The following is a 72,089-nucleotide window of genomic DNA, read 5'->3' on the forward strand; positions in this document are numbered from 1 at the left end:
GTTCACACACACACACACACACACACACACACACACACACACACACACACACACACACACACACACACACACACACACACACACACAATGTTATGTATACACATATAGATTGGTAAATTAATCTCTGCTGCTGTAACATTATGAACACCCCCTATACTTACTTATGTTGTATTTCACAATGTATTAGAGGGTCACTTTCATCAATAAAACACATTTGCTTGATGAGTTAGTATAACACAACAGATATATCCATTTAGAAGTTATCATTGTGTATGCTTAAATCAACTCTTTTTCTTTGCAATTATTTTACAGGGGTATGGTATTCACAGTCCTATATCATGCCACAGAATGGCTTTTCCACGCTGAAAAATGAAAAAAGCCAAGTGATCAAAACGACAGATAAGGTAATATGAAAGTGCATTTCTTAACCTATGACATTATAATTGTTTCATTCACTAACCAGGATGCAAGTGACTCTTATAAGAAGTGAGGCTGGAACACCATCTTGTTAAAAGATTTAATCAGGGTGGCACAGTTCAGAAGTGGAAAATGATGCTATCAAATTCACAATTACCATAGAAAATATATTAGCAGATCAGAGTGGCAACTGTCACTCCTTTACCATTTCTGACTAATGTAGTTCACTTTTCTTATGATTACTTTATGAAAAGATGACAGTGCTTATTCTAGTAGTTTGTATAGTCTCAGGTTAGCTTAAGCAGCATTTGCATGTTTTCAGATTGAGTGCTACCTTTGAAGCATGTTTCATTTCCAACAGTGTTAGCAAGCATAGTACCATGTTGTTGGAAACATGAAAACTGCAATGTCCAAAACAAGTTATGTTTTGCTTAATTAAAGTGAATAAAAATACAGGGATATAAAAAAAACAGTATTATCTGATGGACTTTGCTAATGTAGCATGTATTCTAGCTTGTTTTTTTCTAGCTATTTTTTATCACCCCTTTTATACTTGAGGTTCTTATCATGGAAAACAGTTTTGCTGATTGCTCTGACTTCTGCAAGAAGAGTTTCTGAGTTGCAAGCCCTTATGGTGGGTCAACTTATCTCATTTTCTACAAAATAGGGTTTCCTTAAGAGCTAATCCTTTACTAATGCCTAAACTGGTAGCCGAGTTAGCTTTGAGGTAAGCTATCAAGCTCCCTGTCTTCTTTCCAGAGCCTATAAATGAGGGAAAGAAGATGATCCATACATTGTATGCCCCCCGGACAACTTAGATATTATCTTTACAGAACTAAAACTTTCAGGAACTCTAATCAGTTGTTTGTTTCTTGTGAAGGTAAGAAGAAAGGACAACCTGAGTCAAAGCCCACTATTTCCAAATGGTTGTCTTGTGCATTTAAATTTTCTTATACCCACCACAACAAGGCAATTCCAGGCAAGGTCAAGGCTTATTCTACCAGGACCTTGGCTTTAACAGTGACTTCTTGGTAAGGGTTGGATTCTACAAGTATTGTAAAAGCAGCAATTTGGTCCTCTGTGTATATCTTTACAAAGCACTGCAGACTAGATTGCTTCTCCAGATCTAGAGCAGGCTTTCCTAAGACCATTTTCCAGGGGCCTCTGGACAATCATCCTTTCTCCTCCCATTGAATTTAAGCTACAGTAATCTTCCCATAGCAGTGATCAATATGATGAACAAATTACAGTTAAGTCAGCAAACTTACCATAACAGGACATGCTCAAGCGATCACTGCTGCAATAGCCATTCCATCCCTCCACTCTGTTTTGTATGTTTTTGTTGCCAGGGTGAAGACCTTTATATTTATTTTACTAATATTGTCCTTTTCAGGGCTCTAGCCTCCCTGTCTAAGTTGGTATAAAAGCTCTGAAGGGCTTGGCACCCAATCTACTCTTTTTCTTCATCTCTGCTAAAACTGACAAGTGGTTTGAGCACATGGAATTTGTCCTTAACCTTTGGAAGCTGCTTGACTTGTCAATATATAACCCATATAGCTAAGACTATTATAACAGTGGTCATTCAAACATTTACTGTTATGGTAAGTTTATTTACAGAATTTTACTTTATTTATTGATTCGTGCATTTATTTTTTCTTACCCTTTACGTACATCATGCACCACTGTGACTGTGTTCATTATTTCATTGTCATTAGGGTGAAATCTTTTCTCAGCTTGGCCAGCTTCCAGACAGGTGTGAAGGCCTTTCTTTTTCCTAACTCTGTCTCCTCCTAAGCTGCTCATGACCACACACACAAATGTAAGCACATGTTTTGTCTTCCCTGGGAGCATTCACATTCTAGAACATAAACTGTGAATACAAACACAGAGATGCAGCTCACCGGGCTCATGTCCCTGGCCCTTGTGTGGCATGCAACTTTCAATAATAGGGTAAATCCAGCAGAATAAAGGTTCTTTTCATGGGTAAGACAGGGAGAAGATGTTTCAGTAGCAGTAATACAGCAATTTGAAAAAAAAATGGTATAATACTAAGAAAAATTAAGAAATAAGTAGATTAACCAACAGAGGACTAAGCAGAAAAAATATACCATTAATAATCATGTTACTAATAATGAATACTTTGCCTAAACTGTACAGCTATGAAGCTGGGTAGTATAATGCAAAGTCAGAAAATAGTAATCAGTGCTTAAAAAACTGTAGGGATTATACCATACACAGTCTTATATCCTAAGGTGTGGTAGCATAGCTACAGTCATCTTTAGACCCTGAGAACAGAAAACCAATGAGGACGTTCCTTTTTTTCTGACTCTATCTCCTCCTAAGCTGCTCATGACCACACACACAAATGCAAGCACCTGTTATGTCTTCCCCTGGGAGCATTCACATTCTAAAACATAAACTGTGAATACAAACACAGAGATGCAGCTTACTAGGCTCATGTCCCTGGCCCTTACACTGAGTGGCATGCAACTTAATATGTACTAAGATCTGACACTTCAGTGGACTAGACTGTCCCCCCAAGGGTATGTGAGGTAACATCGATAGCCCTTTCCACTCTTACTCATCAGCTCCTGTGACACCTGGGTTGTTGTTATTAGTGTGTCTTCTGAGTCTCATTCAATGCTTTATTCCCCTGTACCATGAGACCAACAGTGACACACTAGATGTTTAAGAACAAATTATATCTAAGTTATATCATTGTTCATTAATAGGTAACTATCAATGGGATCCATAGAGTCTGACATTCTATCATTATATATTCCCTGTCTTTGAGGTGCCCATGGGTATAAAGCAGGTAGAGAAGAAACACATGATAGCTTGGCTGAAAAGCTAAGCAAGGATTCTAATATTTAATAAACACCAAAAAATGACAGCTGGACCAGACTGGAAGAACGGCACCCTTTTAATAACTCCATGGCACAACGCACACCTAAAGTCCTTAGGCCTAAAGCTTTAGTTACATCAGTCATTAGGATTTGTTGGAGTTCACTGTACTGAATTGCAGGCACAGCTGGGATTTTTTTTTGTTGGTATTACCACCTAAGCTTGCCATTTTTTTATATATTTTGCATTTGTTTATGGGAAAGTCTGACTAGACAAAATGTTCTTTTTCACTAGAGGCCTGGGGAGAAAAGCTCCACAACTATAAATAACCGTAAGATACATATACAACATACAGATACAAATATTGATTCAATCTCAGCTACAAGTACAAAATGCAAATATATGTTATACATTTTACTGATACATTCATATAATCTACATTGGATACAAAGAGTAGCAGTACTGTAATTGTAGATATAAAACAAAGAAGTTAAGTATCCATATGCTTAGTAGGGGTAGACTATTCAAATACAAAAATAATAGGTTACATTACTTTAGCTGCCTTAAGATATCTATTTCCTAAACAGGGTTTGTGCAAGAGCAGGTCCATGATTCTAATAGGTGTGATTTGAGAAGTTTTTTTAAAGTTGGAAGTGTTAGTAGTTGCTTTGATATTTAATGGCAGGGAATTCCAAGTTTTGGTTATGCAGTTGGAGTAAAGGGAAACTACAGTTGCATTGTAAGGTTTGGTTATATTTAGACAGGATTTGTTACTGGAATGCAGTACCCTGTTACTGGAGTAGTGTATTAGTAGATTTTGAAGTACTAGTATTTTTTTCTGGCTGATTTATTCTTAGATGGGCAAACTCGAGTTGATTATAAGCAAGCAGATTTGGTAGTTTGAGCCAGGATAGTTGTTTTAAAGACAAACAATGATGGGATTTGAAATTTTTTACCATGGCAAATGTGATATTATTATAGCAAGTTTTGAGTTTTGCTTGGTCAGATTTCTTAATGTTTGTAAGAATTTGTGAGAAGTATAGTTGCGTAGAGATAAGATGGGCTCTTGCTATAGTGACCTTTGAAGATTTATTTAGAAAGTGCTGATTTCTGTACAGGGTTCCTAGTTTTTTGTGAACTCTTTTATGGTCTTTGATATGTGTATGTTGAATTTTATATTATGGTCAATGAACATGCCATGTAATTTTGTTTGGGATAATGGAGAAACAATTGTATGGTTTAATGATGAGATGTCGAATGGTGGGCAGGTGTCTGCAGCTCTAGTAGGATAGAAGAGCATGAGTTTTGTTTTGGTAGGCTTAAGTATATGTTGTGCATTGTTTATCCAAAATTAAACAGCATTAAATGACTGTTAGGTGATTTTTTGGAGTTTTTGTAGTGTTGGGGCGACAGAAATCAGGGTGGAATCATCTGTATACTGAACTACAGAGGCAAGTGGGGTGGCAGTATGAAGATTGTTAGTAAAGATAATAAAGAGAAGAGAGCCCAGGATAGATCTCTGTAGAACTCCCAAGGTTACAAGCAGTAATGAAGAGAGATTTTGTTGCTGTTTTACAGCTCGCTAGCATCCAGTTAGATATTGCTGGAACCAAGTAAGTGCAGAATGGCTAAGTTTAAGTTCTGAGAGTGTAGTTAAGAGTTTAGAATAGGAAACGATATCAAAAGCTTTGGACAGATCAAGAAAGATGGAGGAAACTAAACTGCCATCACTGTGATGGTGGTTAATAATGTTAGTAAAGTTAACAAGGGTGGTGTCAGTGCTATGATTGGGACAGAAACCATGCTGAGTGTTAGATAGAAGATTGTTGGTCATTAGATAGTTCAAGATTTGTGAATGGATGCACCTCTCAAGTATTGTTGATAATGGTGATAGTATAGCTATTGGCCGGTAATTTGATAATTCTGTCAAGTTTCCACGTTTATGTAGTGGGATGGTCTCTGATACTTTCCAGATTTTAGGGACTTGTTTTGAGATAGATTGATTTATTAATATGGACACTGGATATGGCTTCTGCAGCAATTTTTAGATATTTGGCAAATAGATGATTGGCAGCAAGTGTAGCAGATTTAAGCCTTTTGAAATTATTGGGATAGGTTGGAAATAGAAGTTATTGGGGTCTAGTGCTGGTACTGTGCGAGTCTGAGTAGGGGAAGAACAATTATTGCTTGTGAGGCCTAATATGGATTCAGTGAAGTATCTGTTAAATTGTGAGGCTATGTTGTCTTTAGTATCTATGAGTGTTGGGGAGGGAGTATCATTTTGTCCTTGCTGTAGAATCTTTATGATGGCAGCCCATAATTTTTGTGGGTTTCTTTGATTTTTGATTGGACGCTGCTATAGTAATTTATTTTGCCCTGTTTGTTTTTTAGCTTTATTTCATAGCTCTAGACATGTTTGTTTGTTAGTTGTAGTTTTATCATTGAGCCATTACTCCTAGGCATTATCTCTATTTTTTAACAGAGATCTTGTTTCTTTTTTAGCCACGGGGTATAATTGGATTTTATCCTTATTGTTTGGGAGGCAAAATGTTTAGGATATTGAGGAAGGCTGAGTTAAAGCATTCAACTGTAGTATCTAAGGGCAGATTATTGAGTGGTGCCAAGTTGCATTTTTTTAAACTAGTTATGAAGTTTTGGAGGATAGCTTTTTTCTTATCTCAGATTTGGTGGTAAGTGATAAGTTTCTGTGGATTTATTTGGTGTTGGAGAATGTAAGTTGAAATATGGTCACTGAGGCTGTCTGGGAGACAGCCAGAGTGTAGGGATAAATTTAGCCTGTTTGTAAGAATCCAGTCTAGGAATGAATGTTTATTTGATGTTTTTTCTACTCTAGTACAAGTTTGGATTGTTTGTGAGAAACGGTGTAGGTTAATGTGGTTAGACAGATGTTGAGAGTTGCAGGAAAGCCAGTCCACATTAAAATCACCCATTATAATCGCTTTCTGAGGGAGGGATGTAGCTGTCCAACTTAGGATGTGTTCTAGAATAGTCAGGTTTTTCACAGGTGGGATGTAGGCTCCCTCTATGTTCAGATGTTATTTTGAATTAATTGTTAGTTTAGTAAACAGTATTTTGGTGTTGTTAAAGTTTGGGATAGTTGGGCCTGGAGTTTCTAAACTGAGATTGTTTTTGTATAGGAAAGCAATACCCCCACCTCTTTTTTGTTGTCTAGTTAGCTTATGCATATTGTATCCTTGGGAAAGTATTTCTTTGTAGAGATGTCTGGTTTTAGCCAGGTTTATGTTATAAGGGCTATATCTGGAGTATATAGAGCAAGGGTTGCATGCAGTTCTTGAATTTTGTTCATGATGCTCCTGAGATTTATATTAAATAGTAGTAAATTCGTACTTTTTCAGGGGAGAGTTAATAGTTGTTGGGGATGGGTTGAGGTGTGAAGATCTAGATGGGTTGGATTTGTTTGGGGACCAGGGTTGGGGTGAATGTCCCCACTAAGTATGAGCTGCGATGCAATGTGAACTATAAATTTTATGTATTTTGATACAGACTTTTCGTATTTGTGTGTAACATTAGGGTAAGATTGTTGTGTGAGTAAGGTAAATGGTGCACGGTTTATGTTTGTGGGATTATAGACAGTTGGTGCTATTATTAAATTTGTATGTCTTAATTGTAATGGGTCTGGGAAGAGAGCAATTTACATAGATTGTATGTTATTAAGTTCTGTATGTTAAGAGGTTATGTGAGATGTAATAGATAGAAATAACAGGATTGGTGGGTATAAAGTTATCATATTGCTTACTACTAATGTTTCAGATATGTCTATGTTAAAGTAATAATGTTATGGATGGGCAGGAATATGGATGGGCAGGAATAATTGTTAGTTGTAAATGAGTTTTGACATGTGGGGGATTTAAAAACTATTCTTTTGTCTGGTTATGACTTATTACACTAAAAGATGTAAAGTAACAGGTAGTTAAGCAAGTGGAGTGTGATATATTGGAGTTAGTACGGTTCAGTTTAATTGGATAATTAGAATAATGTACATTTGGATTTATCTTAACTGTGATAGGATTGCTTTACTTCAGGGAAGTGGCTATTCAGGAATATGTTCATGGATAGCAGGGATGGGTGGGAAATGGAGGTAAGGTAGGGGAACGGAGAGAGCCTGAGTGAAGTGAGGGCGAACGTCGCAAGTAGAACCAGTCAGTGTGCTTGATACCAGAAAAAGCAATCAACAAAATGGTCTGGGTTGAAGGTAGGTAGAAAGTTAAAGGAACAGTGGCCTCTTGGTCATTTTTATTTTTAAAGCAAGCAGTTTTTATTTATTTGTAGACAACATTCTGGGGAAATCATAATGGACTGCAGTAATCACAAAAGAGGTATAGGGTAATTTTGCTTTTCTAAGTATTATACACTAGCAACAGCTGTAAGGAGAAAAACTACAGCTATAGGTAATTAAGCTTACAATTTATCCAACAACAACTAAGGGGAGACAAATACATTTAGAGCTTATTTATCAGATTTTGTGGGGGGTGGGTGTAAGTAAAACAGAAACTGATATCGTCCCTGGTGTTCTGCTCTCCAAATATCTCAATAACAAGCCAGTTAATTAATCTGAGTCTTGACCATGACCTACATTGACTTTTTAATGTTGTAAGTTTCTTTCGGGCAGTACTGTACAGTTCAAGTCGCTTCAGTGGGTTCACCGAGTACAGTTAAAAGAAATTACAGCTGAAATACTGGATATTTTCAGGGATAGTTGCTAGAGTTAGTGTAATGTAAAGAAAAGGTATAGAATGAATATGTTTGCTGATACTTGCACTAGTAAAGTTCTATCTAAACAAAAACCTCTCTTCACTTACTCTTAACACATTTTGTGGCAGCCATGGCATAATACATTATACTTATGTAAACTCCTAACAGTGTTTAAGTAAAAGGAACAACCAAGTCTTCCAGTAAAAAAGGAGCTATACATACAGATACACAGGAAGCTTAAATACTCTGTGCAATTCTAATGGGAGCTATGCTACAATATAATACACTTATGAAAATGCTGTTAGTATTGCATAAAAGGAACAATCAAAGAGGAAAAAGCTTGCAGAAAAATAAAGAGAATTTAAACATATAGGATCAATTAAAACCTATAACTCAGTCCTGTACGATGCTAACAACATTCCAGTTTACTTAGAATAATCGTGTGACCACCACTACAATCATTAAACAAGTAAAACTTTGTAAAGTTTCATAAAGGGGCCTGTACATTATAAATGTAAGCCCTAGCCTCAGTGATAATTACTAAAACTGTTGCATAATCATTTTAGTAGTATAGAGAGTTATAACATCAGTGTTTCAGAGAAGGCCTGTTACTAAGCATAATAACAGTTGGTATAGAGTCAATATACACAGGTATGTATCATTACCCCTTATGTCAACAAAAATTCAAATGTTAAATGCTATTAATATTCTAAGTCCTGCATTTCAGTAGCATATGATTTAAGGAGCAGTGAGAAAAAAGCAAGGATACTTACATGAGAAGCACACAGGACCAGTGACGAAAGAGCAGTATCTGGTTTGTTTTTTAAAAATGGTGCCCAATCTTCGGCAGGTTTAAATAAAGTAACAAGGTACTTCAGGGGGAGAGAGAATGGACTGCCTCATTGGTCAGGTGGGAACTGGTTCTTACATGGAAATAATAGAGCTAATCAGTGTGCTTCTGACCAGAAAAAAAAAAATCAACAAAATGGTCTGGGTTGAAGGTAAGTAGGAAGTTAAAGGAACTGTAGTCCCTTGGTCATTTTTATTTTAAAGCAAGTAGATTTTACTTATTTGTAAATAACACTATGTGGAATTGTAACAGCCTGAGGTAATAAAAAACAGCTATAAGGTAATTTTGTTTTTCTTAGTATTATACACTACCAACAGCTATAAGGAGAAAAACTTGAGCAGTGCAATGGTGCAGCAGTTAATGTTGTGCTCTACAGTTAAGAGGTTCTCCGGTTCGATTCTCAGCTGCGGTGCCTTCTGTGTGGAGTCTGCATGTCCTCCTTGCACTCACATGGGTTTCCTCTGGGTGCTCCAGTTTCCTTCCACATTCTAAAGAGATGTGTCTGGAGCATTTCTCCCTGGGTCTCCACTGAAAATAGGCTCTGCCCTAGTCGGACTTTCCCATTCAACAAATGTTAAATAAAATAAATAAATAACTACAGCTCTAGGTAATTAAGCTTACTATTTTACCCAACAACAACTAAGGGAAGACAAATACACTTATTGCTTATTTATTAGATTTTTTTGGGGGGAGGGGTTAAAACAAAAATTGCTTAATATCATCCCTGGTGTTGTACTCTCCAAATACCCTAATAATGAGCCAGTTACTTAATCAGAGTCTTAACCGTGACCAACAATAATTTTTTGATGCTGTCATTTTCTTTCTACCAGCTACTGGTCACTTGAGTTGGTTCACTGAGAAATTACAGCTGAAATACTTGATATTTCCAGGGATAGCTGCTAGAGTTAGTGTAACTGATTTTTTGATGCTGTAAGTTTCTTTCTTCCAGCACTTTACAGTCCCTGGTTGCTTGACTGTGTTCACTGAGCACAGTTAAAAGATATTACAGCTGAAATACTGCATATTTCCGGGGATAGCTGCTAGAGTTAGTGTAAATGATTTTTTGACGTTGTAAGTTTTTTTTAAAAGAAGTAATTTGATGTGCACTGTGCCATAGAGTTATTGAGAAGGTGTCATTCTCCCAACTAGGTTCAACGGTCATTTTCTTTGGTGTTTAGTTTGGCTTCTGGTTAAAACTTTGGTATCAGATTCTAATATTTCCAGTATTTTTCTAACATGCATCAATTTATTTTATTATTTTATGCCACATTTTAATAATAGGGTAAATATGGCATAACAAAAGTTCTTTTTCATGGTTAGGACAGAGAGAAGATGTTTCAGTAGCAGTAATATAGCAATTTGAAAAACAAAATGGTATAATACAAAGGAAAATTAAGCAATAAATAGGCTAACCAACAGTAGACTAAGCAAAAAAACGTGCTATTAATGATCATGTTAGTAACCATGAATATTTTTATTAAACTGTACAACTCTAAAACTAGTATAACGCAAAGTCAAACAACAGTAATGAGTGGTTAAAAATGTAAGGATTACACCAGACACAGTCTTATATACTAAGGTGTGTTAGCATAGCTACAGTCATCTTTACACCCTGAGAACTAAAGACCAATGAATCTGAGCAGCCAAAAACCTTAGGCAGGTACAGCAGTCATTTTATTACAGAAGAGTAAGTAGTCAGTTTGCAAGGGGAACAAGCTAAATAAAATATTTATTATTATATTGCAGTTGGTAAAGTAATGATAAAAGCCATTTCTTCTGTCATAGTATTATAACTCATTCATGTCACATCATTCATGAGGGAAGAGACTGAATGCATTGTGTCAAGTGGATGGTTCTAGCTGGCTAGGGCATTCCCTAACATCTGCACGTCCTTTTTTTAATGGGCAGGTTTTTGAGTTAAGTGGTATGAGAGAGGTGCAGCATTTTACCTCATAAGTTAGTATGTTCCACTACCTAGAAACAGCAGCAATCAATACCTTTTCCAAAGAGTTATAAAAGATTGTATAACACTGAAAAATATAGATCCCTTGCTGGTAAAGAAATAGTTCTAATGCTGTCTGGATATCTGCATGTATTCTGATTTAAGATTGTGTCCTCTGTTTTAAGTTGATGACGCTGTACCCTGTTGTTAGATTAGGTGAGTACAAAGGCTGCTGCAGCTAAAAGTAACCCTTCCATTCCTTCTGCTAACTTAACCACATTATATAACTCAGGGTTGTCCTGCCCATATCACCATCTTTGTAAAGTAAAAATCACACTGACAAAAAGTGACCCTTGTGGTAGGGCAACACAAGCAACCAGTAGCTGTGTTAGTGTCCTAAACCTTTTGCTTTTATGAATGTTTGTATTTGGTTTGTTATAAGTTCATAGATTAAGTACTAGGGAGTTATCTAGATAGATCATTTATACTCTTGTAAGTTCAATACCCATTTCAGGTTACTCCTTTCCATATCGCATTGTTGGGACAGCCCAGGAGTGTATTTTAAAGAATACCATCCATTCATCCAGATTTTGTTTAAATAGAGTTAGGGAGCTGCTTTGCTTTATATGGGGGGGGGTGCCCATTCCAGAGAAGGAGAATTCTGTAGGGTGGGGCAGGGTTACATTTCCCATACAGAGGATTTTACTTGTCCTGTTACAAGGAGTGCCAGTTTCCCTTTCTTTACTTCTATACCTGTTCTTTCTATGATCAGTGTAATGTCTTAGGACTACTTCTCCCTCTGTGAATTGTAAATTCAAGTTAGGATTCTTTTATTTGCCTCAGTTTTTTTCTCCCTAGAGCTGACTGTCAGCTGCACTCAGTTCATTTCCTCATCCACCAGGTCTACTGGACCCAACTTGGCCTCCCTAGGGCTGTACCTAACCCATGTCTCTGTCTAGTGAGTAGATTAAAAACAGTGAGTGAAAGTCACACTGCTGTCTGTGACTGTTGTCTCTTATTTTATCTGCTTCTGTATGTGCCTAGTACCACCCCATGGATGGTTTGCCTTTTGGTGTCAGGACCCAGAGTTAGGTAGCACTACAATGTTGTTTTCCTGCTCTCCCAGGGAAATTGAACCATGGCATGTGTCTTGAGTGTGCACACCTCCCTCCTCCCCTCCAAGATGGATACATCCCTCTTGCTCTGCCAGTGCCTTAGACAGCTAAGCCACTAATCAAAGTCAGAAACCCAGACTGGCTGAGCTGTAGTCAGTGCTTTATCCCTCTACACCACAACCCTGTCTCACATTCTGTGTGTTCTGTGCTCACCCACATCTGGAAGTTAGTACCTTAAATACAGTCATTTCTGGTGCTGATAAGACTGCTCGACTTCCTTTAGCAACGCCCCATCACTGGTCATTGGAGGATGCCAAAATGACCAAAGGAAGGTGCTGTCAGTGCCTTAGCATTTGGATGTGTGTTCCTATGAGAAAACTGAAATGTTATAATATCAAAGAGCTTAGCATTGAGCTAATGTAACTGTCTTCCAGTATTAGGATTCATCATCTGAAATATAGAAGATGAAAGCATTTAATCTCTGGTAAATTTTGTGCTTGGTGAAGATAGCCCTCAGTTTTTTTTTTTTTTTAATTTATGGTTTGTTAGGTTTTGCACCCTTGGCTTCACTTTCTGTTTGACTAACACTTCCATGCAATCTTTTCTTGCTTTTTCCTGTTTCTTTTTCAGATTAATGAGCACTGGCTTCTTCATAAGGTGAAGAATCTAGAAAATGTTTTACAATCATTGACATTTGAACTCAGAAATAAACAAGACAACATATGGCATCAGGAAGTTTCATCTCTTCTACAGGTGAGTTTTTTTTTTTGAATATTTAATGCATTAATTATTGTTGTAACAGCACCCTAGTTTCCAGACTCTGTTACCACTTTGTCAACTTCAAATTAATATCGCTGTAAAAAAATAAGATATATGAGGTAACCCACCTGTCTACTTGAGGTTTAGACCACTGACATTCAAGAAGTTGAACCAGAAATTGTGTAATATATTTTATAGTACAAGCCCAACAATTGATTTTTATTTCATAGTTCTATAATTAAGTGCACATATGTGCATATAGAGCTTAATTCACAGTTCTACTTTCCAGTATGAAACACTGTAGCTTCTCTAGTACTACACAAAGTAACAGAAAGTTATATCTGTGCTCATTGATAGCGTTCTTTCAGTACAGACAGATTTCCGTAATTAAAGAAAAAAGTTTTCAATAACGGTAAGATGGTAACTTAAAGGGAAAACAAACATAATATGGGAGATCAGTGTTACACTCACTTTCTTTACACTTTTCCTGCAGAAAGGTGCAATGGTATGGTAATATGTAAGACAGACAAAACTTTCCTTTTCCCAGCCAAGGATTCCAGATCATCCTTATTGAGCCTCAAGTATTTTTGGCCCACCTAAGAGATATAATCCTTCAATTTTTATCTATGTCTGCTCCTGAGCATACTCTGTAGGTCATTCCACAGGAAGTTCTTAGTAAATAACCCTATAATGCCTTCTAGCTAAAGGTGGACTAGTTGTGGAAATTTTTTCTTTAGACCTCCAGTGGAAAAAAGCCTCAAATCAACTAGACAGCTCAGTAAACAAAACAAAACTAAGCAAATTATAAATACCCCACAAATGGCATCCATATAAATCACTGAAAACCCCTGAGAGTGACTTTGTTTTCCACTGTAGTAGTGTCAGGTCTAATACAAGACTTACCAGTATCAGAGAGTAACTCACCCTGCCATGCATATTAAGTCCAGTAACTTGGCAGAGAAACCTGATATATACAGTTTGCACATTTGATCTAGTTCTTGCCACATTTAGCTAGCGGCAGAGATGATTGTGATGTAAACTGCTAAGTGAATTGTGAGTTTTGTGCAAGACTCACTTCCTGATTTATCACCCTAGATCAGTGCCAGCAACACTTCAGTGGCTGCTCAGATCTACTTGTCAGTGTCATGTTCCCTTTGTCATTACTTGTGAATAAGACCCAAGATACTTAAACTCCCCGTTGAAGGGCAGCTGTTACCTACCCATGTGAAGGGAACAGTTCACTCTTTTTTTATGGGAGGGTATTATCCCCTGATATTGGAGATGCTGATTCTGGGCAGCCACGGAGGTGCAGCAGTTAGCATTGCCACCTCATAGCAAGAGGTTTTCCGGTTTGATCCTCATCTGGGATACCTTCTGTGTTGAGTCTGCATGTCCTCCCTGTGGTTGTGTGAGTTTCCTCCTGGTGCTCTGGTTTCCTCCCAAAGACATGCTGTACGTGGATTGGATACGCTAAATTGGCCCTAGGCATGAGTGCATGCATGTGTGTGCCTTCCATGGACGGTTGGGCACCGGGCTGGGAACTCGTCACCGTAAAACTCCTCTACCAATCATAACCAGACAGGTGATCCACTGTGGCGACCCCTAACTGGGAAAAGCTGACAGAAGAAGAGATGCTGATTCTCATTCTATATGTTTCACACTCAGAAGCAGATCATCTGAGTGCATAACAGAGGTCATACTCAGAGTAAGACAGGATAATGACATCATATGCTAACAAAATTAAAAATAACAAATAGCTACTTAAACTTACATCAAAAACCAAAACTGATAAAAGCCAAAAACCTTTTTAATAATGTTAAAACCAGTGGGAGCTTTTATCTCATACAAAAGAGACTCTTTCATATGCATCCTGCAGAGATACCATCTGCAAACTTAGCTAGCCACAAATCCATAACATTAGCTTTGATGTGTGACAGGTAAATTAAAAAGAGGACTGACCCAAGGACTGAATCCTGGGGCACTCTGCTAGTGTCAGATCTTTTGGATGAGGTAGAACTTTCCACACTTACTTTCTGTGTTCTATTTGTGAGCCAGTTTGTTAACCAATTAGTTGAGAGAGTTTGCCTAGAATGCCTGAGTGTGAGATTGTTTTGAACGCCTTTGTGAGGTTCTGATATGCAGTGTGCACTCATTTGCCCTCATCCATTGCCTCAGTGACTTTTTCAAAGAAATCAACCCTGTTAAGTAGGCAGGGTTTACTCTTGATGAATACAAACTGAGTTGGGTCAAGAGTCTATAAGTTATCTATAACCCTATTTAATAATTCCATAATGATCCTTTCCGTAGCCTTACAGATGAGACTAGTCCGGCTTGTGGGTCTGTAATTACCTGGGTCCATTGAAGCCGCTTCTTTGTGCAAGGAAATGAGGCTGTTGTTGTCTTCCATTCATCTGGTATGAAGACTCTTTTTATGCTAATATTGAATAGTTTCTTTATGCAGTCTGGCAAGTCATGTTTTAGATGACCAGAAGATGACCTCATATGTTTTCTGGTCCTTAGATATAGTGTTCTTGGCCTTACGTAATGCCTTGAGAACTTGTTCTTCTGAGATTTTGAGGGGTGTAGCTGTGGTTATTTAATCTGAGAATACTGGAGGGGAGGAGGGGTAAAGCTAGAACTAAACTTGTCGGAGAGTTGATTGACTATGTCCTCTGGGTATGAGTGTGTGATATGTGCTGTTATCTGTGCACAGTGCTGGGCATTGCTTTTTAAGGTTTATAACACAGTTAAAGAAAGCTTTGTGGTTGTTTTTCACTTAGTTAACTGTTTTTTCCTCATATGTGGCTTTGGTTAATTTGATCAGGATATGGAGTGCCTTGTTTGTTCAGCAAGAGTGTTGTTGGCTTCTCTTCTATTATAGAGTCTTTTTATATTAGGGCTATTTCCACCCTATTGGTTTATTTTTTAATTGAGCTTTGCATTTATTTATTTCTAAGGGGGGGCATATGTGTCTATGCAGCTATTCACCTGTATAGATTTTGGCAGTGAAGGATTCTGCATAAGCAATGGGGTTGTTGAGATGGAGGGAGCTTTTAAATTTAACAATGCCACCACTCAGTTTTAGGAAATTAGCCATTGTATAGTCTCTGAATACTGAGGTATTAGAGAATACTTCTGGCTTCAGTCTTGAGGTAAATGTGACTGCCTTGTGGTCTGATTTGACTAAGGAAGAGGTTAAAAACTGGTGTGGATCAGAACTGTCCCATACTGGTAAGGACCAAGTCCAGGGTATATTATCACCCATGGTTGGGGTGTGGACTAACTGGTCCAGAGAGTTTGTATTGATGAAGTCCAGAAATTTTTTTTATGGAAGGATACTTGAAGTCTCCTAGGAGAATGGTGTTTAGCTCAATACAGAGGTACTCCAATTTGGTTAGATAGGAGGTATGGGATGAGCGGGGCATTGCAGGGATTGTGTAGTTAGCTATGATGTGATACGGTGTGATATGGAGTTGTGTCCATAGTAAGATGGATGTGGAGGAGTTCCAAGTCATTATCTTGTCTAACAAGCCTGGAGGTGAGATTTTCATTTTTTTAAGAATATAGTTAACTTGACTTCTCCTGATACTGTTGCCTGGTTTTCCAGCTATCTCAAGGTTGAATGCAATCAGTGAGATGGCACACTGCACTCTCCCCTTCTCTCCCAGTAAAAATGGGATGTGTCCCACAAGGATCAGTTCTTGGGCCATTACTTTTTAACATCTTTACCAATCTACTCTATACTTCCTGCCCCCAATCATCCCTTATGCAATACATAGATGACTCTGCAGTCATCACCATTGCTGACTCCCCCTCTGAACTCATCTCTGCAACTCAGGCATCTTTTCACTCAGTAGAAACCCTTCTCTCTAACAGCCTACTTATTCTGAACCCTAAAAAAACAAAACTTTTACTCTTTCATCCCAAAAATGTTAACCATCTAAAATCCTCCTTCTCCATACTGCCTCTCAATAACACTCCTATCGTAGCAGACTCTAGCACAAAACTATTAGGTGTCACTATAGATGATCACCTTAAGTCTGACTTGCATGCCAACAATTGTATCAGGAAAACTCATCAAAAACTGGGTCTCCTATACAGAAATAAAAAGTTCTTCACTAAGGAAACTAAAGTAACTCTCTCAATTGCTTACCTCCTACGAAACCTATTAGACAGCTCTCAAATCCTCACAAATTTTAACTCCTCACTCCTAGCTAAATTAGAATCAATGTACAACAAGGTAGCTAGAGACTCAGCTCACCAAACCTATAAATCCCATCACTGACTCTCACTTAAATACTTAACCTGACTAGAATTACCACACCTGCTTCTAATCTCTCAATTCCAGATTATTCACTCTGCCCTATACCAGCCGTCTAACTGTCCTAATTTACCGTCTCTCATCATTCATTATACTCCCTCTAGGTCTCTCCGTAGCTCCAAACAAGACCTACTATTGATCTATAAACCCAAGGCCAAATTTGGATGTAACCTTTATAGCTATCATCCTTCTATCTCGTGGAACAAACTGCCACTAGAAATTAGGTCCCTCAAGCAACCTAAACAATTCAAAGAAGGAACTAAAGAATACTTAACAACTCACTGGTTCTGCCACTCTATTCACCCTCCATAATTATCCCCACTATTTCTAAAATTCTTACTACGAACTAACCATTATTTCTAATCTCTATTTCTATTATTCTTTATGAGCTCTCTCTAGACTCTTCTAATAGGTTTTTATCTGTCAGTGTAAACCAAAAACATTAACCTCCCTAGACCACCTTTCAAATCTTTTACTTCTCTTTACTCTACCAAGACTTATTACTAACATCTACATACTATAATTTTGCTCTATTGTCACATTTGCTCTATAACCTTTACTCATACCTTTTTTATATAATGTGGCTTGAAACCTTTCTGTATACTGTACACTGCATCTGTAAACTTTTTGGTAAAATATGTGGAGCTTTTATCCCCGGGCCTCCGGTGAAAAAAAGGCTATTAGCTCAGATAGACAAACATGGTCAACAAATGTAAAATAAATAAATAAATAAAATAAAATATAGAGACATTGTCACCCTTAATACATCTGTCTAATGCAATAGGCCTGTGTGACTAACAGGCTTTTAAGCCCTGCAGTGATGGAGGGCTTTCACTGTTCCTGAAGCAAGTCTATGTGATGGTGTATATTTTGACATTTTCCAGGGTAAGTAGTGCTTGCAGAGAGTGGAGTTTTATGTTTAAGCTCCAGACATTGAGCAGCATTATGTTTAGTTATGTTGAAAGCTTTAGAAGACTGACATTGCCTAAAGTGGGCACTGTAGGGGTGGACAATATTTTGGCCAGTATATGGAAGCTTTGTAAAGAGAGGTGCAGGCCCATATCTGCAAAGCAGATCTGCCATCTCTTCCCAGGCTGACATGTATTTTACCCCCTTTGAATGACACCAGAAGCCAAGCCAGTTGTTGAAGCCAATTATCTTTTGTTCTTTTTGTGGCTTCATTCTTGGTGAGGGTCGAATACAGTTCAAGGCTAGGTTCATACCTGCCACAGACACATATTCTAATAGCTCCATCATGTCTCTCTTCACATATTCCAGGGAGGTACATTTTAAGAAATTTATACCCACATGTGCAATGAATGTATCATATGTGTACTTGTGGTACAAGGACATGTGTGCCTTTATGATGTGGTGAATCCTGGCACCTGATAGTGGCACCTGATAGGCAACTGAACATGACTGTCTCCTTGCTCAGCTTGTAAGTGGTGCATCAGTGTGCCTCACTATGGCATCACCTAAGGCTAATACAGTGGACAGTGTTGAAGTTTGCCTTATGGGGTTTTAAACTGAATCAATGAGACTCATAGATGTGTGCTTCATGGTGGGTACTCTCTGTGCTTGTGTTTGTTACGTTACATTTGGGAGGCCTTTGTGGTTTATTTACATTGCTTTTAAGAGCTTCAGCATATGTAGGTCTGTGTGATTGGACAGAGGTATATATTATTGGTGTAGTGTAGCATTGTTTGACACTGACAGAATGTTTTTTGTAGAGGCTTTCTGTGACAGCTTTTTCTACAATAACATTATATAACTACATTTATTACACACAGTATGTCAGTTTGTTTAAGTTGTAAGTGGCTGTCAATAAACATGAGACAATTGCTACATTGTCTCAGAATGCCCATTTCAACCAAACTGGCTGCAGAGACAGAAGGGAACAGCAAATCCGTAGTTCCACATGCTTAACTAATACAGGCTAAAAAAGGTAGGGTAGTCATATTTCACAATTGTCTTGATTTTTGCTGACTTTCCAGATTTTGGGCTCATATTTTTGGTCTGCTCCTCATAAAATTTGTTGCTTTCTGACAAATCACTGGGATGATCTGAGGACTGAAGTCACTAAATAATGACACACATTTAAGTTTCAGACTTCAAATCCTTCTGAAAATGTATAAGTTAACAAACCCCGTTACTCTAACAACTTCCTATATTTATGAGCAATATTTAAAATATGTCCCTATTTTTGCACCCTTGTCCCCCCATTTTGTTGGCCTTTGTCCAGATTTCTTGCACTAAGAGGCTCAGAGGTATGGGTGTAGTACCTTTAAGATTTGGGGTTGATTTACTGGAGGTGTTATTTGTCTGAAGGAGCATTCTAAGTCTCCACAGGAGGAGCAGCATGCCTCTTATCAGAAGGCCAGAGTCTTCTCATGCAGCTGCTGAGAGAGAATTTTTTGACTCATAGATAAGGTATTGGTTTGGGGTATACTAATAAATGTGGATAGGAGAAACTTGGTTTTAGCACCACACCAAATAAGTAGTGAAATAATTTGTCTGAATTGCCTATGAGATCACTTATGACAAACAATAATGTACTGCTGTTTACCTCTAATATTTATACAGCTTTAACTGGGAGAAGGATATAAATAAGGATGCTGAGAGAGAATTTGAAAGTGAAAGTATATATGTCAAATGCAGCATTACATAGTGTTGTGCAGAGCTCTGCCACCCATTGTTTAAACTGAGTGGAAGAAGTGAAAGAACCAATAAGAAGGTAGACAGGGAAACTAATGCCTTTTGGCTTTTCCCAATTAGGGGTCACCACAGCGGAACTCTGGTCCGCTAATGATTGGCAGTGGATTTTTACAGTGCTGAGGTGCCAGCCCAACACCCAAACTTCAAAGAAGGCACACACATCCATGCACGCACATACCCGCATGTCTTTAAATGTCACTCAACCACAGGGAGGACATGCAGACTCTACACAGAAGGTGCTCCAGCTGAGAATCGAATCGGAGAACCTTTTGCTGTGAGGCGACAATGCTAACTGCTGCACCACCGCAGCCCTAGAACCAGTCGATAATATATGTGACTCAGCAGTGATTCATTCCCTGCCACTGAATAACTACTAGTGCCCTCAGCAAGTTTACAATTAGAGAAGAAAATCAACTGAAAAATGTTCTTTAATGTAAGAAAACTTGTAAAATTTGGAGAAGCAGTGGAAAGTAACAGGAAAAAAACACTTTTATTATCTAGATAGAGCTGTTATCTGAAAAATTTACAAAGAAGAACACTCAGTGTAAAAAAACGGAAGAAGATCTATTAGCTAAACAAACAACCAGGAGACAAAGAAATGCACAATATCGACTATTTTAACTACGCTGTAGCTTAATACAAAAAGAAGTGGTCAAAGTGCAAAATTCCTAAAAAAAAAGCACAGATTAACTAGACTGGGTACACTCAGATTTTATACAGACACAATGCCAGTATGTTTAAAAAAACTGTAATAAAGTTATACAATTCTATGAAGTAAACAATAAAGTACTGAAAATACCAGAAAGGTACTAGGTGCTGTAATTTAGGTTACTTCCCTGGTTGTTTTATGGAGAGTAAACTTGAAAGATAACACCCAAACCTCACTCAGATTAGTTTTTACATCTTCAGAAGGCAGCAACCCATCTCCAAGCGAGATTGTCTGACACTTTTATACAAAAGTTTATCCCTTTATTCGTTGCACCTTTTCTTTGTTTTCACCTGTTTCCACATCTTTTCAAACATAACATCCTCTTAGGCCTCTTACAGGCATATATAACTGCTGCCAAACTGTCTAGATTCAGACTGCGGTGCTTTTTGTTTTATATTAGGGATTTTACATGATGGTCCTTTTTTACTGTGACAACCTACTTACAGTTTAGGGTATGGTGATAACTTTTTGTTTTGGGCTCTGTAGGTACATATGGTCATGACATTTTAAGTTCTGTAACAAAAAGAAGTGCTGGTATTGTTTATGTTCTTTAGAGTGGGATATTAAGGGGCAGTTCTGTTAGATCCACAGTAACTGTATTATGTTAAAGAAACATCATTAGAAAAGCAGGAACCATAAGAGGTTGTACTGTACTAGATGATTCTAGCTATAGTGAATGATAAACTCCATTTAATAAAACATTATTGTGTAATATTGTACAGACCAATGAAAATGCAACAAAATAAGTATTGTTTTATTTTACAGAAGCTACAAAGTGACCCCCAGATTACAGAATATGAGACTGAAAGGTAAGCAAAACAAACAATTTATTAGCATGTTTCTGCATTTCAGTGCACTTTCATTAATCTTTGTATGATATAATAAGGTCATTAAGTATTAAATATAATTTAAAAGTATATATATTCACCTATGTGCTAAACAGATGAAACATTCTAAATACTAGGGGTAGAATTAACAGTTCAATAGGGTGAGTAGTGCTTCACAGATTTAATGTGATTCATAGCCATGCACAAATTACATGAGCTTGAATCAAATTAAAATCCAATCTAAATTACTATGAATCATTCAATTAAGTGGATGAACAACTGCTTAAGCTCAGCTTCATGCCCTATCACCCTCCACAAGTAAATAATGTAGGTACTTGCAATATAACAAAGAGGAGCACATGCCGGCCCCAGTTTTAGATGGGCAGAAATACAATATATGCACTTGTATATGTATCTCGAATTTCAGTATCTCAAAACCATAAAGGTGAACTTTCAAAATGTATCTATGTGTATATATATATATATATATATATATATATATATATATATGTATGTATGTATATACACATACATACATACATACATAATGTTGTGTGTAGGTAGAGCAGGACTGCAGGACTTACCCACAGTTGGTGTAGTTTGGTTATGAGGGTGGTGCAAAACCCATGTGGTCAAACAAAGTCAACCATGTGTAAAACCTGCATTGTCCACACTTAAACATGATGCATTCATGTTATAAGATGTCATTATTAACAAAAAATGAATTCCTTTATTATTTTGCCTTTATAAGAAAGTTGCTTCAGATTCCAATAAGAAGAAAATTATTTTAGCAAGGGGATGACTATCCTTATGCCCATAACACTTCCTTTTATATTTTATATATTTTATATGTTTATATTTTATATAAATAAATATATATATATATATATATATATATATATATATATATATATATATATATATGTATAGATATGTTGCAGAATTTTCTGCAAAAACATGCAAAGGAAGACCATCTAGTGTTATGGGCATAAGGATAGTCATCCCCTTGCTAAATTAATTTTCTCCTTATTGCAACCTGAAAGGCAACACTGTTTTCACTGCGCATATCTCTATCTTGGAGGCAATGTAATCCCTATACAATTTCTCTTGAATTTCCTTTGAATCCACAACATCAAAACGCTTGGAAGGTAATTATTATAAAAACAGTGACATTTCCAAATTTGCAAAACACAAAAGACATTTTTGTAGGGCTGCAAGCCACTACACCTATAGATGTGGGGGCAAGCCCCCACATCTGCAACCTCCGAGAATGTACAAACTTAAAGAAGATGATGAAAGTGAGAAAAATGTAGCACTTTCTGTCTCTCTTTTCTGGGTCTGGACACTATGTCAGGACACTGGCAATCTTTTAGGTTTGACTTTCTGAATGACAAGCAACTATTCTGTGATAGTAATGCTGCCTACTCCTTCATGTACTATAGATAAGACGTGTTATTTTACAGTCACAAGACAGAATGCTTTTCAAATTCTCACAGGTGTTGTCCCTTATCTGCTGTTGAAACATTTTGTAGTAGACAATGCTAATTTTCTTTTTAACTGTATCGAGAGTAAACAAAAGCTCGAACTACTAGCCTCATATTCTGTATCTTTTTTTAAGCATGACACAGAAACATGAGAAAATACCTCTGAAACGGCAAATGCTGATGAAAGAAGAACTTGCTGAAATAAAAGAAATGATAAAGGAGATGCAAAAAATCAAGGAAGAAACTGAATACCTGTTTGAGGTGCTTCCTAGCTGGAGCCAAAATGACCCAGAATATGTAAGTGTTCACATACAAAGGTGTAGTTTTTACTTTTTTGTTTTCTGTTAATATAGGTATGTTTTCAAGGATTACTATCACAGCCTCGAATGACACAGTCTTGAAAATCAAAATCCCAAGACTATAATATTGAAAGACCAAAACGCTCATGACCACAATGTCTAAAAATCTTGAATACCAAATCCCCTTAGCAGTGTAAACCCATAAATGAGTGCTGACATGGATTCTGCTGGGGTGCAGACCATAAATGAGTGCTGACATGGGTCCTGCAGAAGTGGAGACCTAGAAATGAGTGCTAACATGAGTCCTGCAAGGGGCAAGAATGGGAATTCTATATTATGGTCTTCAGTATTTTGATATTTTGATATTATGGTATTGGGACTCTTATTTTTAAGATTATGTGGTTCAAGAGTATGATAGTAAACCTGTTTTCAAGTATGTTTCGTGCATCTAGAACTCAGTAAATTAAAGTACCTGTAATAAAAGATATGTTGCACTTGCTAGCAAATGACCATTTCTATAATTTATAACATATAGCAAATATCCCAAAGATAGCAGTCTTTAATGTGCACATAAATTGTTTTATTTTACTTTTTTTTTTTTTTTTTATTTTACTGGCATTTGTTTATCGGGCCAAAAGAACCCATTTTCAGTGGAGGCTCAGGGAGAAAAGCTCCATAATGTAAATTAGTATAACATTACATAAAACATACAACAGTTAGTAGATACAAACAGTATGGCAAAACAGACACTATTATACAATATTAGAAAAGAGTGTGCAAACACATATATACAGATTTGTATAGGTAAAAGTTACAAATGAATCAAGTAATCATATTATTATACAGTAAAGATATTATAATGGAAAAAATCGTAACTTGGTAGTATTTTCTAGGTGTTCAGAGAATTTAAGCAGCATAGTAGTACAGGGTGGGATGGATATAGTAAGGCAGAGGTAGATAGTAAAGTAAAAAATAATTTATTTGTTTTGAGTTGTGATAAAGGAAGGTTTGAAGAGACAAATATGGAAATTAAGATGTGGAACAACTTAGGGTGTATAGAGTCAGGTTATGGATGGATGAGAATTGAGACATCTGCATTGCCGTAGGGTGGAGAGGTGTTGCTGCAAAGATTTTTTGAAGGAAGAGACATTACTGGAGGTTCTGATAGCCAGTGGGAGATTTCCAAAACTTGGCAATAGAGAAGTAATAAAGCATGTCATCAGATGGGAGTTTATGTTTGTCTACTTGCAGGAGAAGTTAATTTTCAGATCTAAGTGGTCTCTTTGGGTGATAGTGGGTTAAGATGGAAGAAAGGGCAGGGCAATCTGAGGGTTTGTAAATAATTTTGTGTGCTGTGAGTAGCTGTAAGTAAGTTATAGTGTGGAAGCTCAAGCCAGTTAAGTGATTTTAGGGCAATGCAGTGATGGGAAGAGTATTTTGCATTGGTTGCAAGCTTGGCTACCTTGTTATAATATGTCTCAAGCTTCTTTTTTAGGGTGAAGTGAATATTGGTAAGAAGAGGAGCACCATAAAGGAGAGAATGTAGGAGAAAGGTTAAGGTAAAGGTGCGCTTAGTAGAACACTTAAGATAGTATTTATGTCGGTAGAGGGTTCTAGTTTATAGTTTTTTTTTTATGTTATTGTGGATGTGAAGGTCAAATGTCAAGTTTTCATCGAAAATAACTCCTAGTAATTTAGTGTGGGATACAACCTCTATAGTAGTGTTGTTTTGAGAATGAATGTTGAAGTTTGCCTTGTTAACAGAGAGATTTTTCTTGGGAGTAAACAGTAACAATTTAGTTTTGCTTGGGTTTATTGTGGATGTGAAGGTCAAATGTCAAGTTTTCATTGAAAATAACTCCTAGTAATTTAGTGTGGGATACAACCTCTATAGTAGTGTTGTTTTGAGAATGAATGGTGAAGTTTGTCTTGTTAACAGAGAGATTTTTCTTGGGAGTAAACAGCAACAATTTAGTTTTGCTTGGTTTAGAACTAGATGACTATTAGCCATACAGATTTATGCAGTGGTAAAGGCATTCTGGCTACACAAGTTCTGCTGTTGATTTAGCAGTGCATATAATCATCTGCGTATTGTACAACAGTTCCATTTACAAGGTTGGTATGGATGTCATTTATAAAAATACTGAAGAGAAGGGGTCCTAAGATACAGCCTTGGGGAACATCTGTAGAAGACTCAGGAAATGGAGAGAAAGTGCTGATCCATTGTTGGCTACCTTTTAGATAGTTAGCGAACCATTTTACAGTTGGGGAGGATATAGCTAGGATGGAGAGTTTACTGAGGAGTAACGGATGGGAGACCGTATCATAGGCTTTTGAAAGATCAAGAAAGAGTTAGGATACAAATTTACCAGTGTTTCTAACTTGATTGACTAGGTCCATAAAGGAAATAAGGGCAGCAGTAGTACAATGGCCAGGCCTAAACCCATGTTGAGTTGGGGAGAGAAGTTGATTTAATAGTACGTAATTTAGAAGCTGATTATGAATACATTTTTCCAGGATTTTAGAGAGAGGGGAGAGAATGCAATGGGTCTGAAATTTGAGATATCTGTATTATTAGCACCTTTATGGAGTGGAAGAATGTATGCTTTTTTCCATATAATAGGAATGTAGGACTCTTGGAAGGCTATATTGAGAAGGATGCTAATGGGATTAGCAATGAATCTTGCAGACATTTGGAGGTATTCTGGAAGTAAGTTGTCAGGGGTGCAGGACACAGGTTTCAGTTTAAGGAGAAGTTTAGCTGAAAGTTGTATCATGATAGGGAGGTGATAGTGCATGACAGTTAGTACTAGTCTTAGTCTGGGGAAAGGTAGTGGTGAGTTTAGCTGTCATGTCAATAAAATGTGAATTAAAGAGGGTGGCTATTTCACAGGGAAGGGGCAACTGTTGTTTTTGGTGCCAGGGGTAATTACAGATAAAATGGAGTTCCAGAGTTTCTTTGGATTTTGTTTGTATTTTTTTAAAGCGTTAGATAGTATTCCTTTCTGTCATTGATGAGGTACTCTGCTTGGTTGTGAAGCTGTCTAAATTGTTGGAGATCAATGGGATTTTTATGCTTTAGCCATTTTTTCCATATTCTGTCCCTGGCAGTCATGACTTGCTTGGTAGGTTTGGTAAGCCATAAGGCATGCTTAATTTTAACTCTTTTTTGTCCAACTGGGGCTAGTTTGTTTAGAGTAATTAGGAATGTAGAGTTGAAGAACTCAACAGCCTCATCAAGTGGTAGAACCATTAAAATATTCCAGTTTATGCTTCTAAGGGTTTCATTGAGAGTTGTAGGGTTAAAGTTACTTAGATTTTTAGTTTGTTTATACTGGTGTTGGGCTGGTATTATATAGGCTGTAGGCTAGTCACTAATCCTGCAAATAAGTGTTCCTGCTGTTGATATTTTGTTAGGGTCAGAGACTAGTATCCAATCTAGAACAGAGCCACTGCCTTTATTTTTGTTAGGTCTAGTTGTATCTATTATTAGCTGCGTAAAGTTGAAGAAGTTGATGGGTGATGGAGAGTGGTTTAGGAAATCTAGCCAGTTTATGTTTACATTGCCTAGTATAATTGTCTCGCTATTTAATTTATTTGAAATCCAGGCAAGAATATTTTCTAGAAAGGGAATATTGTTGCCTGGGGGGACATATATGGCTATAACACAGAGAAACTTAGAATTATTCAGTTTGATAAATTATATAATTATTTTGGCAGTAGAGAATTGAGGAATAGGCTTGGAGTATGGGACAATGGTGAAAGTATTGGGAAATATTATACCAATGCCTCCTCCTTTCTTGAGGGGTCTGTCAGCTTGTAGACATGCATACCCTGGGAGGAGGAATTCTGAGTCTTTTATGGAGGGTTTCAACCAAGTTTCAGTTGCAGCTAATGTGTCTGGTTTACTCAGGGAAATCCAGGTATGGAATTCTGGCATTTTATTTCTGATAATTTGAAGATTAATTGTTGTGAGATTTAGTGATTTACGTGAGTTGTGGAGGTTGGGATTCAAGGGGATAGGTCCTGGGTTAGGGACTTAGGGTGGATATCACCACATAGGAATATGTTAGCATGCTTGAGCAGATAGCTGACAGGTTGGAGTGGTTTCTTTAAGTGATAAGAGATGTACATATGGTTGCGCATACATTTATGCAGCGGAAGTAATTTTAGTTTGGTATGTAAAGCTATATTGAGTGTGTATAGGCTAGATAATATATCAGAGTAACTGGAGAGGGGTGAAGATTGTATATCAGTTGTAGATGTGAGTTTTTGGGGTGTAGAAGTTGTGTTTAAGTTTGTTAGTTGAGATAGGAGACATAGTGAGAGGGTAAGGGAAAGAGTAGAAACATAGATGTATGAATAGGCAACATAGTAGGAAAGTAAAGAAGTGTAGGAAGTTGTTATTTGTTAGTGATAGCACAGATGAATTAGTAGGTAGTATGGATAGGATAAGTAGTGTGTAAAGTAATATGTGGATGATAATTAGTTTTGAAGGTGTATAAATTGGGTGATTGTTTTATTATTAGATGATGCTGTGGTAAAGATATTAATTGTCATTGGATGGTAGCCAGGGAGGAGGGTTAGTTGCTATATTATGGTGGAACAGGAGGAGGAGCTAAGGAAAGAATAAATGTAATTGATGCAGGGGTGTGTGGGAATATGGGTAAGGTAGGAGAGTGGAGTGAGCCCGAGCGAAGCGAGGGCGAACTAAGTAGGCAGAACCTGGCCAAGACCAACAACAAGAACCAATCAGGAAAAAACAAATTACACCTGGTCAGTGTAGCACAAAAATATAAGATTAGATACTTTTTTTGTTGTTTCTTTTAATTTGAAAAAAGATAACTGCTGATTAGAAGGGAAAAACTGTACCTTAAAACAGGAGACTATGATCTTGGAACTGTTAGGTAGATTGTAGAAGACTAAGTTGCTGGAGGGAGGAAAGGATAAGTAAACTATCTTTCAGTCTTATTTGACACCTGCCTTGGGTGTCAACTTATAAGGGATAAATAATTTCAGATGAATGCTACAAGCTGTAATGGAACCAACTTATATGTTAGCAAATATAAAATTGCATAATTTGTAGCAGGAGAATTGGACTCCATGAGAAACATCCATTTGCTGACCCTGACAAATCGTAAAAAATAAAAAAGTATAATAGTCACGATTCAGCTCCCTTGTTAAACAGCTCACAAATTATATGTCATACTTCTCTGTTGATTGTTTAAAAATAAGACTGAAATATAGTTTACAAGCCATCTAAATGATCACTTTTTAGCATGTAAAATATATATATTAAACTTTTTTAAGGTAAGAATGTTGAAAGCTAGAAATTTGACAGACAGATAACAAAATAAGTGATTACATTAATATAATAATAAAAACTAGGCTGCCAAAAGTTATATTAAGATTCAGTATACTCTATAAGTTGGCACCCAAGGCAGGTGTCTCTCACCACCACCATTCCTGTGATGCTATTTATAGTGACTGAAAAGGAAAGACTACTAAATATTCAGTGTGAAACCCTACTCCACTGTAACAATTCAGTGCCCACCTGTAGCATCCATTATAACAGTTAAATGATACAGCTCAACCACTTTTCACTTTAAGTATATAGTCATCATCACATAGGCTATTGAAAACAAAGCCCTGGTACTAATTTACACAAATCAGGGACTGCATCAACATTTGGGAAATGCAATGAGACTATAGATTATTACAAGTCAAAGACCTGTAGATTATCAGTATGTACATTATAAGCTGAAATACATACAACATATATGTAGGATTCATGAACAAGGTCTGAAATGTGTCTGGCCAGGGAGCTATATCTCAGGTAGCAAATGAGGTATCAGTGCATGCTCATCATGTAATAGGAGCTCAATCCCCTAATTTATGGCATTGCAGAAAGAAAAAAAAGAAGCTTAATAGACAGGTTCAAGGTCAACTCCCAGAGCCAACTTAGGGTGAAAGATAGGCCAAACTGATAAAATGTGTCTTCATGAGACAGTCTGCATTGAATTTAGTACTAAGATGGAAACAACATTACAGCTATTTTATGTACCTTGAAAAATGGTGGGTGGATTACAAAATTTGCAGTTTAAACTGCATGTGAAGGTTACAAGGTGCTCTATATTGTAACAACTAATTAAATGATTTAGGAATGTTGTTCCAAATATATTAAAAGTGCTCTATATTATAGCAACTAATTAAATGATCTAGGAATGTACTCCAGAGATATTAAAGGTGCTCTATATTGTAACAACTAATTAAATGACCTAGGAATGTACTTCAGATATATTAAGACAATCTTATTGTCAAATTAGTTGATAATAAGGAGAAAGAGTACAAGGGCAATAAATATTCAACTGGGAACAAATGGAGAAATTGAATTGCTGCTTTAAGAATGTGTATGTTCTGCATTATATGTGAAACTATAAATAGAAAGCCCTGGGACATCAACTTTGCTGTGCACATGGTTTGAGGAATAAATGGTAAAAGGGTCTCCTATAGCTGCTTGCATGCCATTAGCCCAAGGCTGACATGCACTGTGTCACATGCTCTAAATAGCAAGTCACGGACATCGCACTAGCTTGATCCTATTAACCCTGTGCATATCCTGCTCAGGACCGTAACCCTAAAATCCCCACATGGTATTTAACCCTAACCTCCAATCTTACTCCCAATCCCTAACCCTTAACTGCTTCTTCCTCCCTAAACAAACCCATGTGTCTTAAAAAGAGTCTGCTGCTTCGGCTTTTATTTAGTCTGTAACCCAGTGCTATTGGCTCTCTAATAATTTCCAGCTAAAGTCCCATGAGACTAAATATCCAGCTCTTGTTATGTAGTGTGGGCAATGGAAAATTAGAATGGGAACAACTAAAACACTACATTAATGAAATAAATATGTTGAAATATCAGCCCAAGGTCAATAATACTGCATTTGTTTTAAGTTGTGTTTATGTATGTATATTATATCTGACCAGTTTCTTATTTTTTCAGCAAGTAAAGGCTATTGTGAATCGAGCTTTGAAGCTTTACAGTGAGGATCGCATTGGTCTAGCTGATTATGCTCTTGAATCTGCAGGTAAATGCTTTATTAACAAAAATCTGCATATTTGGTACTCATCCATTTTTCTACCAGTAGTTCTAGCCAGCAGACAGCATCAATATGGAGTATGCAAAGGGGCACACAAAAATTACAAGAAATATTTTCATGACATAGTCTAACTTTAAAAATGCACATGTGGGTTTAGCATTTCAGAGTTCGCATAGTCACACTACAGTCACTAAAATATTTAAGTATTTCTAATATTTTCTTGAGCCCCGTTGTATATGATATATGAAAGCACACTTCACTATCCATATCTGTATAAGTATGCATGGATGTCAGTTCAATTGCAGTGTCATACTTATTTAAGTGAAATCCATAACTTGATGAAAGGTATTTTGAATGATGAGCAACTACAGCAAGGAAAATATTTTAGTTTTTCAATGAGCTTTACAATGTTCAGTCTCAGTGTTGTAGAAGTAGATGGTTCATGTATAAATTCACAAACATGTTTAGGTTTAAAGAAGTCATTTTGCTATAAAGGAATACAATGAAGAAGTATTTTTATTTACTACAATTTCAGGCCCAATAGTACTAGAAAATATACTTTTGCATGATTATGGACTTATGTCTGAAGTTATTTAACCTTATTTATTTGAATAATGTTGTAATTTTATAACATTTGCTGTGATGAAGTTTGGTTGCTTTTAAATGGCATATAAAGTATAATGAACCAACTTAAAGGAGTTGTTTTGGTCATGTCTCATTTCCTGCTACACAGCAATATTGATTTAGCTATGTAATCACGATTTGTTTTATTTCTTAAACAGGTGCATCTGTGCTTACTGCCTATTGCTCAGAAACATATGAAAAACAACAAATTATTGTGACTTTGTTCGGGATTCCCTTATGGTACCGACAACAATCACCAAATGTCATCCTGCAAGTAAGAATTTATTTATTTATTTATTTTGGTACTTGCTATAGATGTGTCTTTAAAGTGATTTGTTTAATTTAGGGAAATCTGAAAAGAAATAATATTGAGGCACAGTATGATTGACGGCATTTCTATTTCCTCAAAATGTTTATTCATTAAGGCAGGAGCAGATGACATTGATACAGGATCCATATCTTAAGGCACTCCATGCTTTTTTATGTGTGGATTAGTGTTTTGTGACAAAACAATCCCAGTAACAAGCCAAAAAAGTATGTTGGCTAAGCTGAATGTTTCATGGCATTGTGTTGGGAAGTGATAGGGGACAGTTTATGACACTCTTGTCATATACAAATCATCTTGAGATTTGTTTATTGATAAAACTGCCTGTTCTGTCTGGCTATTTTTCCCTTCTGGCTTTGGATTTTGGCTTGGACAGGATGACTGCAGCTGTAATTTTTTGTGTTCAGTACACTAGAAGTATTGATACAATGCTGAGACACATTCTAGGAGCAGGATGAAACCAGCAGCAGCTATGGTCCAATATAGTATTAGAAGGCACTTAGCATGAGAAGACACACTCTGTCCCTCATACTGCTTTCGGCCTACTGTGGGGCTTCTGAGGTCAATTGTCAATTAAGCATTAGATTTTTAATGCTGTAGTGCTGATATCTACTTAGTGGCCAAAGAAGGGACAGAAACCTTTATTCATTGCTTCAAGTACCCGCCTTGCTGTGGACCTCACAGTTGTATGAATACTGTTTCAGCAAGTTGTAATACTACAAAGTAATTTTGCTGAAATCCCCTTTCACTGCTTACTGATTTTGTACATGTCCTCACCGTTGTGAGAATGTTTTGGGGCTGTGGTGTTATCCCCCAATATGGGGCTGCAGGGACTTACTTTCTGGTTCATTGACTTTTATTTTCAGTGATTTTATTTTGCGGTATAGTTAGTCACTGAAATTTCCTCATTGAGTCAACATGAATCTTTCTGCTTTTTTTTATTTACAGGTTTGTCATATATATCATACATGTCTTTAGTCAGAGAAGGTAGTTTGGTCATGTAGCGACTATGGCAGTATTATAATTGTATTATGCAATACATGTCGCAGATCTTGATGGAGTCATGCCATGCCGAGCACACTGGGCAAGGAGTTTGGTTTCTTCATGAACTGCAGACACTAATCACTGCTATTATAACATAGTCAGGGACTAGTCCAAGGCACAGATATATTGTAAAATCAATGCTTCTGCAGTAGCATTCATCATGAGTCACAAACCATATAATTGAGTTCAGAACTTGTGCTGTGTTGTATAATGCTGCTGAAATATGATTCTAAACTGAATTCACTTCTGCGGGTAGTACACCCTTTCAGCTTTGCCAAAAACCAAACTAAATTCATGCTCTCTACGAATTGTTATGTAACACTGAAGGTCACTAAGAAGTTTCCTTTTCCTTACTTTGCATTGTAATTTCATGCACAATTTAGATTTTGGAAAATTTTGCGTAATATAATGTTATGAAATTTTCACACTTACAAATCTTCTGTCCTATTTGGCTATACAAGATCTCAGACAAAAGCTCTGTAGTGCCTATAAACAGAAGTCATATCTAAATTTCACAGGCATATTGCATGATATAATTTGCTTACATGTACCTGAAACTGATTAAACCAGACAGAGCTGAACAAGACAAGTACAGTAGACTCCCTCTTATCCGGTCTTGCTTGGACCAGACCTTAGGCTAGCTAAACAAATGGCTAGTTAATCAGAAAATGTATACAAAATAGCATTTATAGGCTATTAATCAGCTAGAATAACAGGATTTGTGTTAGTATGCATTTTTTAATGAATATGAAGTCAAAAACTCAAATGTCTGTCATTAGCCCAGAGGAGACAGAAGTGTTGTTCTTCTCTGTTGCCTTTTGTTAGGGCTATGGCAGAAATTTGATGGCCAGTTTAAGAGGAGGCCAGTTAAAGAGAGGCCAGATAAGAGGCAGTCAGCTGGAAGAAACTGTGCAATTAAGTGTTAATCTAAAATTGCACAATTATTTTATAGCTTAGAAGGCTACTGCTTCTCCTTTAACACAGAGAATATTTACTGCGAAGGAAAATAAAATTGAACAGAGGTGCACAGTATGTTGAGAATGAAAACGATGCACCACTGTAAAAAAGTCTCTTTTTGTAACTTGTTTTCATTCATTCAAAGACATTAAAGTTTGTTAAAAAAGTCAAAGTAGTCATATTTTTCCAGGATATCTGTCCTCACATTTTTATCTCTTTATCTATCTATTTGTCTGTCTGTCTATCTATCTATCTATCTATCTATCTATCTATCTATCTATCTATCTATCTATCTATCTATCTAAGCAACTAGGTAAATTAAAATATGAGGACAGAATTCCTGGATAAAAAGTTGCAACTACTATAGGAGATGTGTAATAAAAGCAGTGACTGCTTATATGATCTCTCAGGATACTAGAGATGTTACCAACTTTGTAAAAAAATGTACTGATTTTGTAATTAATGTTTCTTGTAATTAATGGCATTTATTTAAATTTTACAGCCAGATGTATATCCTGGGAATTGTTGGGCATTTGCTGGCGATAAAGGCTTTGTGACGATTAAACTGGCTTCAAGAATCAAACCAACGGCATTTACACTGGATCACATCCCAAAATCAGTATCTCCAATAGGCTCGATCAACACTGCACCAAGAGATTTTTCAATCTTTGTGAGTATGCAAAGTAATATGTAGTAGGATGAATCTTAAATATTCTGCACTATTTCCTCATACTGCAATGACTTTGTACAAACCCATAAATATACACACCCCACCATAGGAAAACCACTAGGAAAATCCACTGTATATTCTGCATTTTCTAAAAGGATAATGATGTTTGTGTAACGTTTGCTTATAGGTTCATAGGTTCATATGTAACGATTAGGCTAGCTGCGCTTGTGGGCCATTTTAAATCTAGCCAATTTCCCTTTTTGTGCTCAAAATAACCTATTCCATTTGGTATATAGATTTTCTTTATCCATCACATGGTCAATATTTATGTATTACCCCAATGAGAATAACTGGGATCATACCATAGATAAACCTATGCATAGGGTAACTCATTTAGGAGCTGCCTCTGTCCATTAGTAGTACGGGGAAAGTCCTGGGGTATATTTTCTGTTTCCCATTCATAGATCTAAATTGGATCTGAATATGGATATTGATGAACTTTGTTTTATGTTGGTGAGGAGCTGGTTCCACAGCAGTGGTATTCTCTGTGAAATATACCTGCCCCTCCAAACTGTTCTGTTCTGTTGATGTAACAGAAGGGGTATAAATCATGATACTGAGTATTCCTGATGCTATTTGAGTTGATGATGTGCAGAAAATCCATCAGTAATGGGTCAGAGGATGCCTTTTATGCCAGACACAGGCTACCTCTTAGCAATCTGTAGGATACCAACTATACTGATAGGACTTTGAGTCAGTCCCCTTGTAACATATGTTGTTTAGGCCTTGTATTCTTTTAGTAAGGTGTCTCTGTGGGCATTCCAGTTGTTGCATGTATCTGGATAGATACATGCTAAAGGAGGTATTACATTTGATAACTGGCCTAATTTGGGCTGAGTAAAGGGGAACAATGACATCCCTAGATCTAGATGCAATCCCTTTGTTTATAAGCTATGCATTATGGAAGGACTTTCTTACAACAATGGACACATGTTGGTCAAAAGTTCGGTCACTGTCCATTTTAGTTCTCACATCCCAAACTGGGTCAAATCTTAGGGGCACATTGTCAATGTGGTAGTTCGCAGGAGTAGATGAATTCCCAAAGGATACAATAATGCATTTTTTTTTTTACATTTAGTTTCAGTCCATGGTTTTGGCACCAGTTATTTACTTAAAATAAACCTTCCTGCAGGATGGCTAGGCCATTTAGAGATTCAATGACAGCTACTAGCTAAAAGTCATCTACAGACTTAGTTAGCCAGAGTCCTTTTGTATTGGCTTTTACTTCAGAAAAGCAGATAACAAACAGTAGAGGTCCCAGCACAGAACCCTGAGGACTCCAGTGGTGACTGGTCTGTTTGTGGAGGTAACTTCCTCCATTTTGGTTGTCTCCTATCTTTGAGCCAGTTGGTAATCTAGCGGGTGACATATGGGTTTTATTCCCAGTTTATTTAGTGTTTCCAGTATACCTTAGTAGGGAATTGTGTCAAAAGCTTTGACCAGGTCAAGGTATGTGGTAGATACTGTTTTTCCAACATCCACTGCTTTGGTGACTTTTTCAAAAAATCCACCAGGTTGAGTAAGTATGATCTTCCCCTGACAAATCCAAACTGGATGGGTCTAGTATTTGCGAGTTCCATATGTCTTCACTGATTAATTCCATGATAACTCTTTCCATGGCTTTGCATATGAGGCTGGTCAGACCTACGGATCTGCAATTGTCTAGGTCTGTAGAAGGTCCTCCATTATGCAGGAGAATGACTGTAGCTGTTCTCCTTTCCCTTGGTATAAAACCTTTATAGAGACTGGGAATTAATAGTGTTGTTAGGGGTATGGCTAGATCATGCTGCAATCTATCCAGGGATATTGTTAGGACCCCTTAGTGCAGTATTTTTAGATTTTGATAGCACTTTTAGTTTAGAACTTGGTGTTATGTGACAGCTGGTGGTGAGCAAGTTTCAGGCATATCTTGAGGGACAGATGGAGGGGAGAAAGGGGTGGCTAGAGCTAAATTTACTGGCCAGTTGGTTTGCAATATTTTCAGCCTTAGTTTAGGTAACATCACTCACAGTTTCACTCTCAATCAGCTAAGTGCATTCCTGCATTGTGCTTTTAAGATTATGAACATAGCTAAAAATGCCTTGTGATTGCTAAATAAAATACATTTGTGCTTCTTTCAAAGTTTGCTGTAGCACATAAAACATGATTTAAGTATCATTGCCTCTGCTTGATCTTTACATCTGATTTTGTAATCTCTGTTCACACCAACTGGTTTGCCTGTAAACAGTGTATCATTTCATTCTTTCTGGGATTTGTCACATCATCTGATACCCCACAGGGACACTGTGATTAGACCTCTCAGCTATCCCTATTTTTGAGGAATGTCTCTGGTTTCAGGCCTGATTTACTCCTGCACATGTCGTGCCTATTTCTGGAGGTATATCCCTGTGGTCAGGCTTGATATACCCCTCTCACACAATTTTCTGAATCCCCTTCATCACACATGAAGTTTTAAGTTTGGTCCAGTACATATAAGCCCATACTACATGACCAACATACTAATAGAACCAATAATTTAATGAAAGGTGACACGCATCTTACATATCCTTTTTAGAAGTAAAAATAAATTATTCTGTCTGGTAGAATTTTGCAGTGCAGTTCTTTAAAGTCTACAGATTTTACACTATCTCTTTGACAAAGTGCTAATATTTTTCCATAATTTTTGCCAGTGTTTTTCTTTTTAAACATATTTCTGAGTAATATCCTCATTCTTACTGGAAGTGGAAGAGATATGTGCTATTTGATATTCAAATGTCATGCTAATTAGATGCCAATATTGTTGGCTGGATACACTTACTTTTAAAAGGACTTTGTACCTATTTGCAATGACTGCATGTTGAGAAGTGTGCCTGTGATAGTGTTGGAATGGAACAGGGTGGAAAACTTTTATCTGAAAAATGTATACTCAAAACAAACTTATTCATTCACTATTTCCAAATACAAATTGGGTTAGCAAAGTCTGTTTAGAAGCTGAAGAAAAGGAACAGAATCTATGGGAATATTATTAAGTGAATTGTTCCTCAGACATAATTAGTAGCAGCAATAAATAACAGACAATTTGACACATTAGTTCTAAACAGATGTTTAATCAAGTATTTATCAAATTGTTACAGTAAAGCAATAATTGACATAAATGAGCTTGTTAACAATACAAATCAGGAGTCAGAGTACATATATACCAACACTGTCCCCACAGACACTCATGGAAAGCAGAAACTCACAGTACATTCAGCATAAGGCAGTGGGCACACAAGACAACAGTTCTTTTACTTGCTATGTCATATAGCAGGGCTACAGAGTGCATTTGGGAAGATGCTAATTGTGTCAGTATGGCAGCCCTTGCAGTTTATTTGGGACTATGACAGATTATAAAATAGTGTTAACCACTTAAATGATTCAGAATCATTAGTATTGCATATTAAAAACGTCAAGGCATGATGAAAATCTTTTTGTTGCTGTTATCTGCTTCCTTCATTTCCCCATTAATGTCTTATTCCTTTATGGCTAGCCCATGCTTGTTTGGACCTTACACTTGCCAGCTGTCACAGGTTTGTAGGGTAAGACACTGTATGTATTTGCCACCTGAGCAAACTTTGGGGTACTTTCCTTAATGTGCTCACTCTTCACACTCTTGCTATGTTGCCTTAACATATGAATACTTTGCTTTTGTTTTTCCCCCCCAGACTAGGTTGGGGTTCCCCTGCTAGATTTAATCTGGAGGTTCTGTCTACCCTTTCATTCTTCTCACTGTTCCTTAAGATCCATAAGTCTGTAAGGTTAAGTTATGGACTGTATTTCATAAATCAGTATCAGTCTTGATACATGACAAACTGCCGACTGCAGACTATTTCTCTTGGCTGAAGAGGATCGACAAACCAGTTCACTTACCTATATATATATATGTGTGTGTGTGTGTGTGTGTGTGTGTGTGTGTGTGTGTGTGTGTGTGTGTGTGTGTGTGTGTGTGTGTGTGTGTGAGAGACATTATATTCATTTAACAGCCTCAAATTGTTGCTTTTGCACCCTCTACTTACTGTTTATATACCTTGCATCACCCTAGCACTTACTGTCAGCATGGCCTCATGGCATTTTCTACAGTCTTTCTTTTTTATCAAGTTGTCACTTGCACTATATCATGTGACATTTGGCAACAATGATAACATGCTAACTTTACTGACTCATAGAAATCTTATTAGCTGCTATTAAGAAAATCCCTTGCACTTCTTCATTGGTACCGCAATGTTCATTGCATGCTCCAGTGTTAAGTCTTTCTCTGATGCATGCTCTAATGTTGTCTTACTCTCAAAACAGCCAACTTTTTTGTACCCTTTCACAATTCATGCCATATGCAAACCTATCTGAATGCATCATGCAGTTCAGCTCTATACTGGAAAACTTCTGCTAGTCTCTTGCCTCTCAACTGTACCTCATTACGAGGAACATACCTCATTTGGCATCTTAAAAAGTTCATGTTCCTCAAAGTTCCACATTGAAAAGGCCTGTCACACATTCAGTAATAGGAATTTTTTAACTGATGTCCATGGTTAATAGAAATGAATCATATTAATTCATTAAAAGATCTTTTTGACAAGTAAAACCATTAGATTTTAACCACCCTATAACCTTCCTAGTTGAAGTGTTAGTCACCCATTTGTTCCACATTATGAGGGCCAGTGTTCCTCATTTTAGAGATGGAAGGTAGAGAGCTATGGCTAGTCTGTACAACTCTACCATATACTGGTTCCTTTTATGAAATGGATTATTTCTGCAGTGACTAATTGTAACTGAAATTGAGTATGTAAAGTCTCAGTATTGTCTTTGAATGTTTTTGAAAGGAAGCCTTGATGGTGCTAGTAAACATGAAACAGCCCATGCATCTTGGCATCTATTGCACTAAGCAGTCTACTCTTAGTATCATTAAGAGCACCATAAAGTTTTGCTCTTTTATTAACTGTTGATCTATCTTCCACAGCAGCCACAGTCAGCTGTCCTCAAAACACTTGCTTTCTTCCTTTTCTATAGATTCACTTGCAGACATCTTAAATTAATTGTCTTGCTAGGTTGTATGCCAGCTGTTCATGGCTAATTTCTTAGCATCTGAATGCTTGTTCATGCAAGTGAGTTCAAGACACTTAAATATATAGACATCACTAAATATGCTTTCTTCAAAGTGGTGAAATCCTGGAGGCAGTACATTCAGAAAGTGGGGGTAGGTGGGAGCACGACCTCCACATTGGGGTGTAAGGGGGCTTACTTACCTGCAAAAAACACTTTTTAACTGTCTGATAGTTGTTGAGTACATGCAGTTGTGAGCAATTAGCAGCAGATTATTGGAACTCTAGCATGATTCTTGAGCTTCTTATGTAAACTTTCCTCTGGATTACTTTTTCTGCTTGATGCTTTGTCTCTCTCTTACAAACATCTTCTAGGCATAATTTAGGACCAGCATCAAGTCTAGCTTGTCTCACATGTCACTCTGTACATTTTTTTATTCTTCCTTTCCTGTTGCTTTTGTAGCATGCTAAACAAATACAAGCACAGGTATTAAACTTATTTGCACTTTTAACAGGTTATCTCTGTCTCTGTGCATAAAATAAGCACATAGAGCTAGCCCATGGTTTCCAAATTCGCACACAACAGGCACTTTCCCAGATTGGCAGTAGCATTTCATAGACTCCATAAACTAAGCTGCATCTGATTTTTTTTAATGAAAATGTTACCGTTTGGTATTACGTCCTTCAGCTCTTTCATTTTCAGTTGTAACCCCTTATCTGAGTCCTCTCCTCTCTGGTGGTACATAATTAGAAATAAAATGTTGCACCAATAAATAAGCAAACAAACAAACAAATAAATAACTAACCAAATAAATAAATAAAATAAATTGTTTAAAGCATAGTCTGGCAAGAGACAGAGTTTCTGCAGTTTTTTTTTTTTTTCTGGCTAACAAGTATAATTTTCTTTCTTTCATTTCTAACAGGGCATCAGTGATCCCGCTGATATGACCATGAACCTTCTTGGGAAATACACATATGACAAAAATGGCAGTCCAATACAGACCTTCTTGGTTCAGGTATGATGTTTTTTCTGCTTTGACATTTAACCTTTACTGAATGGGAATATGCTTCCCATTTTTTGTATCATATTAGCTATCCTATTAGGCTACCCTCTTCAACTTCCCCAGCAGTCAAAGAACTCACCACAATTAATATGTTGTCCTGCGATCAGAGGTGGAGCTAGCCAAAGATCACTTATTAAATGCAACAAACTGCCTTCTTCTCATCCCTATAACTTGGTTACACATTCCAGTTTGTGTGTGTGTGTGTGTGTGTGTGTGTGTGTGTGTGTGTGTGTGTGTGTGTGCATGCGTGTGTGTTTGTGTGTATCTGTATTAGCATATACCATGCAGCACCATACCTTTCTGACAATCTGTCAGTTCCAGTATGCATATCAAGTCTCCAGATGTGGACAGTCATGTAGGAGAAATACCCCAGATACCCCTCAGTCCTTTGGAGCATGAAACAGCCATACATTACGTCAGTTCCCACCCTCACCAGGTGATTCTGCCTTGCCTCTTGTATAATAATATGATTTAGTAGTTTGTTAGGAGTCAAGGTTGGAACTATGGGCCCAAACTACAATTGCACCACCTGAGAGACTTTATTTTCTTTCCACCTCTCTGTCTTCTTTAAATATAGGATCATCAAACTTTAACTAGATTGGCAAAGGAATCGAACTTGTGTACAATATACTTCCTTTGTATTTGTGAGGTACCTGAGATACCCTTTAAACCATCACATTTTAAATATTAGGCCATACCTGACAATGCCTCTTAACCTCTTAGCACAACAAATCTGGACAAAGCCAAAAATAATATGATCATAGGATCATAGTTGGTTATTAGGGCTAATGGCCCTAGGGCCCTTATAAGCCAAGCCAAGAGTTTATTCCCAAAAAAGAAACCTCGGTCATCACCTATTGCCCCTCACTGAGGGACACAGGTGGAACCCCTGGAACAAATTTGTGGTTTGCCATCCACTCATCAAGGTTGCTCTTGAAGAGGGTCAGTGACATACTCTGTTTGAAGTGTATGAGAAGTCTATTCCAGAGACAGGGCAGTTTCTGGGAGACAAACCTGTCTCTCCAGCAGGATTGCTAATGTCACATATTAGATTTAGGCCTTTTGAGTGGGTAATGTGTGAGGTGTTAGAACTATGGATATGGAGCATCTCTAGTTGGGCAGGGTCCGAGATGGCCTTGTAGGCAAGACACAGACCACCTCTGAGCAATCTGTATAATACTAAGTACAGTGATAATGATTTGAGCCTGTCCACATAGGACAGGTGTTAGAGGCCATGAATTCTCTTTGTGAGGTATTTCGATGGGCTTTCCAGCTGGTGCAGGTGTTTGGAGAGGTACATACCAAACAGGTTATTGTATTCAGTTATTGGCCTAATGAGGGAGGAGTATAGATAGGTAATAACCTCCTTTTTTCTGGATGCAGTCCATTTACTTATTTAATGATCCAGGTAAAAGGCTTTTCTGACTACTGCCGCTACATGATGGTCGAATGTGACATTGTTGTCAACCTGTGTACTCAGTCTCTCACCATAGGTTGTGTGCTTAGGGGGTTGCTGTTTATGTGGTAATCAGTAGGAGCCATATTTCTGCCAAATTATATGATAAAATTTTTTTTGCATTTAACTTAAGGCCATGACTTTGGCACCAGTCATTTGTTGCTGTGAGCCCCTCTTGTAGTATGTTGACATCATTTGGGGAATCAATGACAGCACCCAACTTACAGTCATTAGCACACTTGGTCAGCCACAGGCCTTTTATCTTTGCCTGGACCTCTGAGAAGGAGACACCAAACAGTAGGGGTCCCGCGACAGATCCCTGGAGAACACTACTAGTGATAGGTCTGCTGTCGGAGATGGAGGCACCGATTTCGACCTTGTAGGTCCTATCAGTGAGCCAGTTGGTCACCCACCTGATGAGGTAAAGATTTATGCCAAGCTGTGTCAGCTTTTCGATGATGCTTGAGTGGGGGATTGTGTCAAAGGATATGGCCAAGTCAAGGTAAGCTGCATGTACTGACCTTCCCTCATTCAGGGCCATGGTGACAGTCTCAAAAATGTCAACCAGGTTCAACAGGCAAGATCTGCCCTTGTCAAACCCTAAATGAGTGGGGTTAAGTGCTTGGAGATTGCCTATTTCATTGTTTATGAGGTCCATAATAATATGCTCCATGGCTTTACAGATCAGATTTATCATGCTAATGGGGCCATTGTTTCTAGGGTCAGTAGTGGCACCACCTTTGTGCAAGGGGATGGCAATGGCAGTTCTCCACTCTGCTGGAATGAAGCCTGTACCTAGGCTGTGGTTGAATAGGATGCTCAATGGTGAAGCTAGTTCTTGCTGGAGATGGTGCAGAATACAGCCTGGGATACTATTAGGTCTCATGGAAGCTATGTTTTTTGCCTTAGATAGGGCTTTGACACTTGATCTATGGAGATGGGAGGTGCAGGACAAGTATTGGTGATGTCAAATGGGCCTTAGGGGGGGACTGGAGGTGAAGTTTGCGCTGAGCCTATCTGCTAGTAGCTTGGCTAAGTCAACAGGATCAGTATAAGTGGTACCATTAAGAACTAGTTTGGAACAAACCTGGGCTTTGCCATGGAGGTTCTTGATGTAACTGAAGAAAGCTTTGTGGTTTCCCTTTGTTTCTGAGGCTAGATTCGATTCATAATTGGCTTTGGAGTTTTTCACTAATGATCTAATTTGCTTGTTGAGGCTAAGGAGGGATTTTTTCTCAATTGGAAATTTGTGCCTTTTTACCCTTGGACAACAGTTTCTTCCTTTTGTTGTGAAGCCTGTTGATAGAGAATGTCCATCAGATAGGTTTGTGTTTCCTTGTGGAGCAGGTTTTAGTTCTGTTGGGTATGGCTGAGACCATGCAGTTGTATACAGCATTGGCTTACTGTTCGGCATAGTTATCTGCATTCTCTGAGGGGGGTGGTAGTGTAAAGCTACTGATAATCTCCCTTAGGAGATTGTTGTCAGCTTTTGAGAGGTTTATTAGCCTGATTATGGCCTGGGGGAGGGGGTTGGGTGGGATAGAAACTTTGAATGAGATGGACTGATGGTCTGATCTCAACAGGGAGGAACTTGCTATGGGGGTGGTGCCATGGTCACCCATGTTGGTGAGAACCAAGTCCAGAATGTTATCTCCCCTTGTGGGGGATGAGACAAGCTGGTCTAGAACATAAGAACTGGTGAAGTCAAGGAATCATTGGGTGAGTACATTAGTTCAGGGATAGTTCACCTTATCTATGGTGGGGTAGTTGAAGTCACCAAAGATTAGGGTGTTAGGGGGTACCTTGATGGAGTAAAGTAGGTCCAGGTAGGAGGAGTGGGTGTCCTGGCTATAACTTGGATGGTTGTCTTGCAATTGTCAGTTGCACCTGGAGTAGTTCTTGTGCATCATGCTGGCAAACCAGTTTGAAGGTGTGCTTGTCTTTAATGAAGATAGAGACTCCACCACCCTTAGTCTTCCCCACCTCATTTTGGGGTCTGAATGTGTGGAATGAGGTATAGCTTGGTAAGGCAGGGGTGCTCTCCACAGCCTTGAATAAAGTTTCCATGACTGCACAAATGTTGGCACTTGCAGTGAGAGGAGAGCCTCCAGTGAGTGCATTTTCAGGTTAAGGCTCCTAGTGTTAAGCATGGCCTTCAGTTTGCTTTTTGGGACAAAGGCCAAAAAATAGGAACAGATTTTAAATATTCTTCTAATAAACTTAGAATGTTGATAGAATAACAGGTTTTGTGTTATCATGCATTTTCTGAAGGATGAGAAGTCTGAAACTCAAATGCAGCTCATTATTTAGTGACTTCAATCCTCGGTGATCTGCCTGAAAATCACAATTTTTATGAGGAATGGGCAAAAAATATGAGGCAAAAATCTGGGCAGTTGAGAGGTATGTGCCTGACCACTCATTATGTTCTTTATGCAGACAGTGAGTATTAACCTGCTAAGAAGTTTTTCAATAAAGAACAATGTGGTCTTAAAACAGTTTCAAAAACAGATTAAGAGAAGCTGCTGTTCAAGTTAATGACTTCAGTCAAATTGTCTGCAATAAGGTCTATAAAAGCTGTGGTTCAAACATAATGCTATCAGCCCTGGCATTCCTGAAAAAGCTGGTTTACATTACATTGGCCATTCTAGTAGGACCATGCTAATATTAGCATTCTTTAAGATAGATTTCCATTTTAAGATGACCCCAAAACATCTCTGTACATCTTTCCTGACCAGTTTGATTGGACAATTCCACCATAGATCCGATTCATCCCATCGGTCCAAGCTGACTAATAAGTTCTTGAGTCACTTGTCAGATCCAGCCAGCAACTCATGCTCCAGCCTCTAGCTCCTTTAAATCTTTCACTGCCCATAACACACCTGTAGGAGTAGTTCACGTAGATCTAATTTGCTGCCTCAGCATTAGGACAGGGTCTCAGCAGGAACTAAGTGCCCCACCTCATTATTATATTATCTCTTAGTTTTTCAGTACTGTTTCTCACTCTCTCTCTCTCTCTCTACATATATATATATATATATATATATATATATATATATATATATATATATATATATAGATCTACATATGATTGCCATTCAGAATGCTGACATTCATAAGAGCACTATCATTATATTGATAGGTGAAAATACTGACAGCTCAAAATGTAGACAGAGGTAATTGGGTTGGTATTAGGGCTAGGAATGTATTTGTGCGAGTGTTGGCAGGTTAGGATAAGGCTTTGGTAAGGAGATAGCTTTAGTATTGTATGTGTTGGTGTGTGTTTCTGTGTTTAAGCTATCTTTTGTAGGGGCAGTGTATTATAAAGCATTTTTCTAAGGGAAGGTTCAGGCTTAGAGTTAGGAAGAATACATGCTTCATACATTAGATGTTCATTGACTGATATGGTTTTACCTCCACAGAGCTAACACCTTCAGAAAAGTTGTTCAGCTATTTGTCTATTTTACTGTAAACAAATATGACTCCAATGTTTCTAGGGTCACTTTATCCAGACAGCTCGCTGACTGTATTACATTTGTTCACTCATCCAACAACTGTTTATTACCATGCAGACCCAAGGCTCATTATACAAAGTTGGTGGTGTCCTCTATTGCCTTCTTCAAGCAATTGGTGAAAAATGTGCATCTGCAACTTGATCTGAGTGGCATAACTTTTCACAACAAGGTCTAGGGTTTCTTTTGGAGTTGCTATCCTCATGCAGTGAAGCATCCTGTACAAACTGCAATTTAATTGTGTTGTGGATATGTTTCAAAGGTTATTACAATATGTAGTAGTGCACTGTATTCTCCTGCCCTGCACTTTACATGTCTACCTTTTGCTACAGTGGCTATGCTGCACTGTGCATGTCACTGTTCCTGAGGTCACTATAGAAGCTTTTAAACGTGCAAGTTGGATAGCAGTGGAAGAGGACCACAGTTAATGGGGGTGCTAGTATGTATCCATATGTGATGCAGTTCACAAACATTTCAGCTTCACTTCATATGTATGCCTACCAGCTTGTAGTTTGATGTCATTATGCATAAGGTAATGTGATAAAAAGTGGGATTAATGACATTGTAAAAAGCAGTAGATGCTGTGACTACACTGACTACACAAGGTGTATGTGTATGTGTTTGTGTGTGCTTTCCACTTTGATACAGGTGCTTACTGCAGTAAGGGAATGTTTCTTCAATTTTCTTCTGTACATTACATTACATATGAGGTTGCGCAGTCATGTACTGCTGTGCAGCGCATCACATCTGCACCTTGTCTAGAGACACCTTGGAGGATTTTTTTAATGTGAAAGTAACTGAACTGATATCTGGCTTAGGATCTACACCTTGGTGTGCAGCTCCAGGTATTGTGAATCACATTTGACATATTATTGTACAGTACATATTCATTTGCACAGCTGCTCTAAGCCTAGGATTGTAGAGTCACATTGCTGCTCTTACTTAGCATTAATACTGTATTAATGAGCTGTCTAAGACTGCAGTTTGGGTATTCATGGACTACATTGGGAATTTTGTTGATGGTCCATAGTAATATAGTGCCAGTGCATATGATATTATAACTAACAAAGTGTTGAAGGAACTGAGTACACACACATATATATATATATATATATATATATATATATATATATATATATATATATATATATAACTTCTTGAGGAAGGCTGGTCCAAGTTTCATAGTAGAAAGGATTTTATGGGCTGTGTAGGGGATATCAGTTTGAAATACGAGAATAAAGCATTGCTGCTGAAGTGGTGATAAAATCATATGCCAGCAACCTCATGGCAGCATCAGCATGCCTAAAATGATAAAATGGTGAAGGAATATGCATGTAATCATTTTATGTTAGTATCTGTTGGTACAGAAAAATTATTTTGCTAGAAAATAAAGATAACTTTGTTTGATTTCTAGTCTTACAAAATCACTAAATATTTACAAGAAATTTTATTTGGTGTAGGTGTCTTACAAACTGTCTGTATGTAACATCATAGGTTTAATTTCTGAAAGGATCTAGACAAACTGAAAGTCCTAATTCTGTACTTTGAAGTAGAATTATACTATATAAGATCTTTGGAAACATAGTTAATTTTGTTCCAAGACAAAAATATACAAAAATAAAAATCTGTTTCTGGAACTTCAATAATATTTATGTCAGTTAAAACTGTGTTGACTAGTTCTCTGTTGATTAATGTATATAGAACTGCAACAACATATCTGCTTAATGCCTTTTCAGTAGGTAAGTTAAGAAATCACTTGAAACATCTGCTATTAAAGAATCTATTTTAATCTGCTGTTTTTGTTTACTTACTTAGGCTAACCCTGTAAGAAGCTACAACATAATCAGGATGAATGTGGACAGTAATTGGGGCCATCCAGAATACACGTGCATTTATCGTCTTCGAGTGCACGGGGAACTAGTGAATTAGGATCAACATCAAGATGCAGAACAGCAAGACAGCAAACTTCTTAGAAAGAACAAACAGAAGAAAAATCAAGATTTATTTGATAAAAACCCAGATACTGGCTTCATGTCTTTACAATAATCCTAAAAATCAAACTTAAAAAGAAAATCATAAAAATCAAAACTATAACAAGAATATTCAGGAGTAATTAACAAATGATTCACATATTTAGAGTCTGACAGCATACTAAAATGTGACATATGAGAAGAGTTTTTGAAAAAAAAAAAAGAACAAGGCTTGGTTTATACATAGGGATAATACTTATGCTATAAACAAAGAACTTGATGTGACACTTAGTGTGCATGCTTAAATGTGTAATTCCTTTTTTAATCTGCAACAAATATTCTTGTTATATATTACTTTGATTTTGAATACCTACTAAAAAGAGAAAAATCATCCGTATCCCTCGAAGTTTCAGAAAACCCAGCATGCAACCTATACTGAGTCAAAAACAAACCAAGAAGAAACTTTGCAGTTTGAAGGGTGTGAAGTTCACTCCTTGAATTATTTTATGCAACTAGTTTCACTAATGAAAATCGAACTGTAAAATACATACTGCAAAATAATAAAATAGAAAACAGTAGGTAGTCCACAGATGAGTAAAAAATGGAATATCCTTTATTGAAACACACAAACAAGTGATCCAATTTGAGTATAATGAAAAGCACCAAAAACATTTATTATTTATATATAATCAGGTTATTTGGAGCAAGGGAGTGGTTAAAATGGGGGTTCTGTTAAGAACAATAAAAGCATTAAACTCATTCCTTTAACACAGTCTCCCATCCCCCTTAACACCATAGTGCAAACTGAGACTATGCTACCATAGAGCTGAAATTAAAAAGTTAGAGACAAATTAAAATATATAACATAAGAACAGTTTATTAAGGCTAACCTACTAATCTAAACTTTATTAATTAAGAAAGTAACTATCAAAATGACAAACTAATTAACTTCCAAACTGGAAGCCACGCACTCTCCAGCCAAGACCAGAATGGCTGGTCAAGAGTAGAAGGTCAACACTTGCACCACACCTCATGGAACACATAGCCTTCCAGAACACACACCAGCACTGCCTTCACATAAAAACACAAACCACGCACCCACCTTCATGGAGGCTCTCAATAAAAAATCTACCCAAACAGCAGAGACCTCCAAGGCAGAAATGCACTCAACCACCACAGCGCAACACTAATCACAAGACACATAACTCTCCTAAATAGTGTGCCACTCAACCAAAGCCCCTAAGGCAAAACAGCATGCCCAACACACTGGTCATAGGTGATTCAATAGTGAGACACACTGATGTCCCACTCACTAGGTTGAATAAGGAGAAAGTAACAGTCAGCTGCCTGTCAGGCGCCAGGATCCACCGCATAACGCACGCACTAAGGTCCCTCAACAACAGGTACAAATATGACTCTGACATTCTACATGTGGGTGTGAATGACCTGAGATGTACCTCCCTGGACTACATGAAAAGAGACATGGAGGAGCTCTCAGATTATGTAGTCCAGGCAGGTATGACCCTAGCCCTGAGCAGCATCCTACCATCACCCAGAATGATACCACAGTACAAGCACAAAAATGATTGACTTCAACATCTGGCTAAGTTTCTAGTGTCATTCTAAGGGGATCCAGTATCTGTCTATCTGGTTGACATGATTGACAGACCTCAATGCTTTGCCAGAGATGGCCTGCATCTGTCAACCCTGGGCTTCTGGACACTGGCCAGGGCTCTTGCCACCCCTATAGTGCTTTTTTTAGGCAGTGTTCCAAAGACCAAATTACCACCATAACAGCTACAAACAAATGCAATTTGAGGGTCATGCCGCTAAATGCTAGAAGTCCAAATCTCAAAATGCACTCCCTCAAAGCACTCCTTAGAATGGAGAACATCAACATTTATGCCATAACAGAGACCTGGTTCAAGGCAGCAGAAAGCACCCCTGCACTACAGGCTATAACTCATTCCACACCTTTTGGCCCCAGAACTTGGACTGAAGCTCCAAAGGTGGTGGTGTTTCCATATTCATAAAGGATGCACACACCTCCAGACTGGAAGCCCAACATAACGCATCTGAGATACTTCAGGTTCAGCTAACATTGGGTAAGACAGAGATTCAGGTCGTAGCCTACTATAGGTCCCCAAACATGTCCCAAGACTCACACTCTACATTCCTAAGCACCCTGGAGAATATTAGGGTCCAACCTAAAGCTCTCATAATGGGTGACTTCAACTACCCCTTCATTAACTGGGAAAACTACTCATGAACCAACACACTTGCTTAATGTTCCCTGGAATTCATTAATTCCAATGCCCTGGACCAGCTCGTTCTTACCTCCACTAGAGGTAGCAACATCCTTGACCTGGTCATTACTAACATGGGTGACCATTGCTCTACACCAATAGTCAACTCCTCCCAGTTTAGATCCGACCACAAACTAATCACTTTGGAAATCCACATCCCTTCCACCCCTCATCCCCCGCAAAGGTAAACACCATGAAAAACTTCCCCAAAGCTAACTGTAGGCTCCTAAAAACAAAGGGGGCTAACTTCATTGCACCCATTCAAATGGAGAATAGTTACATGACTGCCAAATCATACACCAATGCACTGTATGAACATTTACACAAATGCATGTATCTTGACATACCCAATAGAACCAAGATGCTCTCCTCCAAAAAAAAGGAAGCCAATCTGGTGGTCCACGGCCATAAACAAACTCTACAACAGAAGGGGGAAACTGATGTGGAATAAGGTGAAGTCCCAAGAATGGAAAAATCCCTTATCAGTTTCAACAAGAAGTTGAGATCACTCATCAAATCTTCTAAAGCTAGCTATGAAAACAGAATTGCCGCAGATAGTAAAGACAACCACAAAGCTTTCTTTAGTTATGTAAAGAATCTCCATGGCAATTCCCAGATTTTCTCTGAGCTACTCCACAATGGTACCTCCTATACCGAGCCAACAGATATTGCCAATATACTGGCTGACAGATTCAGTGCCAAGTTTACCCCCCCCCACCAAAGGACCAGTCACAATACCAGTAGATTACCAGGCACCCAGTATTACTGCTGCACAGGTTAAAATAGCACTGCCTAAGGCCAAGAATACATCTCCTATGGGATCTGACAATATCCCTGGCTCTGTTCTACATGAATTACAGAGTGAACTGGCACCTCACCTGTGTGCCCTGTTCAATCACAGCCTCACCTCAGACTTTGTCCCTACCAAATGGCACACTGCTACAGTCATCCCTCTCCACAAAGGAGGAGTGACTACAGACCCTGGGAACTATCACCTCATTAGCCTGATGAGTCTGAAATGCAAAGCTATGGAACGCATCATCATGGACTTAATAAACAAGGATATAGGGAATCTACAAACTCTGGATTCCACACAGTTTGGTTTTATGAAGGGTAGATCATGCCTACTGAACTTGGTCAACTTCTTTGAGTCAGTCACCATCTGTGGATGTGGATGAAGGCAAGGTAGTTCATGCAGCCTACCTTGATCTGGCCAAGGCCTTTGATACTATTCCCCACTCAGGAATCATAGAAAAACTCACTAAGCTAGGCATCAAACCCTATATCACTAGGTGGATTGCAAACTGGCTCACAGGTAGAACCCAGAATGTAAAAGTAGCTGACTCCAAGTCTGACTGTCGACCTGTCACGAGTGGAGTCCCACAGGTTTCGGTCCTGGGTCCTCTCCTGTTTAGTATCTACTTCTCTGAAGTCCAAGCCAGCACGAAGGGACTCTGGCTGATAAAGTTTGCAGACAACTGCAAGTTGGGAGCCATTATTAACTCCCAAGTGATGTTGACATCCTACAGAAAGGCCTCACTGAGACCAGCGACTGATGTCAGATCCATGGCCTTAAGCTCAATGCCAAAAAATGTGTTGTTATCCCCTTTGGGAAAACCCAGTTCCCATGAATTACCACATCGATGGTAGTGCGCTGCACACAGAAGGCGTTATAAGAGATCTGGGAACACAGGTTGACAGCATCCTCTCTTTTGGCCACCACATTGTCACTGTGGTCAGAAAGCCCTTCTATGTGGCTCATCTCATTACTAAGGGTGTTGCATCCAGGAAAAAAGAGGTCATTGTCTCCCTCTACTCTTCTCTCTTTAGGCCAATCACTGAGTACAATTCCCCATTTGGCATGTACCTCACTAGACACCTGCAAGAACTGGAGAGGCCACAATAGTACCTCACAAAGAGGATCCTAGGCCTTAAACATTTGTCCTATATGGACAGACTTAAAAAAACTCCAACTATTCTCTGTCTCATATCACCTACTTAGAGGTGATCTCTGCTTGACTTACAAAGCCATGTCTGACCCAGCTCTGTTAGAAATGCTACATCTAAAGAAATCCCAATCCCTCCACACCACGTGCTCCAGAGACCTCAACCTCATTTCCACAATCAACAAAACATGCTGGGGGGACAAGTTCATAACCCAGAGACTGGCATACTATGGCATAGACTTCCCATACATGTCAAGCAGAGCACCTCACTGGCCCTCTTCAAGAGAAATCTTGATGAGTGAATGGGAAATAGAAAATTCACCTCAGGGATCACTTCAGTGGCTTTACTCGACAGAGGCACTGGGAATTAAGGTCGGGTGGCATGATGCCATGGTAATCCTAAGGGCTAGGCTTGTAAAGGCTCCAGGGCCATTAGCCTAGTACACACATATGAACCTATGAACCTATAACAAAAAGATCTACAATTAGACATCTATCAGAATAAATATTAATACATATAAAGTAAAACACATAACACAGATCACTTTTGTACCAAAAAAATACTTCATCAAGTTTCTGTACAAAAAAAACATATCATAACATGAATGAACACATGTACAAATCTACAAGTGAACACTTACGTAGGCTGAAAACCATAGCTATAATTGCTAAGGTGAAAAAACTGTGAAAAAATGTCAAAAATAAAGCATTAAGGCTCTGGGGATCTGTTTAGGTGTGGCATCTAAGACAGCACTTAGTTTTAATGAATAAAAGTGCACTCAAGGGTACCAGAAAACAGAACCAATGTCAAGTTATTTTCATTGTAAAATATCTACAATATTTAATATTTGTTTTTAACAATATTAGCATGTAATGTCAGCAACAGTGGGGCAGTTTTCTGAGTTCTAGTATGCTTTTTATGGAGCAATAACAATTAAGCCCCAACTTTCTAAGTGTTCACTTTCAGCTGCCAAAATAGTTCACATTTATCTAATAGATTAGAGGTGTCTCCTTCCAGTTCCAAAAGGACCACATGATCAATAATTTGAAATTTAAAGTTTTAAGCATGTCTTTTGTGAAGCTGCAGGTGGCGAGCCAGGGCATTATTCTTGCACTTGGCTCTAATTTTGGAAAGATGGCCAGAAATTCTTCTTTTAAGGACTTTTCTAGTTATTGGAATATGCATCCTCCTTGATCCTTTTGAATCTTTTTAAAGTTCTTTTCAAGTTCTTAGCTTCTGCTATTTAGGCCCTGCATTTGAGCAGATTTCTGCTTGTTTACACATTGCGCAGCACTGCACACTGCCAAATAATTGTGTGCCAATCCAAGATAGTTTAATTCAACAATTTTTCCCCTTAAATACAACTGTAGCACACTTGTGTAGCCCTCATCCTTAATGCTTTCCTGGTCAAAGAAATAATGCTAGTAAGTGTAACCTATTAACCACCAGCAATAAATAAATAAATAAAATCCTGGCAGAAATATTCAACCACTAATCTCCTCTGTGAATGATTATGAAAAGCCACCCTTAGTGATAACAGTCTTCAACCTAGCATTATGGACAGTTGGACTACCCTTGTTTCTCCTACCAACCTTGCTGACTTGGGTCTCTTGAGGCAGTGTAGTAATTGCCTCATATACACCAACAGCTCTGGTACAGAGTGTGAGTGCTGTGTCTACACCAAGAATCTTGAATCCATGTTCTCTCACACTCAAAACTGTAACACAGAAGAGGTTTTCAGCTTACCCTCCACTACATATGCACATAGTACCAGTACCCGTAAACATAGTATGCATCAAACACAAACATCTACATATGCAGAGGTTCTCTTGAAAAACTTACAAAAACACAAGAGACCATCAAAACACAAGACTGCTACAGCTAATACAGTCCCCACAGCATCCATGACACATAGCAACATCAATGTCTCATCCACCAATGCCATAAGGTGTAACACTCAAAAACCAAATGTTCTTGTCATTAGAGACTCAGTAGTGAGACACAATGTTGTCCCACTCACCAAGTTGGACAAGGAGAAAGTCACGGTCAGCTGCCTGTCCAGTGCCAGGATTTGTCAGATCACTTATGCACTCAGGTCTCTCAGCAAAAAGTACCATTATGACTTTCATAGTTCATGTTGGTGTGAATGATGTGAGACGTACCTTACTGGACTATATGAAGAAAGACATGGTCGAGCTCTCTGAGTATGTGTCCCAGGCAGATATGTTCCTAGCCTTGAGTAGAATACTACCCTCGCTTAGAATGATGCCACAGTATAAACAAAAATGATTGATTTTAATAATTGGCTTAGTTTCTGGTGTCATTCAAAGGGGATCCAGTTCCTGTCAGTCTGGGAAGCCATGGTTGATAAACCTCACTGCTTTGCCAGAGAAGGTTTTCACCTAGCATCTCTAGACTTTCAGCTGCTGGCAAAGGCTCTTGCCTCCCCCATAGTGCCCTTTTTAGGCAAGGTCTCAAAAACAACATTACCAACATGAAATTAGCCAGTCAGAACAAAATAAGGGGCATGCTGCTAAATGCTAAGAGCTTAAACCAAAAACTGCACTCCCTGGAAGCACTTCTATCACTAGAAGATGTAGATGTATGTGCAGTCACAGAAACCTGGTTCAAGGCCTCAGAGAGTACCCCAGCCTTGCAAGGCTACAATGCCTTCCACACCTTCAGATCACAAAATGAACATTTGCACTAGTGAGTTAGGACTAGTGTAGATTTCCCAGTTAATGGTGGGATAATTGAAATCCCCCATAACCAGAGTGTTTGGTATAGTTTTGGTTGTCTCCAGTTTCATCAAGTAGGCTTCATGGGCATCATGACCCATGGAGGGTGATCTATAACTGTCCATGACTTGAATGGAGGTCTCACCCACCATAACCTGGACTTGGAGTAACTCCATGGAGTTGTCCAGTCTAACTAGACAGGAGGCAAATTTGTCTTTAATATAGATAGAAACACCATCTCCTTTTGGTTTTCGCATATTCATTTTGCAGTCTGAAGGTGTGAAAGGCATTGTAGCCTTACAAGGCTGGGGTAAACTCTGAGGCCTTGAATCAGGTTTCTGTGACTGCACAGACATCTATATTTTCTAGTGACAGAAGTGCTTCTAGGGAGTGGAGCTTTTGGTTTGAGCTCCGAGCACTTAGCAGCATGATCCTTATTTTGTTCTGATTAGCTAACTTCATCTGGGTACTGCTGTTTTCAAGCCCTTGCCTACGAAAGGCACTATGAGGAAGGCAAGGGCCTTTGCCAGCAGCTGAAAACCTAGAAATGCCAGGTGTAAACTGTCTCTGGCAAAGCAGTGAGATTTGTCAACCATGACTTCCAAGGCTGACAGGAACTGGATCCCCTTTGAATGATACAAGAAACTAAGCCAATTATTGAAATCAATCATTTTTTGTTTATACTGTGGCATCATTCTAGGTGAAGGTAGTATGCTGCTGAAGGCTGGGAACATACCTGCCTGGGACACATACTCAGAGAGCTCGACCATGTCTCTCTTCATATAGTTCAGTGAGGTACGTCTCAGGTCATACATACCAACATGAACTATGACAGAGTCATAATGGTATTTGTTGCTGAGAAACATGAGTGCATGAGTGATATGACGAATCCTGGCCCTGGACAGGCAGCTGATCAAGACTTTCTCCTTGTCCAGCTTAGTGAGAGGGGCATCTGTGTGTCTCACTACTAAGTCTCCAATGACAAGAACATTTGGTTTTTGATTATTATGCCTTATGGGCTTGGTGGGTGACACACTGGTGTTGCTATGTGTCATGGGTGCCGTGGGGACTGTGTTAGTTGTAGCAGTCTTGTGTTTTGGAGGTCTCTGGTGTTTTGGTAAGTTTTTTGAGTGAACCTCCATATATGTAGATTTTTGTGTTTGACGCATATTAAGTGTATGAGTAATGATACTATGTGCATATGTAGTGGTGGGTGAGTTGACAACCTCTTTTGTGTAACTGTTTTGAGTGTGAGAGAGCATGGATGCAAGATTCTTGGTGTAGATACAGCTCTTGCACTCTGTACCAGGGCTGTTGTTGCACAGGAGGAAGTTGCTACACTGCCTCAAGATATCCAAGTCAACAAGGTTGGCAGGAGAAATAAAGGTAGTCCAAATGTCCATAATGCTAGGTTGAAGACTGTTGTCACTAGGGGTGGCTTTTCAGAATCGTTCACAGAGGACCTCAGTGGTTGGATATTCTGCTGGGGATTTATTTTATTTTGTTTTTATTTTTTTGCTGGTGGTTAATAAATTACAGCTTACTAGCAGTATTTCTTTGACCAGGAAAGCACTAAGGAAAAGGGCTACACTAGTGTGCTACAGTTATATCTAAGGGAAAATTGTTGAATTTAACTGTCTGGTATTGATGCACAATTGTGTGGCAGTGCAGTGCTGTTCAATGTGCAAACAAGCAGAAATCTGCTCAAATGCAGGGCCTAAATATCAGAAGATAAGAACTTGAATAAGAACTTTAAAAAGATTCAGAAAGACCATTGAGGATGCTTATTCCAAGCCCTAGAAAATCTTTAAAATAAGGATTTCTGGCATCTTTTCAAAATTAGAGCTAACTGCAAGAATGATGCACTGGCTTTGTACCTGCAGCTACACAAAAGACACACTGGCTTTAAATTTCAAATTATTGATCATGTGGACCTTTTGGAACTAAAAGGAGACACCTCTACTCTATTAGAAAAACATGAACTACTGAGGCAGCTGAAACTGAAATCTTTTTAGAAAACCATGGCTTAATTATTATTGCAGCTATAACTCCGAAAAATGACCCACTGTTTAAAAGAATATTAAAAGTCTGACATGGGACTGATTAATGCTGACCTTATATGCTAATATTGTTAAAACAAATGTTAAACATTGTACATATTTTACAATGAAAATAACTGACATTGGTGCTGTTTTCCGATGCTCTTGAGCACGTTTCTTCATTCAAACTAAGCGCTGTCTTAGTTAGATGCCATACCTGAATAGATCCCCAGAGCCTTAAAGCTTTATTTTTAACATTTTTCACCATTGTTTCTACCTCAGCAATTATAGCTAAGGTTTTCAGCCTACTTGGGTGTTCACTTGTAGATTTATACACTTGTTCATGCATATTATGATATGTTTTTTACCCACAAACTTGATGGACTTTTTATTTGGTATGAAAGCGATCTTTGTTAAAAGTGTTTTCATAGATTCAAAGGTGAGTACTCAGCTAATGGCCCTGGAGCCTTTACAAGCTTAGCCCATAGGATTACCCTGGCATCGTGACACCTGACCTTAGTTCCCAGTGTCTCTGTCGAGTAGAGCCACTGGAGTGATCCCCGGGGTGAATTTTCTATTTTTCATCCACTCATCAAGATTTCTCTTGAAGAGGGCCAGTGAGGGGCTCTGTTTGACATGTATGGGAAGTCTATTCCATAGCATGGGCAGTCTCTGGATTATGAACCTGTCCCTCCAGCTTGTTCTGTTGATTGTGGTAATGAGGTTGAGGTCTCTGGAGTGTGTGGTGTGGAGGGACTGGGATTTCTTTAAATGTGGCATTTCTAACAGAGCTGGGTCAGACACGGCTTTGTAAGTCAAGCAGAGAATGCCTCTAAGTAGGCAATATGAGACAGAATAGCTGGAGTTTTTTGAGTCTGTCCATATAGGACAAGTGTTTAAGGCCTAGGATCCTCTTTGTGAGGTACTTTTGCAGCCTCTCCAGTTGTTGCAGGTGTCTAGTGAGGTACATGCCAAATGGGACATTCTACTCGATGATTGGCCTAATGAGGGAAGAGTAGAGGGAGACAATGACCTCTTTCTTCCTTGATGCAAAACCCTTAGTAATGAGATGTGCCACATAGAAGGACTTTCTGACCACAGTGGCAATGTGGTGGTCAAAAGAGAGGTTGCTGTCAACCTGTGTTGCCAGATCTCTTATAATGCCTTCTGTGTTCAGTGGACTACCATCAATGTGGTAATTCATGGGAACCGTGTTTTTCCCAAAGAGGATGACAACACATTTTTTGGCATTGAGCTTAAGGCCATGGTTCTGACACTAGTCATTGGTCTTAGTGAGGCCTTTCTGTAGGATGTCAACATCACTTGGGGAGTTAATAATAGCTCCCAACTTGCAATCATCTGCAAACTTTGCCAACCAGAGTCCCTTTGTGTTGGTCTGAACTTCAGAGAAGTAGATACCAAACAGGAAAGGACCCAGGACCGAAACTTATGGGACTCCATTCATGACTGATCGACAGTCTGACTTGGAGTCAGCTACTTTCACATTGTGGGTTCTATCTGTGAGCCAGTTTGCAACCCACTTAGTGATATAGTGGTTGATGCCTAGCTTAGTGAGTTTTTCTGTTTCCTGATTTGGGAATGGTATCAAAGGCCTTGGCCAGATCAAGGTAGGCTGTATGAACCACCTTGCCTTCATCCACAGCTCTGGTGGCTGACTCAAAGAAGTCTACCAGGTTGAGCAGGCATGATCTACCCTTTACAAAACCAAACTGTGTGGGATCCAAAATTTGGAGATTGCCTATATCCTTGTTTATTAGGTCCATGATGATGCATTCCATAGCTTTGTATATGAGACTCATCAGGCTAATCAGGCGATAGTTCCCAGGATCTGTCGTTGCTCCTCATTTGTAGAGAGGGATGACTGTAGCAGTGCAGTGATGTGAGGCTGTGATTGAACAGGGCACACAGGTGAGGTGCCAGTTCACTCTGTAGTTCATGTAGAACACAGCCAGGGATATTGTCAGGTCCCATAGAAGCTGTATTCCTGGCCTTGGACAGTGCTGTTTTAACCTGTGCAGCAGCAATACTGGGTGCCTGGCAATCTACTGGTATTGAGATTGGTCCTTTGGTTGGTGAGAGATGGTAAATTGGTACTTCATCCATTGGCCAGTATATTGGCAATATCTGTTGGATCAGTATAGGAGGCATCATTGTGCAGTAGCTCTGAGCAAATCTGGTCATTGCCATGGAGATTCTTTACATAACTATAAAAGGCCTTGTGGTTGTCTTTGCTATCTGCTGTAATTCTGTTTTCATAGCTAAGTTTAGAGGATTTGATGAGGAATCTCAACTTTTTTTTGAGGCTGATAAGGGAGTTTTTCCAGTCTTGAGACTTCACCTTATTCCGCATCAGTTTCCTCCTTTTGTTGTCGAGTTTGTTTATGGCAGGGGACCACCAGATTGGCTTCCTTTTTTTGGAGGAGAACATCTTGGTTCTATTGGGTATGGCGAGCTCCATGCATTTGTGTATGTGTTCATTCAGGGCATTAGCTTATGATTTGGCGGTTATGCAACTGTTCTCCATTTACATGAGTGCCATGAAGTTAGCCACCTCTGTTTTTAGAAGCCCCAAGTTAGCTTTAGAGAAGTTTTTCATGTCGGTTACCATTGCGAGGGTGGGGGCTGGGAGGGATGTGGATTCCCAAGGTGATTAGTTTGTGGTCGGATCTAACCAGGGAGGAGTTGACTATTGGTGTAGAGCAATGGTCGCCCGTGTTAGTAATGACCAGGTCAAGGATGTTACTACATCTAGTGGGGGTAAGAACGAGCTGTTCCAGGGCATTGGAGTTAATGAATTCAAGGAAACGTTGTGCAATGGTATTGGTACATGAGTAGTTTTCTCAGTTAATGGAGGGGTAGTTGAAGTTGCCCAGTATGAGAGTGTTAGGTTGGACTGTAATATTCTCCTGGGTGCTTGGGAACATGGAGTGTGAGTCTTGTATTAATATTTATTCTGATAGATGTCTGCTGGTAGATCTTTTTGTTATTTAATTAGTCATTTTGTTAGTGAGTTAGTTTATTAATTAATATAGTTTGGATTAGTAGGTTACCCTTAATAAGCTGTTCTTATATATTTTAATTTGTCTCTAGCTTTTTAGTTTCAGTTAAACACAGTGTCAGTTTACACTATGGTGTTAAGGAGGAAGGGGAACTTGGTTAAAGGAATGAGTTTAATGTTTTTATTGCTGTTTACAGAACCACACTATGTAACCACTCCCTTGCTCCAAACAACCTGATTATATATAAATAAGGAATGTTTTTATGCTTTTCATTATACTCAACTAGGATCACTTGTTTGTGTGTTTCAATAAAGGGTATTCCATTTTTAACTCAACTGTAGTCTACTATTTTCTATTTTATTATTTTGTAGTATGTATATTTCAGTTCTACTTTTATTAGTGAGCTAGGTACATAACATAATTTGAAGGAGTGTACTTCACACCCTCCTTACTGCAAAGTTTCTTCTTGGTTTGAATACCTACTAAACCTGCAAAGATATGAAGCTGAAGTGCCAGACTTTTTATGAAATAAAACTTAATTTTAATGGTCTACTTCACATTGCCTCAAACTTGGAGGAGGAAAGCAGTCATGTAACCCTTCTAATATTGCATGTTCTGTATTTTTTCATAGTCAGTATAGTATATTAAATAAAAATTAAAATTGGTGAAATTTATTAGCTCATTACTGTCTCCATGAGAAGGTAATAGATAAATGTATTGATGGCTAGTCTTATAAGAAATATATCTAATTTAGGATAGATTTACAGGGGAATTCAAAAAAGCTTACAAAATAAATTTTACTGTGCGCACGTCGCTGGGTGATGCGCACGTGCTTGAAAAAAGTTTTAGATTCAGAAAACTCCACATAGCAGTGTGCAGTGGCACACACTCGTGTGCAAATATGGAACTGTTTGTGGCATGCAAATTACAGCATAAGCAGCTGGATTCTATGCTAATGAACAAAATAAACATGGTAGAGTGATTCAAAACCTGTAAAGGAACTGTGTAGACTCTGTGTTCCCATTTGCCGTGTATTCCAAACCTTTGCAAATACACCCAGGGAAATGAGTCTACACAGAAACAAGAGCAAGGAAAAACACTTGCATTTGTACAGAACTGCTCTTAATATGTAGTACCACACATATTTTGACCTAATTACACATGGTGGATCCTAGAAAATCAGTGTAACAATCATAATAGTTCTTCTTTAAGTGCCATGACATAAATGCAGCTTCGCTGCCCCACCCCCAAATGAAAAATGTACTTGTAAGTAATGCAGGCTGCTAAAATGTGTAAACCTCAATGAAACAGAGTATTATACTGCAATGTAAGCATATGTAGGATGTAGCTGATGGATTGCAATATTCTTTTGTTACAGCACTTGGGCTCCTGTGCAGTACCCTGCCTAAACAGTTACTAACCATGTAGATTCTGGGCTGTCAGCATGGTGAAGATGTAAATGAGGTCAAAACTCATTAGAATTGTTGAATCACAAAAAAGAGTAACCACGTTCACTTCATGTAAGGACTTCCAGTGTTTGTGTTGAATGTATGGCAACAGTGAATGCTGACATCAGGGCGGTGTGTCAGGCTGCATTTGCAGAGGTGAAAATGTATGGCTGTGAAGGGTGAAAGTGCATTTAAGCAGTGCCCAATTCCTAAGTTCTGTGTCATCCACATTATTTTTTGTTGAGATGTGTGGTCTCTGTCCAGTTTACCCTTCTATTTTTTACTTTTGACATTGTTTATGTGATGTAGTGCTTTACATAATCACAAGAAACAGAGAAATGAATGACAGGTTTTTCTGTATTATTATGTGACTATTCCTGTGGCAGCAGATGATTGCATTAGGGCTAGACTATAAATGGCCCTGGGTTCAACTCCAGGGTGTGCAACCTTTCCTTCACTTTTTATGTTTCAAGATTGTGCAATATCCCGAGAACAGAGGAAGTATCAATTTTGCCCGTGCTTACCTTATTTATGCGAAGATATGCATAGCTGGGCATAGTGCAGTAATGAACATGTAACAGGTGTGTTTAATAGATGCAAGTTATAGCATAAACAGGTGAATTGCATGTTAATCAACCAATCCAGTATAGTGGAACTATTCAACAATATATAAAGTATCAGTGTAGCCTATATCCTGTTGTTTCCTTTATCCTTCAATACCATTCGAGTAGAGACAAGGAAATTTTAACTGACACAAAGCTAGGGGCTGCTACAGCTATTCTCCCTCTGCATGTGCTACAGGCTTAAGCCAATGCTGCTAGTGCTGCAGAAAACAGGCCTAGGCCAAGAAAGAGAAGAGTGTTCAGGCCCAAGGTAGCCTTCCAGGTACTACTTGAGCTGGAAATTGTAGAGCACTACAGGGTGGACAGAGACACATTACAAGAATTCTGTGGCTCTGCCGCCTTCTACTCATAGCCAGAGCCAACCAAGGGGAAACCATCACAGTGCAAAATAAGGTATGTGTAGACCTTAGAATATTAGCTACTGGTACCTTTCAAAGACCAACTGAGGACATGATGGGTGTGTCACAAGCATCAGCCTCCAGGATCCTCCCCCAATTTCTGGATGCTGTGCTCATACATTCCAGTGAGAACATATTTTTCCCTGGTACTTCTGAAGAGAGGGCCAGCAATATGGAGCTATTTTACTATGTAGCGTACTACCCTGAAGTACTGCGTGTCATAGATTGCACTCATGTGCACATTAAGGCACCACCTGATGAGCAGGATAGAATCAAAATTAACCACAAGGGATACCACTCTGACAACTTCCAAGTCATGTGCAATGCCCAGGGAATTATCTTGAATGTGTGTACTGACAACCCTGACAGTTATCCTGGCTCCCATATCTGACACGCATCACAAGTGTAACAGATGTTTGCTAGGAGACAGCCCACAGGGCCATTTATTGAAGGAAGCTGGCTCTGCCCTGAAACCATGGTTGATGACACCCATCAGAAGTGCGCGCCCATGGAAGAACGCCATAATGAGGCGCATGCTCAAACTAGAAACATCATAAAGCATGTGTCTGGACTTCTGAAGTTACGGTTCTCGTGTCTAGATATATCTGGTGGAGCCCTGCAGCATAATCCATGCACAGCTACACAAGTATTCACAGTATGTGCTATGCTCCACAATATGATCCTGTGGAACAGCTGCAGGAGGATCAGAATGGGGAAGGGACATACATCCCACCACCAATGCCTAGGTCACCACAGCCACATTCAGAGGAGGACTCAAAGTAGGAACCCTCAGATGCTGTCACTTTAGGCAGACATAGGCATGCTCAGCATACCCTTGCTTTGGCTATGAGACAATGCATAGCACATTCATTGACCACCTAGGGACCTAATGCCTTTCATCAACTCACATACATATAGTAAAATGGATGCCAGGCAACTCACACAAACTTTACCTCCCCATGTATTGTCTGTGCACTGCTTGCATAAGACAGATTCAGCCCTGAACTAAAGGTGTGCCAACTGCTGAATTTACAATGTAACTCCTAAACCTAGAGTGTATTCTTTAATAATGTTATTGCATATCCTTGTAGTTCCTAACCCGGTACAGTAAGCAAATACATAGTGGTGGGTTTGCACAGAAAGTGCCTTAACATGTGACATCAGACACTTATCTATTTGTCCATTAGTAATTATTAGGGCTTAGGTATTAAAGATTCACACAGTCATACCTATGAAGAATTCTGACATTCCCTGTATGGCCTCAGTTTAGCTCCATACCTTTGTACTGGTAAATCATTAAAGACAGAAGTTAGAAAGTGATGATACACATTGCAATTTCCGACTTTAGATTTGTTTGTGTCATAACAGTAGCTGAGCTTTGTCTACGCCCAAAAGAGGAGTGTACCCTTGTTCCTGCCATAATAGTAACTCAGCTATGCAACCCCCAAAAGAACAGTATATGTGTGTTTGTGTCATTCAACCTGGACTTCATATGTTGGCAACGACATATCATATTTCTCCCAGTTAATATTCTCTCACATGTTAAGGCTAATGATATAGAGTGGCTTACATACTGCATGTGTTAGATAAGTGATGAATGACCAACAAACACAGAAAGGTAACACACAGCTGTATATTTGTAAGCATAACTATGATAGGTTGTGTGATCAGTAACTGCTTTATGTCCAGATATAATAAATAGAATTAAATGTACACATCACATCTGATGGTTTGGTAGCAGTGTACACTCTGATGCAGTTCGCTGTATGAAGAATGACTTTTCATTTCATTGATGCAGAGCTGTTTGTGCGACCAAGTGGACTAAGACATCCCTGCTGTTTTCTGAAGCTGTATTAGTGTGAGGGTTCAAGTCATATGTAGAAATTTGTGATGTGTACTATCAGGTTTTACTGTGCTTTTACAGATTTTGTGTAGCTGTTCTTTTGTTTTATTATCTTTTCCTATTTGTCTTCTTTTAATTGCAGTTTTGCATGATGCGCTGTGGCCCAGAAAAACATTTGGCTATGCTTATCTTGTTTGTGCGATGCGCAACATTGTGGAAACATGGGAAAACCAGATTTCCTAGAAAGCAGACACCCACAAATAGAAAATGAATGCATTCAATTAATGCTCTTAGCCATAGTGAAAAGCCATCCTGGAGTACAGATGGGACTAGAGTATAGTAGCAAGCATTAGCAATGGGCCTCATTTTGTGTACTGCTTCCCTGCATGCAAACAGGCCTAGCTAACATGCATGTACACTTTGTTAACCAGTGCACAAATGCAAGGCTCCTTGAGCTATGGAATTGTATATATGATGTTTTATCATTGTTATTTATTGTTCATTTCCTTTGTATGACATAAAACTACATGTGGAAACATTGCAAACTAAGGGCAGAATATAACTATATGTCATATATTTAAAATGCATCTATTTGTTCCCCCATAAACCACCCTAAACAAGCACTACAACTATGGGGGTCTCATTACTTTTTCCACACATATATCAACCACAATATAAAGTGTTATGCATAATGTTGTATGCTCATTCATGGACAGGCCACTTGGTGGTGTTCACAGCCTTGCTCTGCAAAACTCAAACAGCCAAGTATGCTAAATAAGGGTACTTGTGTTGTTACACAGCTAGGCTTCAAAACAGGCTACCGGTCTCAGATGACACTATGAAGCAATGTACCTATACAGGCCTCCCATCCTCTTGTCTCTCACATTGCCTATCAATGTCATCTACTATAAGTTTACCTGCAGCTCTGTTAAACTCAAACTTGTGCCATAGCACCTGTGATAAGAACTGTGTTCTGTAGTCTGTGTCCTTAGATAGGTAGGAGCTGTATTCTCACTGCATTCAACTGTGTGTGTGTGCGTGTGTGTGTGTGTGTGTGTGTGTGTGTGTGTGTGTGTGTGTGTGTGTGTGTGTGTGTGTGTGTGTGTGTGTGTGTGTTTGTGTTTGTGTGTGTGTGTGTGTGTGTGTGTGTGTGTGTGTGTGTGTGTGTGTGTGTGTGTGTGTTTATGTGTGTGTGTGTGTGAGTGCGCGCACGTGTGTGTCTACACAGAAGAGCAAAAATGCATATCCCACAGATAACAACTGTTATCTCTCCAATGGAATGGTGTGCAAGTTTTTTGAGACTTGCACAAGCCTACACATGCATTTCATACAGGACTCCCAGCCTCTTGTTTCCACATGGCCTGTCAATGGCATCTACTATAAGTTCCCCTGCAGTCCTGACAAAATTAGACTTGTTCCATGGCACATTTGATAAGTACTGTGTTCTGTAGCCTGTGTTATTAGATAGGTAGGGGTTCTATTCTGACTGCAGTCTACTTAGAACAGAAAAAGTGTGTATCCCACAGTTACTTCTCGAATGGCATGACTTGCCAGTTTTTTGAGAGTTTCACAAGCCTACACATCCATTTCATCCAGGTCTCCCAATGTATTGTCTCCCATATGGCCTGCTGATGTCATCTACCATAAGTTCATCTGCAGCCATGTAAAACTTAGACTTCTGCCATGGTGCATGCATAAAGTACTGCGTTCTACAGTCTGTATACTTACATAAGTAGGGGTTCTGGTGTCATTGCAGTCAACTGTTTGTGTGTGTGTGTGTGTGTGTGTGTGTGTGTGTGTGTGTGTGTGTGTGTGTGTGTGTGTGTGTGAGAGAGAAATCTTTTACACCAGCATGTGTGACACTGTTAACACCATGTGCTCAACAGACAATGCTGATATAATCAGCTATATAAGATTATTGCATATACAACCATCACACCAGGCCAGGATCTGACACTGGCCTGGAACCCAAGCAGATGTCACCTTAGGTTCACAGAAAGTTACTAGTTAGAGGACCGGTGACAGATATGCTTGGGTGTATGTCTGGTGTGGACAAGGGTGGGTGAAGTCTGCCTCAAGCTTCCTGCTAGTGAGTTGACAATGTCTTCAGGGTCAGTATGAGTGGTACCGTCCAGTCCTAGTTGGGCACAAAGCTGGGTCTTCACTTTTAGGTGTCTGATGTTGCTAAATAATGCTTCCTAATTATCTTTAGCTAGTGATGCTACTTTAGGTTTGTACATGGCTTTAGGGGACTTTTCAAGGTAAGTAATTTCCCTGTTCAAGTTGTGAAGGTTGTCACTCTTCTGCTGAGTCAGTTCCCTCTTGTTCTTAGACATTAATTTATTCTACTTGTTGTACAACCTATGTATGCTTCATGCCCACTAGGGTGGCTTGTTTTCTGTGAGGCATTTGTTTTGATCTGTTCACGTTCAAGTGACTTTACATTTGTATAGCTGTTTATACAGGCCATTTGTGTACACCTCTGTATAGCAGTCATTTTTGACAGTGGTAGCAGGGGGTTTGAAACTCTTTATGGCATTGGTTAGGAGTCTATAGTTTTTTTTGGAGAAATGTTTCTTCCTTTCTGCTCTTCAAGTGATGTCAGGTATGACTGTGAATGTGAACAAGACTGAATAGTTTTCTTATTTGACTAGAGGGGCCAACAGACAGGGGATAGTGCAGAGAACCACCATGTTGGTCAGTACTAAGTCTATGGCATTCAAGCCTCTTTGGAGGTGCAGATTATCTGTTACACAGCACATGTATTATCAAAGTCCAGGAACCTTAGGGTGAATGTGTTTGTGCACAATTGACAATGGAAGTCAATGGAAGGATAGTTGAAATCACACATGATCAAGCTGTTTGGCGGTCTCATGTGTGACTCAATTAACTCCAAGTAGGGAGAGTGGTTCTTGTGGTTCATGGTGGGGGACATGTTGCTATCAATGATATGGAAGGGGGTTTTACATACAGTTAGTTGGACTTTGAGTAGCGCTCTTTGACCAGTCTTGCTGTGTACTTGTCTTTAATGAAGATGTATACACTGCCATCTTTGGTTCTTTCATTCTTGTTTTGATGTGTGAATGTGTGGAAGGCATTGCAGTCCTGCATGGCCAAGGTGTGCTCTGCAGCCTTGAACCAAGTCTGTGTGACTGCACAGATATGGGCATCTTCCAAGGTAAGGAGTTCTTCCAGTCAGTGCAATTTCTGATTTAAACTCCTTGAATTAAGCAGCATAGCTTTTAGTTTGTCTGTGGTAGATTTTTATAGGTTGGGACTTTACTTCTGACATTGCCTAAAATGGCCAGTATGAGGGAGGCAAGCATCTTCATATGGTACAGTGAGGTACATCTCCAGTCATTCACTACAACATGGACTATGACAAACGGCACTGTTGTTGAGAGACTTGAGTACATGCATGATCTGATGGACCCTGGCACCTGTCAGGCAGCTGACTGTGACATCCTTACCCAGCTTCGTGAGGGGGACATCTGTGTTTCTCACTATGGGGTGACACTTATGAGCAAGACATTCAGTTTTGAGTTGTTTTGTCTGACGGGATTATTGTCTGAGACACTGGTGTGTGCATTATTATATGTAGTGTATTTTGTTGTGTATGCACTGTGTGTAGTAGGCTTGCACCCATGAGGTCTCCGATCTTTAGTTAGGTTTCTAACGAATACCTCTGTGTATGTGGGTGTATGTGTTGTGAGCTTATTTGCAGCAGATGAATTGTGTGTGCTGACAACATGTTTGATATCTGGTTTGTTGTTATGTGAGAGAATTGATTTCAAATTCATAGTATAGATACAGCTCTCACATGTTTTATTAGTTTGTTTTAGCAATAACTAGTTGTCAGTATAGATGAGGCAATTGCTCTGTTGCCTCAGGATGGCCATGTAAATTGGGCTGCCTGGAGACATGGTGGGAAACTGTCCCCCCATTTTGGAAGGCATATACTGTAGTAACTAGTGAGGAGTATGCTAGATGGACCAGGTTTTGGTGAAAGACTAACAAAATAGGTCTACTCTATGGAGGGCCAGAGTTACAAAAATGTGTCAATGTTTCACAATGCGCACCTGAGTTGCTTGCAGGACAGCAGTGCAAGTTCTAAGCAGCTGTGGTAAACTGAATGCAAACATCCCAAAACACAAGGCTGGAATACAAGAGAAGTTAAACTATTTTATAGGTTCATAGTTAGGTACTAGGCTATCTGCCCAAAGGCATTTATAAGCCTAGCCAGAATGTGATGTCCACTCATCAAGATTCCTCTTGAAGAGAGTCAATGAGGGACTCTGCCTAACCTTGACTGGGATTTTATTTCAGAGTGAAGGGAGCCTCTGGGTTATGAATCTGCCCCTCCAGCATGTCCTATTTATTTCAGTGCTGAGGTTCAAGTCTCTCAAGCTCATAGCTTGATGGGATATGGATTTTCTGAGGTGCAGCATGCCCATTAATTCCGGGTTGGACATGGCTTTATACATCAGGCACAGATAGCCTCTGAGCAGGCGGTATGCCACTGAGTAGAGCTGGAGTTTCTTTAACCGGGCAGCACATGGCATCTGTTTGAGCCCTTTGATCCTCTTGGTGAGGTACTTTTGGGGTCTTTTCAGTTGCTGCAGGTGTCTGGTAAGGTACATCCCAAAAGGGGCATTGTACTCAATTATGGGCCTGATGAAGGATGAGTAAAGAGGCACGATGACCTTCCCTGATCTAGATGGGAATCCCTTCATGATTAGGTGGGCTATATAAAATGTTTTTCTAACCACTTTGGCCACATGGTTGTCAAATGAGAGATTGCTATCAACTTGGGTCCCCAGGTCCCTAATTACTACTTCTGTACTTAATGGATTACCACCTATGTGGTAATTTGAGGGCACTTTGTTTTTGCCAAAGGGGATGACTATACACTTTTTGGCATTTAGCTTGAGGCCATGGCTCTGGCACCAGTTGTCTGTTTCTATGAGGCCCTTTTGGAGGATGCTTGTGTCAGCTGGAGAGTCGATTATGGCGCCCAGTTTGCAGTCATCTGCGAACTTGGTCAGCCACAGTCCTTCCATGTTGGCCTGTACCTCCGAGAAATATATACCGAACAAGAGAGGTCCCAGGGCTGGGCCTTGTGGGATGTCACTTGTAACTGGTTTGGAGTCTGACATGGCTACAGCAATTCTAACCATGTGGGTACTGTCCTTGAGCCAGTTTGCAACCCATCTAGTGTCATAGGGGTTTATATTTAAGCTGGTGAGCTTATCTATAATGCCCGAGTGGGGTATTGTATCGAAGGCTTTTGCGAGGTCTAGGTAGGCTGTGTGCACCACCTTCCCCTTGTCAATGGCCTTAGTGACTGTTTCAAAGAAATTGACCCGGTTTAAGAGGCAGGATCTGCCCTTAACAAAGCCAAACTGGGTAGGATCCAGTGTCTGTAGGTCCCCAATATCTTTATTTATGAGGTCCATGATGATCCTTTCCATAGCTTTGCAGACCAAGCTAGTCAGGCTTATGGGGCGATAGTTTCCAGGATCCGTTGAGGCACCATCTTTGTGGAGAGGGACCACTGTTGATGTACACCACTCTTTGGGTACATATCCTGTAGTAAGGCTGAGATTGAACAGTTCTTGGAGGTCATGTAGGACACAGCACAGGACACTGTCTGGTCCCATTGATGCTGTGTTTTTTGCTTTGGAGAGGGCAGCTCTTATCTGAGCATCTGAGATGTCAGGGGGGCAGCACTCTGCTGGGACAGATATTTGCCCTTTTGGTGGGGAGGGGAGAGAAGTTGCGCTGAACCTGTCAGCTAGGATGTTGGCAATGTGTGTGGGTTCGGTGTATTTTTTGTCATTTTGGACTAATTCTGAGCATATCTGGGAATTCCCACCCAGGTTCCTAACATAACTAAAGAAAGCCTTGTGATTATCCTTAGTGTCCTGTGCAATTTTTCTCTCGAAGCTGGCCTTAGACGATTTTATGAGTGCGCGTAGTTTTTTGCTAATGCTGATCAGAGATGCCTTCCCTTTTTGGGATTTTGCTCTATCATGTAATAGCTTCCTCCTTCTATTGTATAGTTTGTTTATGGCTGGGGTCCACCAGACAGGACGTCTGCCTTTGGAAGATTGGGTCTTGGTTTTATTTGGGATTGCATAATCCATGCATTCCTGAAGGCATTCATAGAATGCGTTTATAAAGGATTCTGCGGTCTGGGCCATATTTTCCACAGGCCCGGGGGCTTTGAAGGATTCCACCTCAGTTTTGAGGAGTGTGAAATTTGCTTTAGAAAAGTTTTTCACTGTGTTTTTCTGGGCAGGAGTTGGGGTCGGGATGTGAATATCCAGTGGATTAGTTTATGGTCTGATCTTACCAGTGAGGGATACACTTCTGGTCTGGAGCATAGAGTCCCCATGTTGGTGATGATCAGGTCCAGTATGTTTTCCCCTCTTGTGGGAGTGGTAACAAGTTGTTCCATAGCATTTGAGTTTATAAATTCTAGGAACCTTTGGGCTAGGGTGTTGGAGCTAGAGTAATGCTCCCAGTCTATGTTTGGGTAGTTGAAGTCGACCAATATAATGGTGATTGGAGAGACCTTCATATTTTCCAGTGTTTTCAGGAAGGCTGAGTGGGGTTCCTCGGTTTGGGAGGGTGGTCTGTAGCAGGCTATAAACTGGAAGGCAGTTTTACCCACTGTTAGTTGCATGGATAGTCTCTGATGCTTTGTGCTGTGCCACCAACCTGGAGGTGTGGATATCTTTGACGAATATTGATACTCCCCCTCCTTTGCTTTCTGATCGGTATCAGAAAAAAACTACGATCCCTCGTAAAATCATCCAAGGCTAGATTCAAAAGAAAAATTGCCAAGGACTCCAAAGATAACCATAAGGCATTCTTTAGCTATGTCAAGAATCTAAGTAGCAATTCCCTGATCTGCTCAGAGTTAGTGCAGAATGGCACGAAATACACTGAACCGACAGATATTGCCAACATCCTGGCAGACAGGTTCAGTGCAAACTTCACCCCCCTCTCACCCCCAAAAGGGCCCATAACCATACCAGAAGAATGTAGTACCCCTGAAATCACAGACACTCAGGTTAAAACAGCCCTCTCCAAAGCCAAAAACACAGCATCAATGGGACCGGATGGTGTCCCAGGCTGCGCCCTACATGACTTCAAAGATGAACTAACCCCTCACCTAAACATACTGTTCAAACTCAGCCTTTCCACAGGCTATGTGCCCATAGAGTGGTGCACAGCAACAGTTGTTCTGCTCCACAAAGGTGGAGCCACAACAGACCCTGGGAACTATCACACTATAAGCCTGACTAGCTTGGTCTGCAAGGCTATGGAGCACATCATCATGGATCTTATTAACAGAGACATTGGGAGCCTCCAAACACTGGACCCTACCCAGTTCGGCTTTGTTAAGAGCAGATAATGCCTTCTAAACCTGGTGGACTTCTTTGAGACAGTTACCAAGACTATAGACAAGGGAAAGGTGGTCCACACAGCCTACCTAGACCTCACAAAGGCCTTCAGCACCATTCCCCATTGTGGTCTAATAGACAAGCTTACCAGCCTGAACATAAACCCCTACATCACGAGAAGGGTTGCCAGCTGGGTCACGGACAGAACCCACATGGTAAGAGTTGGTAAGAGCTAGGTCTGACTCTAAACCTGTTACACGTGGCATTCCCCAAGGCTCAGTCCTAGGACCCCTCCTGTTTGGCATTTACTTCTCAGAGGTACAGGCAAGCAAAGGAGGACTATGGCTGACCAAGTTCGCAGACGACTGCAAACTAGAGGCTATAACTGACTCTCCGGCTGACACAGACATCCTCCAAAAGGGTCTCACTGAGACAGATACCTGGTGTCAAAACAATGGCCTCAAGCTAAATGGCAAAAAGTGCATAGTCATCCTTTTTGGAAAAAGTAAAGTACCCACAACCTAACACATAGGTGGTAGCCCCCTAAATACGGAAGATGAATTAAGGAATCTGGGGACCCAAGTAGATAGTAATCTCTCCTTTGATAATCACATTGCCAAAGTGGTTAGAAAATCCTTCTATGTGGCCCACATAATCACAAAAGGGTTTGCATCCAGATCAAAAGAGGTCATTGTGCCCTCTACGCATCACTCATCAGACCCATCATAGAGTACAACGCCCCATTTGGGATGTACCTTACAAGACACCTGCAACAGCTGGAAAGACCACAGAAGTACCTCACCAAGAGGATCACTGGCCTCAAACAGATGCCCAATGCAGCTCGACTGAAGAAACTCCAGCTGTATTTGGTTGCATACCGCCTACTCCGAGGTGATCCCTGCCTGACATACAAGGCCATGTCCAACCCAGAATTGATGGACATGCTCCACCTAAAGAAAACCATATCCCCTCGAGCCGCACACTCTAGAGATCTAAACCTCACCACAACAATAAATAGGATGTGCTGGAAGGATAGATTCCTGTCCCAGAGACTTCCCATGCTCTGGAACAAGATTCCAGTCTGCATTAGGCAGAGCTCCTCACTAACACTCTTCATGAGAAACCTTGATGAGTGGATGGAAAACAGAAAGTTTACCCAGAGGATCAGTTCAGTGGCTATGCTGGACAGAGGCACAGGGAACTAATATAATTTTGCAGCTTGGGCAGCATTATCCTTTAGCATGGGGGATTTGAAACTTTACACCTCAGTCTTAAGTAACATGAAGTTTGCTTTTGAAAAGTTTCTCATGGTGGTTTATTTGACCAGGGGTGGGGGAAGAATGTGGATATCCAGAGTGATTAATTTATGGTCATATCTAACCAGTGAGGTGTTGACCTTCAGTGTGGAACACCGGTCGCCCATGTTGGTGATGACCAGGTCCAATATGTTGCCACCTCTGGTGGAGG

The 72,089-nt window shown here is 39.1% G+C and overlaps 1 protein-coding gene across 1 annotated transcript; it reads left to right on the forward strand.

Annotated features, from left to right (window-relative positions):
• Positions 1-22,852: 22,852 nt before the first annotated feature.
• LOC122801192 (SUN domain-containing protein 2-like) lies at positions 22,853-46,807 on the forward strand. Its single transcript, XM_044070751.1, has 6 exons — positions 22,853-23,014; positions 30,019-30,103; positions 30,898-31,013; positions 33,568-33,735; positions 39,773-39,865; positions 46,694-46,807. The coding sequence occupies exons 1-6, from the start codon at positions 22,853-22,855 to the stop codon at positions 46,805-46,807; spliced, it is 738 nt and encodes a 245-aa protein (XP_043926686.1).
• Positions 46,808-72,089: the final 25,282 nt, after the last annotated feature.

The sequence above is a fragment of the Protopterus annectens genome, chromosome 4.part1, assembly GCF_019279795.1.
Source record: "Protopterus annectens isolate FY-2018-M chromosome 4.part1, PAN1.0, whole genome shotgun sequence".
NCBI classification, from domain to species: Eukaryota; Metazoa; Chordata; order Ceratodontiformes; family Protopteridae; genus Protopterus; species Protopterus annectens.

Excerpts from the sequence above, each read along its gene's own strand:
- LOC122801192 (XM_044070751.1), top strand. The coding sequence starts at position 22,853 with ATGACACAGAAACATGAGAAAATACCTCTGAAACGGCAAATGCTGATG. Across the intron at positions 30,104-30,897 it reads TTATGCTCTTGAATCTGCAG|GTGCATCTGTGCTTACTGCC; the intron begins GTAAATGCTTTA and ends TTTCTTAAACAG. Across the intron at positions 31,014-33,567 it reads CACCAAATGTCATCCTGCAA|CCAGATGTATATCCTGGGAA; the intron begins GTAAGAATTTAT and ends TAAATTTTACAG.